The sequence below is a fragment of the Cinclus cinclus genome, chromosome 6 (assembly GCF_963662255.1).
Source record: "Cinclus cinclus chromosome 6, bCinCin1.1, whole genome shotgun sequence".
Classification (NCBI taxonomy): domain Eukaryota; kingdom Metazoa; phylum Chordata; class Aves; order Passeriformes; family Cinclidae; genus Cinclus; species Cinclus cinclus.
The window spans coordinates 31,959,456-32,031,544 of NC_085051.1; the positions used below are offsets into that span (position 1 = coordinate 31,959,456).

Genomic DNA, 72,089 nt, shown 5'->3' on the forward strand with positions numbered 1-72,089 from the left:
AGTAAGGGAGGAAAAGCACAACAGGGTTTCGCCATGCAACTTACAAAAACATTATCAATGTGGTTCATTCATTGAGCAGTAACAAACTCAGAGGCCTGTTACCAGCTGGAATAGATGTTCTGGACCAAACAAAGAGAGAAAGTGGAACTGGGACAACCAGTCTGAAAGTGAGCTGAAAACAGAGCACAACAACGTCATTGGAATCCAGTGCACAGGAGGGTCGCACATTCCAGGGCTGTTCTCCAAGTTGTAATCCAACTTCTAAATATTAACTTCTAAAGATTATGTGTTTGGGATGTTTGGTGGCATAGGAAGCAGGTAAGGGGTTTCCACCTGGCCTGTCAGGATGTGTAAGGGTAGTGGTAGAAATCTAGATTAGCCTTGCATCATTTGAAGCTATGCAGGTGGTGTTGTTAATGTAATTAAATGTAATTAATGTTATTAAATAATGAAAATGCTAAATGATGAGTGGGGTCACAATGGAAGCTCTGACAAAAGGAGAAAAGGTGGTGTAAAAAGAAGAATATAAGATCAGGAAGCCCAAGTAATCACATTTCAGCATTTCAAAAGGAATAGACTGATTTCCTCTGCTGAGACCTCAAGCTGAAGGTACATTGCCCTCCAACCTGACAACTAAAGATATTATGTGTGATATTATTGATGGAAACCTTGTTATATGCTTTTTCTTTCCTGAAACATTGTTTAGGAGTAGCATTTTTTGTCACTTTTTTTCTCCTATTTATTCCTAGAGGATGGCTGGAAGAAAACTGTCATGGTTTGTACATCGTAGCACAAGATTTGCAATTTCATCATTGAGGTGAAAGGTGATGAGATGAGGTGTAACTCTGTCACTGCCAGATTAACGAAGAGCATCAGGAGGCTTCAAGTCACAGCACAGGAACCTGTAAAACTACAAAGGATACTGATCATGTTCTTGCCTGATAGATTCAGACTTATAACAGATCTCCTAAAAGAACTGTCCATGACACTGTCAAAAGAACACTAGAGCAGCGTGCATACAGATTAGGCACTTCTACTAATGTTCCCAAAGTTGATGCTCTTCTAATGGCAAGTATCATAAAAGCCTAAACTTGCTGCTCAGGGAACAATGTATGTAAGCAAACAAGTGACTGAGAACAAGAGCAAAAAAACCACAGAACAACCCAAAACACTTTTCTAGGATGTACTTGGTGGTGGGAGAGAAGCAGAATCTCTTGGCTGTTGAGATTTTTCTTAAGACACCACAATTTGTTTACCTGGCTATGGAGATTTTGCTTAAGATACCACAATTTGCTTCAACATTGGGCTGGGTGTACTTGCCATTCCTCAGGACGTGCTGTGGTTCACTGAGCTCTTCTCAGCTGAAAGGAAGCTTTTCATGACATGCCTCTGCTGAATGCTGCATGCAATATTTATGTTGGTAGAAGAGCTGAAATGACTGTGTTTGAGTTAAACAGATGAGCTGAACTAATGCAGGGGTAGAGCAAGGCTGAATACCAAGCCGCTAAGGTAAATCCCAGCTCAGCTTTCTTATTCTGGTCAGTTAATGGCTTGGAAACATTTAAATGAACTTGTACAGATTATGTGTAGCATCAGCTCTTAATAACTCATCTGGAGCTATTTCACCTGAAGAAGACTGTCAATAAAACACTAAGACACAGTTTACATGTTATCTAGCTGACTAATTAGCTGCTGCTTTCTCACTGACATACATACTGGACATAAAAGTCTTCAGCAAGCATAAGTTGGATGAAACTAAGACTGTGCACTCAGCAATCCTTGGCATTCACCACACTGTATATGAGCCCAGTTAAGATTTTAAGCAATTTTACATTCTGAATGCCTGAGATCTATGATCACTCCAAATTCCTATATTCAAATATATAATTGACTTGGAGGATACTATGAAAGAAACCTGCTTGGGAAAGATCTTTGCTTCAGTCCTGATTTGACATCACAAATTACTGTTAGCTGGGATTTAACAGTCAGTACCAAAAGAAGTCAGACATTAGGTTTTCAGGCATTGTGCTGATCTACATGATAACATGGCAGGCTTTTGAATAACTCTGCATAACACAGCTATACCTATCTATATCCATATATAGATATATGAATAACATAGCTAGACTATGCCTACCGACACTAAGCAGCACCTGTTGATACCCACCTCTTTCTTTACTAGCCTTCTCCACTTTTGTAAGAAATCAAGGTAAGGGTGAATTGAGAATCTTTCAAGATCTTCTTTAAAACTGTTGCTGTAGATGTGTTATTGACAAGTTACTTACTGTCCAATAAAGGAAGAACTCACTGAAAATTCTATTAGTGTTTTCCTACCAGCCACATTTCAGAAGCTGTTTAAAGTCTCCTAAGTGAGTATCCAAGCATGCCAGCAGCTGGTGAGATTGCAGCAAGTAGAGCTGATCTTCAAAGCCAGAGATATAGTTAAGTATTAACTGCACCACGTAGTGGAAATAGGGAAGAAAAGATCATTGCAAGACAACTGCAGCTGATGAGGTGCCATCCAATCATCCATGTAAATATGCAATCTGAAATTTGTCTTGGGCTGCATCACAGATGTCAAAGTTCCACCAAGTCCTGACGCTGTGTTCACCAAATGCTCTGACAGCCAAGAATTTAATCTCCAGTGATGTTGATAGTGTGTCAGTTGCTGTGTTTTTGCAGACATGAATCATTAATGATGTCAGCCTTTCCTAAATGACCTTTGCAACATGTGAGAGCAGCTCCATTTAAATGTTCTTACATCCAGTAACCACACATGCAGCCTTAAACTGGGCATGCTTGAAGATCTTTTCTACAGTACAACCATTGATTACACAAGGTGAAATTTTTCACATACACAAAATTTTTAGAAGACAAACAACCCCAGAAGAGGTCCACACACATAAGCAGGACCTAGTTTGTCCTTTTAAAAATCTGTATTACTTTGATGTCTAGCGAAGGACATTCCTTTAGGCATCAACCTGATAAGGAAGCCTATATATTTTAAAGGTCATTTGTGGATAAATGATGCTAACACAACCCATCGCTGATTTAGTACATGCTACTTATGAATCAAAGAGCAAGCCCAGGTGGTGTTCTATCCAGGTCTACAAAAAGACTCCACTATATACAAGACTCCGTGTATAAGCTTGTGATTGCCTGCTTCATGGAGGGGAAGTCTTCTATATCTTCCTCAGAAGATTAAAAGTAGACGCTCAAATGCAAGCCCTTAGGAAAAGAGTGAAAAGCTGTACAACTCAACGGAGAAAGGACTTGAAATAATCTGTTTCCCAGTGCAGGCAGCTTGGCACTCAAGATGTAACTGAAGCCTATCCCCAGGGGTATGGTTGCAGGTAACTTCTATCCCATTGTTCAGCATATATGTAGCCAATTGGAAATACCTGCAATGAGCAATGCACATTGCAAAGATTAGTTTGGAAGAAACTATTCTATATCCTCTAGAAATACAAAAGTCAACTGGTTGAGCATTTTCTAAATTATTGCAAGCAATAGCAACTGTCCTAACAAACTTAAAATACAGATCTGCTAATGTTCTCACCCTAATTTTCCCTTTAAATGTAAATGTTTATGTTAGAGAAATTCAGAGGGAATGGAGATAACTGCTGCAGTGAAGGAGTTTCAATAGATACATCTGGGCCACACATTCAGGGTGTAAAGTCAAAGTGAGTCTTACAGCTCCAGTGCCTTACAACTTACAATCCTAACACTGGTGCCAAAGGTATATTACTGCAACACTGAGGAGTGATAGCATGGAAAAGTACAACCAACATAACCACTTCCACCCTCCCTTAGCTTACTTCCCACCTTGTGGGAGGGGTAGGGCTTTATCTGGTTGATCTTGAGGCAAAATTCTTTTACTTTCCTTACACTACTGTAAAGCCTCACAGCACCATTTACCAAGAAATTATATTTACTATTAATAAACATTGGAAGAAAATTATATCAGTAGAGATAACTGCCACCACACATGAATGTGAGCCAGTTCAGAGGTATCAGGCTGAACCAACAAGGACTGAGAGGAAAGCAAAGATGTAACAGTCCTAAAGTGAAGAGAAACTTTAAGCAATAATTCAGTATTTTTTGGAGACACTGGTGGATTAATGGAGAGAAAGGCTAGAGAGAGTATGAAGTCACCAAGGGTAGTGCAGGAAGGACTTGAGTCACAATCAGCATTTTATTGAGTAAACTGATGAGCCAGACTTACCACCTCACTGCTGGCTGGAGGTAAACTAGCAGGAATCCACTGGCACCAAGATACCCAACAAACAAATGATGCAGTTCAGGTACTTTTGAATTTTCCAGAAATACAAAAAGGGACACAATTTTTAGCATATTTCATTTTTCTAAACTTCATGAGAGAGAAACAGGACTAAGAAATGTGAACTGGCAGTTACATAGTTAAAAATCTATTCTAGTATCCACTTGAAAAGAATGTCTGTCTAAAAATGGGATGAATATTTATGTGCAGTAACATTACTTTGATTTTTTAGTAGTGGCATGAAGGGGAATGACTCAGTCTTCTCAAGTCCCCGCCCAGCCTCTGGCTCTGGTTACTAAGAACAATTTCAATTTTGTAGTAGGTACAGGGTCCCAGATTCACTGACTAGCTGCCAGCTCTGCCTGTACTCACCCACATCCAGTCTGACCCTGCTGCTGATGCCTCAGCCTGAGCAGATGTGTGTGCCTTCCAAATATACTGGGCACAGGCATTTTTACCTTGCTTGGCTCAGGCCCCAGATTCCAGCTGGGTTTTAGAGGTGCTTTCAAGATAGATTGGTAATCTGGAAAAGGTTTGGAGGTCCTGATTTTTTTTTTTTAACGAAACTATCTTGAAGTTAGCAACTCTGTGAAAACATTTTTGTGCCAGAAGAGCATGTGAAGCAGCTGTTCAGTACTTATGCAAACACCTGTGAATATTTTTAAACTTACTAACACTTAGCTTTCCTCCTCACCTCAATACCATGTTAATACCTATTACTTCAAAAGTTTCTGTTCATGAAATATATTCATATTTTAATAATTATGACAGTGAAAAACATTGAGTTATAATGATGACACGACTAATATGACAATCCTTCGTTCATAACTTGAAATATTCAAGCGTTAACAGTAGGATTTGCCTCAAAATTAGAGATCAGATTTAGCAGGCACAAAATCATATCACTTAATCTGACACTATCTTGCTTCTTCAAAATTAATAATTTTCTTGAAAAAAACACAGAATTACTGCTGCAGTAAGTGAATTCTGGAGATTACCTAGTCCTACGTCAAATGCCCAAAGTGGGGTCAGCTTGAGCAGATTTCTCAGAGACCTGCCTCAGTGAGCTCTGAATGTCTCCAAGGATGGAGACGCATCACTTCTCTGGTCAACAGGCTCCAAATGCACTAAAGCCTTCAGAACTCTGACTTTAGAGATGTAAGTTTACTAATGTAGCTAACACAAAAAATCTGTGCAAGTCTGCCACAAAATAGAATTAATCAGAAGTCTTGGATAGCACCACTATTTTAGAACAGCATTGTTAATTAAAATGTCTGGACAGCAGTTAACCTTCAATACCAATCAATTAATCTGGGCAAATCCCAGACATGCACCATGTACAAGGAGGAGTGTTCTGTACTATGACTTGGCAGATTTCTGAGACACTAACTGTTATGGAAGTGCCAGGACCTTGACTGTATCAGGCTTTACTTATTAATTCAGATACACCAAAAGGCACTGGGGAAATCAGACACTGCATAGCTGTATTCAGAATGTTTGAAATTTCTTGTTAATGCTGCATCACTTGTCAACACATCCTGAAGAGATGAATTTTGTGAGCAGGGTACAGATGATGCTCCTCTTCTTTCCCTCTCTATTCCCATGACTCCACAGAGGTAATTTAACCTCTGTCTGGCAGTGTACCTCTTCACCTTGCAGGGATCACCATTCTCACTTCTCACATCTCCACCAATTTCTAGGCTTCCAAGAATTAACAGAAGACCACTAAACCCAAGGAAGCAGGAAGAACCATTCAACATTCTCATGAGAGAAGTAGCCCTCAAAGAAAAAGTCCTCTCCTTCACAAGCAGCATTTTAAACACTTAGCTGTAGAGTTACGGAAAACAAGAACAGTGGATCCTGCACAGCTGGTGACTCAAGTGTCTCTAGTACTGTTGAAGGCCAACATTTATAATGGGCATTTAGTAAGCAGCAGCTATCATCATCAGATGCACACAGACTGTAAAAACTCTATGCTGGCAGAGAAAGCTGAAGACGACTTCAGTGCACACAGAAAAAGGGAACAAGTTATGGAGAAAAGACAGGAAAGATCACAGCAACACCTCCCTCACAGGGAATATAAGCAACAGAAAAGCACCTAAGCACATTGTCAGGCACAAAGAGACAGGCAGCTCCAGCGAAGGGCTGTGCTAACTGCTGACAGCAGCAATATGTTTGCACAACCCCCTTCAACTTCAGAAACAATATTCTCCTATTTTCAGTTTGAAAGAAGCAGTTCACTACACCACTTGTTTACATGGATACAAAACGGCAAGTGACTTCCACAGAGGGCTACCACGTGTCAGGTGTAAATAGATTTGTATCCTACAAACCTAGTACTGGAAGGAGAGAGCTCATACAGGAGTGGTTGGGCAGGTTGCAATATTGGAGTGGGGAAGATTAGCCCATAACTCAAAGCCAGTTTTACACACAACAGTAAGTTTAATCATCTTAAGTCTTTCTTATAGCTACTTTTGTCACTGACCACAGAAACAGATTTGATTGATCAGTACTGGGTCTACATTTAGAAGGGTGTCTCCTCTTCTTTGAAACAGTTATTATTTGGTTAGCTTATTTACCTTGATTTGTATTACTCAAAATCAGAATACAGAAGAGGTTTTTGTTGGTGGTTTAAAAAATAAAAAAGCAGCAAATGCCAAACATGAAATAATTGTTCCTGTGCATTACCTTGAACTGACATAGATAATTGCATATTACTAAAAACATCGGATATAATTTGGTGGGTACTGAGATGTTCCTGGAGTCTGCCAAACCACCACTTAGCTGAAATCACAATTAATCTGAGAAACTTATTCTGTCAAAGACATGATTTTCTCAAATACTCCTAAACCCCTCAAGTCAGGACATGGATATCTAGAGATACAAGTTTCTTGAAGAACTGGCTTATCTCTTTTTTTTTTTTTCCTTTTCCTTCTAGGTGAACCCAAGTATTATTAGTGATTCACAGTATGCATTATTCAAAGCACAATTAAGATCACATTGTGTGTGTACACACACTGTCCAATCTCAAATTAAAGGTATAAAATGTGGATTATCTTTTATTGCCATTAATTTACTTGTTATGTCTGTTTCCAAACTGTTTAATTACAGCTTGTGTTTTCCAGTTGTGGAAGTGACTATACAGTCCTACAAATTGAAGTCTTTCTGTTCCAGCACAGGATCCTATAGTGATCCATGACAGTAAACCAGAAGGTTCAGGAAACAGTGATACAACGAGGTGAGTATTAATTGCTCAATGACTTGGATATTTTTGTGAATTCTCTTTAGAAACTGGTCACCAGCGCTGTGAACTCCAGCAACTGAGTTTGACTCAGCTGCAAAGAAAAAAGAACAAGAAAAAAAAGAGAAGAAACAGAAAACCCTCACAAAACCCACCACCACCAGAAAACCCACAAAATAAAAAAACACAAACCAAAAAGAAGAATGAGAAAAAAAGAACAAGAAATCAAAAAGAACAAGGACCCACTACCTCTCATTTTTTCTTGTTCAAACCCAGAAGATTGTGCATTAACCATGACATTAAGGTAGATTTGTCTGAGATATGACTAGGTTTCTAAATTGTATGAAATCATGTTTAATGCTGAACTACTTTCCTCATATGCATTTTTCACATAGTTCTATAATTTTGTCTACTAACTCCTCACCTTATTCGCATTCAATTAATTTATCTGTTTCATTTCTCTGGTGGAGCTGCATTTTCACATCATCAATTAAAAGCTCAAGTATCTGCACTTTATAGTCCATGTAGCATTTATACTTGGCAATAAAAATTCTTCAAGTTAGCAACTGATCAAATGAACAGGAAGAATTACTTTATTGGCTGTAACCAATAAGAAAGCATTTGTGAAACCTAGAGGCAAATACAATTCAATTTAAAATAATCCATTCTAAACCCTGACCACTGAACTTCCAAATTACAGTCTCACAGACTTCTACTTGTTCATTTTTCTTCAAGGACTGATTAGTTTCCCTTCCTTTTCTGGTGTATAACTTATTCTGTAACTTACACAAAGCTTCGAATTATATTCAGCGATACGCATTTTTGTGGCGGGGTCAAGTGGGAACTCAGATATATATGTTTTATGTAAAGTAATCTTGACCTCCCCAGCATGATGTCAACAACAAGTACTGCTGTGCATACAAAGCAAACTGGTATAAGCCCACTTTTCTTTAAAACATTACAGCAGCTCTTAAAAATGGTTCCTACAATAAATAATGCTTGTATTTACTTCTTTTTATTCTGTTCTTGAGCTGCAACATTTAATTTCATTTGCACTGTTCTGAGCAATCCCAACACAGAATGGAAAACATGTCTTTTTTTTTTTTCATTTCAAGATAGTTTTAATCAGGTAATTACAGGAAAAACATTGAAACAGTTTTTATGGTGTTATCTACTATGTTAACTTACAAGGATATGATGTAACAAACCAGTTATAAACTTAAAGACATATTTACATTATATACTCAAAATAACAAGCTGTATTCATATTCTTTAAGCAAACACCTATGGGATGAATTAATTAAATTATACATCATTTAGCAGACACAAATAGCCATTAAGGTTTAATGGAAACAATATACACATGAGGCACTTTGAGGTCATTAGGGTGAAAAAGCAAATGGCACCAAGCAAAAGAAGGAAAACATGTACAGCTTACACTGCAGCTTTAAATATGAAGGCTGCTTTTTCACCATATGCTTTGATTTCTTTAACGAACCACAACTTTTACAATTAAGGGAAACTTTCAGAGGAAAAAAAACCAAGCCCAAAATGAAAACCCAACAGCCCCCTCAACCTGTCTTTATATTTGCAAATACACCAAAGTAAACAAGCTTTATCCACCCAGCTGGACTAATAGTACCATAAGGCATCTTTTTAAAGTTCTTGTTTTTGTTGCCAGCCAGTGATCCTGATCTTCATTTTACTAATATGAATGTATAGCTGTACTGGCTGCACATTGTGCCATAAGCTTGGAAAAGATTTAAAGTCTAATTTAAGCCTGGGCATTATTTACACAAGTGTTCAACATTATCCTCCAGGTACACACAAACATCATTCTGAAGAGAACTCATCCAAAATGGGAATGTTATATTCCAACATGCACAATTAAGGCATTCTTCAAAATACCTTTGCTTCTCTAGAGGAAACTGCATTGATTAAGACTGTTTGAAAAATTGCTTCTATAAGCTCTTGAAGAGTTTTATAACATCATGCTGTTTACTAAACAGTTACCATAATAATTGTACATTATTATTAGATATTGCTTTAACCATGCACACAGTTGTAGGTATATCCTTCACAGCTACTGAACTTCATGTGCGAGAGCACACACCCACCTGTGCATACTCACAACTTGCTTTGTATCACAAACCAAAAGGCCAAATTCCCTCTGCATGAGCATCAAAACTTCATCACTTTGCTGTTCTTTGATAGGGGAAATTAATAAAATATTATTAATAATAATAATAATAATAAAAATAAACCTCCTTTCTTATAAGCCCCATGACACAATCAAAAGAAATCTCATTCCTGGTTCTTATGCTCCTGTAACAGGCCATCACAACAATTTTAAACCTAACAAAAGATATGGTTAAAGGATTTTTCCTTCTGTATTAATAATGAAAATTAAGAGGCATGATGAGCTAAAGCATCCCAGTCAGACTGCAAGTGACTCTTCCGTAAATTCCTAGCTAAAGCACAACCTGTGGTGTACCTTAAGCCGTGCACGGATAGCCCTTTAACTGCGGTGTCACCGGGAGCTGTAGCAGCTGAAGGCCGCCCAGCTTTCCCCCAGTAGATGGTGCCCGAGCGCCGCTCTCCCTTAACTTCCCCCACTTTCCAGGGGAAGAAACAATTTTCACGGTAACCGAGGCTTTCAAGAGCGAGGGACTTAATATTCAGTGGCGGTTTCCAAAGGCCCGGAAACAAGCAACAAAAACTCTGTTACTACATGCCTCACAAACTACAGCTCCGATGTTAAGGGCAAGGATTACGGATCGGGGAAGAAAACTCTCTATTTCCAAACGCTCAAGAAAGTATTTCAGAAGAGATAGAATGAATGTTACGTGCCACCAAAGCCAGAAGACGTATGAATGCAACAAGCTGTTCTGGAATGGGTTTGCTGCATGTCTGCCTTCCACTGCTCATCTCCTAAATGTAACAGTGGGTAAGATCCCTAGCACCAGAGAAAAAGTACACGTGCATGCAACTAAAACCAATCCTTATGCAACCTGGGATCTTTGCATTCCTTTGGTCTCTCAAACCAGGCAAGCTGGCTGCCACTTGCAGCACAACAGGAACAAGCAAGCGTGGGCCCATTCAGTAACTGCTTTTAGATGACACAAGTCTTCAAAGAGAAAAGCAAACGGTGAAAACATTTTAGCAGCTAAGTAGTTAAAATGCAAGGTGAAATACACACATTTAATAAAAATATTGAAGTATATGTGTCATATAAAATACAGTACAGGACCAGGAGTTTCACTAGGTTGTATAGTGCTCAGAGGAAATTGCTGAAATTAATTTCTTTCTGAAGTATCTATACGATATGATTATATAGTATTTTCTTATACAGCCAGCAAGCTCTTTTCTTAGGTTGTTCATACCCCTTTACCTTGAATTAGGAACCTAGCACTTAGAGATATTAAATTCCTCTCATTCACTAGAAAAACATCACCATTTTTTAATGAAAGTTGTTTTTAAAGTTAACAGTCTATTTATTCTAGGCAACCAAGTTTAGCTGAAAATGTGTGAAGCATGAAAACCAACCAGAGTAGCAGCTTTCAAATACGTAAACAGTAAAACCCAAGACTGCTGCTGCCATGTCATATTCTTGGATTTCAGCCATCCAATCAACTCTTAATACAAAACTAGAAGCTCTTCCATAACTTCCATAGTTACCAAGATACTTGTCTTTTTCAATGTGAAATAATACTTTGAGATGATCTATGTACACAAGGCGGTCAATTCAAGCCATAATATAAATATAAATGTTTTCTTTTAAAAAAGTATTTCACAGACAGATATTTACATACAATTGCTCATTTCACTTCTGGGCTACAAAGGAAAATTAAGGGGCTTGATACATGCAGAAAAAAAATTACACAAAAGATACTGAAGAAAGGCATGTAAGTGATAAAAATAAGTAATGCATTTTTAAAATAATTATTTGAATCTGTGTTTAATAACAAGGGTATACTAAAGGCAATGTGTCCCACTCCAGCCAACATGTCAAACAGGCCCCATTTGCTAATGAATTATGACATTTTTTAGTATTTTGCACGTTTTCAACAGGAAGTAAATGATTCTTATTTCATAACATAGCACAACATGTAATGTTTTTAAGAATTCTCTGTGCGTTAATTGATTCTTACCTGAAAGTTAGGCTTACTAAGTACAAAACCGTAAGAAATACCATACACAACACACCAGCACTCATACAAATACATACACACACTCTGTCACTCTCCAGCCTCCCTCCCCAGCTCCACCCTCAAATTTCCCCAATTAAGAAGGTCACTCAGTTTTGCCTGGGCTGTAATTTATTTCTCAAGCTAAGTCTTTTGTCGTTCTCTTTGAACAAAACACACAGTACTTTTGTTCATGCCCGTTCAAATTAGAAAAAGTTGTGGTTCAAAATAATGAAAACAATTTCACTTTTGTTATTAATCTTTTGTTTTAATCATAGTACTTGATAAAGAGCTGAACAGGATCCTAGTTTAACAGAAGGATAAACAAGAACACTGATGACAATTTGTTACAACTGCCTTAATGTACCTTTCGCTTAATGAACATTTGAATATGCAATAAAGTATTTCTGGAGGATACCCCAAAAGAAAACAACTTGCTGGTTGAACAACAGAAACAACATCCTTTTTGCTATTATGCTGAAATCAAAGTCATTTATATATAAAAATAAATGTTATGTTCTAACAAGAACATTTTAGACAATTACATCTGTGCTTAACAAAAAAATATTGGTCACTCAAGACTAGAATAATTAATATTTTAAAGGTTTTTAGATTATCAGAATGCATGGATACAACTCAACACAAACTGTAGCTGAAGGGAACCAGGACTGAAAATATCAATTTATCCATCCGGAATGAAAATGCAACTAAATTAACTCTTTAAAATACTACCATGGAATGTGACAGTAGATATGGTCCATACCTACTATATCAGAGGGAAGGGAAGTTTAACATGTAATAATTCGTACCTTACACATTTAGTTAAATATAAACATTTGTTATTTATACATAAAGTTGCTTCCAAAAAACTATTAATAAGTGATTTAGTTGCACTTAAAATCAGTTTCATTTCTCATTTGCTGAGTATTAACTTTTCTTAATCTTAAATCAACTGTCACTAGTGCACTTTTAGTTAAAATTTTCCCTCAGGTAAGTTTTAATCCTTTTAAAAGAGCCCCCTCACCTAAACCATGAATGTACAAAGTGGCAAAAGTTAATCCCTTTTAGTATAATCATAGTTTATATACTCATTTTATAGCCAATAATAAGAACAGGCTTTCCTTTGCAAAATCTCCTTCACAACTTGCAACAAATGCCACGCACTCAAAGGAAATAGTTAGGCGTGGCTAGCACTTGTAAAATGCCAAGGTCTGACAAGTCTTGTTGCTTCCTCCACATCAAGCATCTCTTACATGAAAGAAGATTCCCTTCAGCTTGCCAAAAAGCTTCCACAAATCCAAGTTAGATGCTTCCTGGAAACAAAGATTTTTCAGCTCTGTTTGGCACAAGACTGATTCATCCTGCAGCTTTATGCTTTCCTCCACAGCACCCACACACCTCACCACAGTGATGGCATGCTCTCAAGGGGAGGTAGCAGCACATACATGGAGCAATGAACGAAAGTGCCACCAGTGCTAACCAGCGTAAGCAGAACTTGTCATCACTAGTGTCACACGAGCAAGGATCAGAGAAATCTCCTTCAGAGTCTGACATGCAGTGATACAGCATGCTCTCTGCACAAAGCATGCAACTAACTTGGTAGATACATCTTTTAATAGGATCTGGTGCATCTTGACATTTTCCTCTGCCATTATCTTCATGATTAAACCTTTCCTGGCAGTATATACAGCGGGAACGCTCACCATCCTCTTTTCTTCTTTTCGAGTTTTTAAATTTTGATGAGGAAGGCTGAGTTTTAAATACCACAGAACTCTTTGAGTCTTTTAGGGAATTCAACTTAGTTCCATCCCCACATGGGTATAAATAGTCAGATTTTTTACTGTCTGATTTAGATAACGGTATATTTGAGTCTGCGTCATCCCTCTCCAGGTCATTCTTCCACATGTCAGGATGCCTGTAGTCTGCATAACGACGTATCAAAATGTCACGAGGGTTTATTCTGACAATTTCATCTTCATCCTGAAAACTAACATGCCTGATTGACTTCAGTGGGACCTGAAACGGCAAAGTAAGAGAAGTTTACTTTGGTGAAGTCCCAAGTTTATGTCCACCTACAATATAAAACTTAGATTGGAAAATTAAAAAAACAATTTTTTTTCTCTTGCTGCCTGAGGATAAAAAAAATTCCATTTTTTTCCTCACTATTATAATTTACAAACATCCCCACAATAATGAGTCATCTGCAGGGTATTAGGTCTATGAGCTTTAGTATTCTTTCCTGACTTTTTAGTGTCTCATAAGACCTTTGGGTATTCTGGTATCTGCATAAAACTTGATGCTGCTCTGCAAATTATGCTCAAGAGTGTTAACATCTTAAAGTGGAAAATAATTCCACAGATTAATTATGCCTTATGTGCTGATTTGATGTGATGATCTGCTGCTTTAGGACTAACTCCCCGATATATTCACTACTGTTATCCAGAAGAAGCTTTCCTTAATTCCTAGTGTAAGTTTTCAAACTCTCTCCAATTTATAACAAAAGTATTGAATACTGGTAGAATATTATCAAAGCTGTGTTCTACATAAGGGTTTTGGAGTATGAAGAATAACATTCAGTACGACGATCAATCAATAGCAGCATCTTCTGAATGCATCTCCCCTTAGCCAATATACAGTACTTAAATTGATTAGTTTAGGACACTGGCAGGCAGAGAACTAAAGTACTTCTTAAATTCCCAGTTTGTAATGAACTGACCATAATTTAAGACATTTTACTTCAAAAGGCAAGTAATAAGGAATGTGCTAAACACATACAAAAACAGCAGAGAAATAGGATAGAGTTATTGTTTTTTTTCCTGCCTTACAATGAAAGGGCATGAGGGCATAAAAAAGTCGTCAAAGATGACAAAATTCAGAGAACCATCCAAACTGAAATACCGCAGGCCCTAGATATCTAAGTTTAAGATAGTGGATTATCACTAAATGTTGCTGAAATCACATTACAGGTGACTCGCAAGAAAAGGTGCAAACAATGACAGGAAAAAAATTCAGCACATGTGTATAAAAGTAGCTCCTGAAAATAGCAGACAGTATAGCAAAAAAGCAAGGGTCTCAGTATGCCCCAGTATTTCTACCTACAGGAGGCTATTATTTTCCTACACTGTAGGGCTATTATAATCAGAGCCAGCTTATGAGTGGGCTTCAAGTCAAATTCTGCCTTTTTATCTGTCAAGTAAGTGCACAGCCTGTAAACCATCTCTCGGAAAAGGCAAAAAACTCTTCCACTCCCTAACCTGTTAGTCCTACAAATTCTTCCATCATCATGAATTACTTGGGAATAATCTTTGGCATCAGTATTGTTGCTTTGAGAGGGTTTACCTTATTAGTAGCCAAATTACTGAGAATTAATGTGTCACCATTCCATAGTCAAGTACAACAATTGAACAGCATGTTCCTAATCTGTTGCAGGGTGTGAAACTACTGAAGATGAGGTTTTAAGTTAAAAAGCTTCTACGTCACTTTGCATCTGTCTGTGCTCCTACTGCGCTGAAGTCTGCATGTCCTGGTTTTGGGGTAGGAGACAGAGAAGGGAAAAGGGAAGGCAGCTGGAAAAAGAGGAAGGAAGAGCTTCTTAAAATAAGCTATCTTCTGATTATGTAAGAATATCTGTAGCCTGCTCTAACCATCACTTCCCTGCTCAACAATCCTTGTGTGATGAGTACAGAACTGTAATTAGAGATGCTTTGCCCTGGGACTTTCGACTGGAGTATACTAACAAGAACAATTTTTTTTTTTCTTGGCTCCAAGCCACATAGTTGAACTTCCACAAGGTTTCAAGGATACAGGGAGAAGAAAGGTTATATCTTATTCAGCTAACATTGCTCCCGTTCCATACTTCCCTGGGCTCCTATGCAAGCAGTTAGGCTTCCCCTTTGCTTATAAAAACAGACTGCTTCTCAGCCCTATTCTGTTTTCAAACAAGAATAAAAATCTATTGTTTAGCAAAAATAACTAACTATGGCTAATTGGCTTATTTGAACATTTTACAGCATAAATTTATTTAAGAAAAAAAGCCACAGAAGTAATTAGAATTCCATATGTTACAGGCATAAAGGATCCTTACCCCACTGTCCACATAGAATATTATGCATCCACTTAAGACAGTAAATAAAACTCATTGTTTAAAAGAAAAAAACCCTAAAACCTCAATACAAAAAAACTGACCCTCAACATCCCATTGCCCAGACAGCTAATAGCCATTAAAGATCACTACAAATACTAACAACTGTAGAATCTGACCTCTCCTTAGCCTTTGAAGGCTTTTTATTTGTTTGAGCAGAACACATCACATACACAGAACACATTTATTTTTTTCACATTTTGAGCCCAACACCTAAATCTGCGTAACTGGCATGTTACAAATAAGGCACCACTACATTCTTTATGGCACTGATATTAAGAAATATTTTTTGAGCAGAACATGCTGAAAAATAAGCAAACTGGAGAAATGCTGGAAAGAGCTTAGTCATTGGGTATTAAAGGGGACTCATGTGAATGCATGAAGCACATGAAAACTTAGGAACAATTCACAACCCTAATTCAGATGGGTACAAATAGCAGCAAAATTTAATGAGAATAATGCAATCAGTCCTCTAAATAATGAAAATTAAAACTCAGTACAAATGTCATCTATGTGAAGGTGAAGCAGGAAGGGAGGAAGAATGTTACAGCAAATTGAAATTCCACTGAGAATCCAATTCTGAACATGATTAGCCAACTGGAAATTAGGCCAAAAATTTTTTGTTGACACAACTGATCCCACAAGTATGGTACCTTACTTGAAGGGGCACACCTTTAAACAAGGCACGGTCACTTCCTTGGTACTGCAGTCTTTGCTGCTTCTCCTCAAAGAGATACACCTGATTCTGGTCACCTTGCAGCTTCTCAAAATGAAGACACCATTTTGTGATGCCTGCATCATCGCAAAGTTCTAAATTTAACACACATCTGTGTATCAGAAGCTGGAAAGCTGAAGGACTTGAGTATTTTTTTACTAGCAGTCAAAATATTACAGGTAAAATCTGAATTGTCATTAACGACTTCTTTAATTGGAGCATGTACTTCTTGAGCTATTCAACATTGAGCACACTCTTAAATAAGAGTTTTCAAACTTATTTACACAAAATTGAAACAAACCCAATAATTAGCTCAAGATCTGCTGTCACCTGGTCGTGTGCATTGAGTTTAGCAGAGCCAGTGCAGTTTGTGCACATAAAGAATGTGAGGTTTTGGTGAATGGTCTATGTGTAAATGCATGCAAGACCATGCAAAAACCAGAGTTTGTCTGTTGCTTGCAGGTGGTGCTACAATATGAGAACAGTATATTAAAGAATAACTACTTAAATTTTCATGGAATCCCCCATAACTTCACTTTTCAAGAATTGAATTCTAACATTGTCATTTGAAAGAAACTTCTATTTAATTTCTATCAGACACTGACTAATCAGTTTAACACAACAACCTAAACTATCACTTTCTCAGTAGATGATTTTATACATGCTTTTGAAATGTACAGGTATTTTAAGCTACTGCACTTTTCTTTACAACGCAGGCAAGACTCACAGGACATACACCACTAGTTACTGTAGCTATTAAATATTAGTTGCAATAACCTAAGAACCCATCCATTCTATTTAAAAAATATTTACAATTCTCTTTGCAAGTAAATGGGAAGAATGAAAAATATCTACCTTAACAGAAACAAAAATAAGTAGTGACTGATAGAAAGAGATAATTGGAGTAGATCAATGATTAAAGATGAAAAATTAATCATTTCAAGCCTCTTAGTTCTCCAGATGATACTGCCTGCTTCTTTTGCCCAATAAAGCATCTTAAGAGTAGCTGATATAAAACTTACGTACAATCCTATTTTTCTCTGCAAAAATAACTGAGGGTACTAAAAAGCTTTACTTCAAGCAGCAGAGATATTTTTGGTTAAGTCTTCAGAACTACTTGAACTTTCATTCTACTTTGACTTCTGCTATTCAGCATATTCTAAAAGCTTCCCATGTAGCTGGTTCTAGACATAAGACCACCAAATTAATTATAATCCAACTTACTAAGACTACTTCTCCAGTCTACAAAAAGTGTCAATTCTTTCAGCTTTAGAAAAAAAGAAAAATGTATAGTGCCAAAGGAAAAGCTGTACCAATGGCTGAACACTTTTCATACATAACTGATACATATTTTTTCCTTTCTGCACCAAAAGTTTACTTTAGTTTAAATAGGCATTTAGAAACCACAAGCAATGTTTCAATAAAAATATTTACCAGAAGTGCCCTACTGTATAGTGTATCCAAGACATCAATTTTAAAGATACTTTTCAATATTTCTAAGCAAGAGAGTATTAGTATACATGCAACCAAGACTAAGCTAATAACTAATTAACATCTTCTGAAAAAAACTGAACAGCTTTTTAAGACTGCAGATATTGAAATCTGCAATACAGAAACAGACTTCAAAGAAATTACAGATTTATTCATGTAGTCTGGTGCACTACAAAGATGGGTAAATACCTTCACAAAGCTTTACCTCCACCATAATAATGCTATAATATTTCAGCTGCAAAGTTTATACTGAACATTTCAAGAAGTTGGAAGTATGTGGACTTCGAAAGCAGTGACTTCTTGTCAGAAACTACATACTGTGCCATTAATACAACAATCACAGTTAGGACTGCTTCTTTTATTGGTATTCTTACCTGGTTAGGTTGGCTTGGTAAACAAGCTCTCCTGGTGTTGAAATCCTCAAATGTTGAAGGCCTTAAATTTGCACTGTTGTAAGTTTCACTGGTTACTACAGTTTCATGTTGAAAAAGGTGATCTTTCATTAGTGAACTTGATGTATTTTCTTGAGCAGTCTAGAACACATAAGAACTCCCTTGAAATGATTTTTGCATTTATATAAAAACAACACCAAACCAAACAAGTTCATACATAAATGCATTAATATTCTATATAACGTGTTAGAGGTATCTCTAAACGCAAGTATTCTTAAATGCACATTTTTGAAAGCATTTATAAGTAGGCAAGTATTTTCTTTCCTTTCAGTCAGCCTTGGTAAATACAGAATTTCTTTGCAGACACTACAACTTGGCACTAGAGATACATGCCTTTAAACACAGTTGCCAAATCAGACCTCTTTAAGGAAGCAGAGATCAACCTGTCTCTGAGATGATGTTTTCTCTAACCCACGAGGCTGCCAGTATTTACAAAAACACAACTGGAGAAAAAAAACTTCTGAGACCAATAAGCCAAAAGCTAATCAGATATTTTAATAAATTAAAAGCAAAATCAGCTGGAAAGGAGGAGAAAATAAATTTTAGCCTATACTGGCCCAATTAAAATATCTGATTGCAGCAAGTGTGCATTAAAAATGTAATGACTGTCTTTTTGCAATTACAGTTGTATCAGGCAATTTGATACAAAAATGAGGCCATGAAGCAATATATGATGAGATAGCAGCAGGACCTGTGCCATTCAGAAGAAGGAAGAGGAAGCATGTTTGGGTGAAATACTGGCTTGTAAGATGATTCAATTTCTGAAATGAATGGAAAAAAAAGCAGTTCTCATTCTTTAAGCTTGACTGACTGGGACATACTTAAGATACAGCAGAGCATTTTGATACAAATTCCACAGGGCCACCAAAAATGTACTCTGTGTTTTGTTTGCTGTAAAGTTAACTGGCTGTCATCATGGATAACACAGAAAATTCTGGCATCATCCAGCTTCCGGCAATGAGAATGCTTCAGCTTTATTATAAGGATTGGTATGTATCAAGAAAACATTTAGAGGAAAAGAATGAAAATACTACAGAAAAACACGGAGGCAAAGGCATACCTAAAGCTTTGCCAGGCTAACTATTAACTCAAAACCATTAGTTTTCACTTATCAAAACACTTGAGGAACTTATTTCAGGATTACATTAGTACCTCACATACATAAAAGCCTAATGTATCAAGTTCTAAAACATCTAGAATTAGCTGGTCTGTAGCTGACTTTTTAGGAGAAAGAAAATCATCACATCACTAAGTATTTAAATATTGTTCCAGAAGCACCTTGTGGAAAACATTAAATTCAGTAATTAATTCATGATCAGCATAATTAATACTAAAGAGCATACACCCCAAGAAAGACAAAAGCTCACTCCATCAGGTTAAAGCTCTCCTGAAAATTTTGAAGACGGCCAAAAAGCAGTACTGTTTTCAGATTCTTGAGCATGACAACACCACAAAGTAATTGACCCTGTTATCGTCAAAATTAAATTTTCTGGTCAAACATTGTTGGGAAAGAAGTATAAAAGAAATACCGGAATGACTGACAACAATTAAGACTTTATATATGTATACTTAAGAGAGAAAAAGCATAACATATTAGTGCAATATGCACACATCTTCATAGCAGGAGGTACTCCTGCAGATACACTGCTCAATGACATAAAAAGCTTGAAAACAGTGGCTCAAATCACAGAAGAGATGTATTCAAAATGAGGAAGAAATGCCTACAAACATTTTTGGTCTGAGCAACGCTGAAAATAACTACAAGCATTTAAGCTAACAGCTAGAAGCCATTTCACAGAAACCACAGGGATAAGCATCCCCTTTCCCCCTTTGCCCTTCTCCTGGCTATTATAAATTTGAGTGAGTGGTCTAGGGAGAAGGGAGCAAGGTAAAAAGCTTCTACTCCTTCCTTCCCAGGGAAAAACACATACTACCCACAAGCCAGTCTTTATCCCTGGGTGAGATCTGCAGCAGCCTGCATTATTTTCTGTCCCTGCAGGCGATTCACACCTTTCTTCTTTAAAAATGAACTATCTACACTATAGAGCAAAAAGGACACATGCACATGCTCACACAGGCAGACACAAGTACTCCCCTTGGCAGTCAAGGAGGGCTCCATCCAACGAAGGACACAGATATCTCTTACTGCGCTAACTAGCAGTGCCAGATGATGTATGAAACCCAAACCTTAAACTTAAAGCAAATCTTTGTGCCCTATACACAGCAATTATCAAAGAAAGCTTTCAGAAAATTCCAACACAGATACCACAATTCAAACTAAATGACTTCAAGGACAAATTTCAGGGTGGCAGCAGAGAGAGAAAAGCATGGGACCTTTTGTAAGGCAAGAACTCGCTGGACAGCATTTCTGAAAGCACAATGCTCAGTTTACCAACCTATACACTACTAATAAGTGGACGCAAACTAACTTAACTTGGTATTAAAATGGAAAGCAATCATGTTAGTTCTTTAGCCAATAAATATTCACTATGCTGAATTACAGAAATGACAGATGAACATGCCACACTCTGCTTTTAATGAAACTGTAGTTTTGATACAGTCAAACCCCATTTATTAGTATCCCAAAACCTTTTCCTTAGACAACACTTCCTGCTCCAATGTGATTTTTTATTACAAGGTCATAAACACCTGAAAATTCACATGTGTAATGGAAACACTGACAATCTGAAGTAGGAAGACCTAGAAACAAAAATGGTATTGTGTTGAAAACACATTTAAGTAAGAAGCAAATACATAAAGTTTTCCACAAGAACATATACAGAGTATCACACACTAACACAGATGCACACATTCTTTTCTACTGTCCAAAGCAATTACACCGCCCACATTCAATATTCTTTAACCACAGCCTGCAAAGTACAGTTCTGGCATAGGTTATTCAGTATCATCTGTAAAATAACCTACGCCAGTTTTTAATGCACAACGGAAATCTGGTTTGCTCCCAGCTGCTGGTATAATAATTACTGTCCTATGGTTGCTAAGAGATACTCTGAATTTTTTTTTCCAAGACTACTAAAACATTTCTGTGCGCACAAGCAAAAGGATGCTGGGTAAAGCAATAAAATGACTCCAGCTGTAGCTCTCCAGCAGAATTCAAAGCCAGATGACAGCTGTAGAGAAAATGAAAACCAGACTGAGCTTCTCTTGTTCTTCAAATTTTCTCTCCTTACTTCTCCCAGTTTGCCAGAGTTAAGTCTGGGAGAGAATTCAACATTGTTCTGCAAACATTGTTAAAAATGCTCTCCTCTAAGTAAGTTTAATGATTACACAGAAGGATGGATGAGAGACCACATTTCCGCTGCATCCCAGTTCTTGCATTTACTTCCCATGAGGCCCGAAAATTTGCTGTTTGATGCTAACAACACAAGAAATGTTTAAATGCTTTTGCCTTAATTTTTCAATTCTGAATAAATGATACAGGTTTAAAAAACATCTGAATTACTTCCTTCTGCTTTGGCTATTTCTGAGATTGATGGAGCAATATATTTGGCAAAGAAACTATTATTTCCAGATAAGTGTTTCTGACATAGGCTGAAATATTACCTAGATTACTCTGAATATTTTGTACAGTTTAAACTAAAAAAGAAGACGTTTGATATGCCTCTTTCTGCAAAGGCTTTTCCACCTGAATATATAGAAACACTACATGTAAGGAGGCTGCTAGGAATACTGGTGAAGAAAAAATATATAATTCCTTCTGTTTTTATATACAACTCCAACAAAAAAAAGCTTAATAAACCAAAATTATTTAGCACAATATATGTATTTATTTGAAACTGATAATATGAATCAGTATTACTTTTAGTTGTAAGAACTGGACCTAAGCAATTTATGAACTGCACAAAATATTTCTAATATTTAGTGTTTTACCATGTAGTATTGTCTTATCCATAAAAAATTAGAGTGTGTCAAGGGTAAATTATTTCACATTTCCTTACAAGTCATAATGTTATTTTTGTAAAATAAGATTTCTGCAAACATTTTGTTAAAGACAAAATAAACTGAGTGGTCATTGAAGGCCCTTATGATGAGGTCACTAAATAGTGTATTTGCAGAGCAGCACATGAACAATTAATGTCCTTCCTGCCTGCACCAAAACCACTTAAGATGCATGTAAGTTACAGGCCTTTCCACCTTCCTATTAACAAAAAAGTCCAATGTACTTATTTCTGAAAGAACAAGCCAAACTTTTTATTTTCTGCTTACAATTTATTAGTCTACAATTTTCTTCTGCCAGTAGTAAGAAACTCAAAAGCATAAGTGATCCAATCCTTATTACTTCAAAACTGTTAAAATGTGTTGGTAGCCCATAAATAACACCAATAAGGCTGACTCAACAAAAACGGAAAGAAATTAAAGCTCAGCTACTCTATTTTCCAGTTTACAAAAGCAAGACTTAAAGCATTACAGGATCCAAAACCTCCACAAAAACAATTTTAATTGTATAAGCTATAGATTTAATTTAGATTTACTTCTAAAAATACTTTTTTGCTTTTATTTTTTTTTTTCTGTTAAGCTAGGTGAGTTTTAGAGCAGGAAGTTTATATTTGATAGAGGAAAATAACCTGAGCCTGTCCTTTAACAAGCAAGCAAACTGACTTACTCAGGCTGATAATTTACATTTATTTACATTCAAGATGCAAGGTTTTATACCAGTAACATCTAAACTTCCTAACAAAAAAAAATAAAATTCCCAACTCATATTTCCATGTAAGTACATAAACTTTTCCAGGTTCCATTTACCAACATTATAGGAAGTCAGATAGCTCTGCCTTAACTCAGTGCATTTCTGTTTGAAATGAATCCGGTAAGACTAGGGCTTATTTGCTGATATGAACAATTTGCATCTAGTAAGTTAAACAATTAAAAATAATTGCAATAATTTAAGCAACCATGAAAACCCCTGAGTGATCATATTATTTAAATACTAGGATTTTAACATTATTTGTAAACAACAGAGAGGCTAAAGAAATTGTAATGAAACTATGTCTTCTTAAAATTATAAATTTAATCTCCAGCAAAAATGCTTTCTCTGGGAGATTTTATTTACAAAATACAAATTAAAAATCAAAAATTTAGTGAACCAAGGTATAACATAGCAAGCCAATTCCTAGCCTAGAAGGCACAAGACAAGATTTCAGTTTTTGGATTTACATTTAAGATATGCACATACAACTTTTGGACAATCAATATTTCTGCTAACTACTTCTATAAAATGTGATAATACTTATTACAAGGAAGTACTGAGATTTCACACCAAGATGATAATTTTTGATCTCCTTTGGATCACTTTATTTGCTCTTTGTAGCACCAAATATAGGCAACTAGTAAAATGACTTATGAAGCATGTTTAGCTTTCTTCATCATCTAGTCATCTTCTTTAAAAAAACAAACAACAAAACCAAGCCATATTTAATGAAATTTATGTATAAACTAAATACTATATTTAAACTTCAAATATAGGATTCTAGTACTAAATATAGGGCTTCTGCTATGTAAGACGACTACAACAGTATAGAAAAAACCTACTCTTCAATATTCTATCCACACTCCAAAGTGCCCTTGCATAGATATACTCCTAAACACGCTCAAAAACACTAATAGAGACTTTGGAAAACAGCTCATAAAATAAACAGCAAAACAAAAAATTAATTAAACTATGCAGAGGTGGCAAGAAGTCAGGGACAAGTCAACATGATTTTTCAAATACTCAATATGTTATCTTTAAAGAATGATGGTCTTATGCATCAAGTAAAAACGACCCTGGTATATCCAGTACCACTTATCAGAGTATCAGTCTTGGAAGGGAGGGAATTAATACTTTGAAAGAGAATGTGGACTATTTGGTATTTCAAAGGTATTCTTGGAGACCAGACCTGATGCCTGTAACTAAAATGGTGTAAAGCTTTTCTACACTCATGCTCATAACCCTGCAATTACAGCTTCATTATTGATACATAAACCTGATTTAGATGGAGCATAGCTAAACCAGGGTGGATTCAGTTTTCTCTGCATTTCTTTATTATTTTCTCCCTTCTGGTGTTGCTATTGATTGGCAATGCTGGTATCACTTACTTCACTTTGCTGTGCAGATAAGGTAAGAGATATTGGCTAACTTTTTTGTTTCTAGAAAACAGGACATCTATCCACAGCACAAACACACAGTTAAGCAATGTCTATTATGATGAAGTCATTAAGTATGTTTTTCTGTATAGAATGTAAAAGATAGTTCTGCCAGCAGTTTCTACCACACAAGATTGCTTGTACCTGTAATATACATATTATGCATGAGTATTTATAGATACATAATATCCGGTTTACAGACATTTGAAAACATATACATTATGTTTTAAAAATATAATATAAAGTAAACCTATATTTATATATGTAAAGAGGTGGTGTATTGATAGTCACATATATATATAGAAGTTGTAAATACACTTCTCTCCACTTTGCCAATAACAAATTGCTAACTGTAATGAATCTCAGATATTTTCCTCAATTTTGGCATTCTCATATAGAAAAGTAAATACAAGTCAGCAAAATCAAGGCTTGTTCTAATCTCACTAGGCCTGTAGAAACTGTTCAGTTATTAATCCTTGCAATAAAGCATGTTTAAGCAAGTCTTTTAAGATCTGATTAAGGACTGCATTAACTTTGGCACGTATTTCCTTCATCCTGTCAAAATCTCCTTTCTTTTTAAAATCTGAAATATCTAATATTTTTTAGCAATTTTACTTTCAAGTGCCTTAAAAAAGCACTGCAAAAAAAGAACAACAAGTGGTTACACAGCCAACACTTACACAAAGAAATACATTTCTTCTACCACTAAATGAAAAGGTATCAGGAGACTTCTGTATTGCCACTGCATTGCAGTATCCTCTCTAAATATTTGACTCTCAGTCTTCTGTCACCATATCTTCAAAGTCAGCTGCTAATTTTCTTGATTTTGTGTTCTAGAAGTTCTATGCTGGATCTATTTACACTGACACAGGATTTATTATTGCATAAGTGACAAGACTGTTTCCCAGAAGAAATCACTTAGCAACACTATCAGTTTTCTGAATAGCCACTAAGACTCCGGAGTCAGTTTGTTTCTTTACCATCTTCATATTAATTTAAATTTCTGCACTCTGAAAACTGAATATATGTGTGAATGAAAATATGGCTTTTCCTAAAACCATAAATAAGAAGGAAAAAATAACAAGCATACATAGACACAAGTAGGATTTACTCAGCTACAGTTAGTCTGTGTGTGTGTGTATACACCTCCATAATGTTTTTATACTGGCTTTTTAATTACATAGACTCTTGGATATTACCAGACAGTGCTATGCATCACTATTACAGTATTTATGGTATATGATATGATTATGACCTACAGAAATTGAATAGTGTAAAAAAGGATCAATGAAAACTTGAATCTCAACAAGCAACTACTTTATCTTCAGTGTGTTTTTAAGAATTGTCTAAACTTCTTTGTTTGGACTAGATTCTTTCAACCACTGTCACAGCATCTTTTCAACTCTAACCAATTGATGTTAGAAGTGTTTTATCACTTCTAAAGTGACAAATCTAAGTGAAATCTAAGAAAGCAAACAAGATGTACAAACAAGTAAAAATATTCTTTATCCCTCTATTTTCTGTTTCCCAGAAGAGTATTTCATGCTTCAATAAGATCAAAGAGGACATCATCTGAATAGACATTTTGAACTTAAAAATTAAACTCAGGATGCTTAATGATCCTATGGATTAAATAATAACTACTTCATTTAAGACAGACAATATTATAAGTCTTTGAGATAATTCTTCTGGAACTTATTTCAGTAAGCTGAATCTTGCTATTGCTCTTATTTTGCTTATTCTCACTAATGAGAGCAAAATCTGTTGAGTACATTTGTAAAAGAAAAAATGTACAATTAATTAAAAAATTTACTCACTTGAAAGCAGTCTTCTGCCACTTCAACATCATTTTGGGAGGGTGGATAACCTTCATATAAAGAAAAAAATGTGGACAAGGTTATTTTCTTCACATTTACCACTTACTGCTTCCAGTAATCCACACCATTTCTCAATATCCAGTGATGATGACATAAATATTCTTGTTTACTTTTTTGACGTATAGATCACTGCATTTCAAGTGTATTTAGTAGGCATCATTCATTTCTACACTGCATTTTCTATACTAAGTGTTCCTAGCCACACTCCTCTCTGTTGTTCCCACCTTCCCTATAAAAGCATTTTCAAAGTGAGAAGCATCAGCAGCAGTGAGAAGCAAGGGAGTATATTCCTTCTAATGTAGCATTTTGAAAATTAAAGACAGACATTTGGTTGGCATGAATGCACACTGGGTTGTATTTTGCTACAAATCAGCAGAAATTGAAACTGTGAGACCTAAGAGAAAAAAATGACTTCTCTAATTATTTCTCTTGAAGGGATATGGATCATACCAACTCAATTCCAAAGCAGTCATTACAGCATGTCAAGAAATATTTCCCGTCAGAAACATGGTCTCACTTCATTAGTAGGATAGAACACATAAAATCCCTAGTTACTTTTTACAAGCCTGAAAGAGATGTCCTTTCAATTCATAGAATAGACACCTGTTCTCTTCCCTCCCTGTCTCAATCCAGCAATGCATTTATTTTATTTCCAGCTCAGTATCTAGGCTTGATGATATTCTTCAGTTTGCTCACTGGTCACCATTAATTCAGTGAAGCTCTGTAACCAGCTGGTCATATTGCTGTCTGAGTAAATTCTTCTGTTCCTAAAAAAAATTGTCCTCAGAACTACACTGAATGCAGAACTACTACTAACTCAGCTGTTAGTATAAAATAAAACTATAGTGCATGCAGATAAAGAGAGAACTCAACAGGTCACAAATCATTCAACTTCCCAGCTTATCCTACAAGAACACAGGATTTGCAAAAAGCTTCTAAGATCCAAGTGAGAGAATATAACACTCCAACTTCCTCCATTTCTTCATGTCTAAAGAAAGAGGCAATGCTTTATTACATAGGGATGTTTTAGAAAACTACCATGTTAGTTTTTGTGAAACAATTTAAGACACTTGAATGAATGGCACTTTAGAAATGCCAGAAGTACTATTTCAAAAACTAATCAAGTCCCAGTATACTATAGTTTAATTCACATCCTTGAATACTGTCAATGTAAATGTTACACAACGTGCTTTGAATCTTTTTAGTAAGTGCTCAATATTCCTCAATCCCACCAAGTCTTTCACCTGAAATATGTACCTTGAGAAATATCCTCTACTGCTCTCCGAATACCTCTATCAAATGCTCTTGCATCAGCAGGACTCTGAAATGTGAGGCCAAACTTTTTGTCATCAATCTTCCAGTGGTAAAAAGTAGGAGTAACTTTGTTGTAAACAAGGTCTTTCTTTAATGTGCATTCCAAGACCACCTTTCAGAAAGAAAGCAGAAGGAAAAGATATCAGTGACTAATATAACAAATTTGAGAACAAAAGGTAGTCTTTATGAACTACCTAAAAACATACTTCATAGAGGTCTCTTTTCAAATTTCTTCCTGCTACAAAGACATAGTTTTAACTTCCTTTCCATTACAGTCAAATTATTCACTATCAGTTGCTGATAAGTGGTATGGGTTGAAGACACTATTTGTTTACTGAGGCAATCCTCCTATTCAAAAATCTCATGGCCACAAAAGTATCTCATACCTGCAACAATCAGTACAGACTTGGTAGATGTTCAGCAAATGAAATAGGTCACATGCCCCCAAAAAGCATTGTGTGCTGATATAAAGTTTTACTGTATCACTGGGATCTACAAAATCTTTTAGGACTAGACTAACTTCATGCTGCTTTCAGGCAGATTTTCAGATTTCTCCCAGAAAGGCTACTAGACAAGTGAAAGTAATACAAGAGAATTGTTTAAAACAATGAAATTAATAAAACCAAAAATCTTTATGAATGTACTACTGCCTGCACCTAGACAAAAAAATCATTTGTGGCTCATGTTCAACTATAAAAAAACAGTAACTGAATAATTAACATAATTATTTGGCTACAAAATCATTACAGGTCTACATGAACATTCAGTTATAAAGCAAAGTCACAGTCTTCACAGAGAATCATAAAATGGTTTGGATTGAAAGAAACCCCAAAGGCCATCTAGTTCCAACCCCCCTGTCATTAGCAGGGAGACCTTCCACTAGGCCAGGTTGCTCACAGCTCCATCCAGAGTGGTCTTGAACACTTCCAGGAATGGAGCATTCACCACTTTTCTGGGCCATCTGTTCCAGTGCCTTACCACCCTCACAATAAAGAATTCTTTCCCAGTATCTAATATAAATCCACCCTCTTTCAAGTTGAAGCCATTCTGCCTCTTCCTGTCACTATATGTTCTGTCAAATAATACCTCTCCAGCTTTTTTTGCAGGCTCCCTTCAGGTACTGGAAAGCCCTATCATCACTCTTTCAAAAAGTCTGGCTTTAAAACTATATTTGCACATTTACTTTACTGGAAAAAAATACTTTAAGCAACATTGTTACACTGAGTGTTTATTGATTAAAAAAATCCAGTGTGAACAAGAAAGTATGGAGGGAGATGCATTGATCTGCTCCCATATTAGTATAATAAAGCCCCCAGCAAGACAACATGTCTCTCTGTATTTGATGATGAAGGCCTACACAGACAGAGATGAATTAAGAAATTCAATATTTTATCATTTCAATAATATTCTATCATTTCATGGATGCACTTTTAGAATTTTAATTTATTGTTTTGTTACATATATGGCTTTTTAAAGAAACAAATAAAAAATTCCTCATAGGATATGGTAAAATTTAGTTTAAGTATAAACAATTATATTGAGAAAACCCCTCAAACTTCAAAAAAAAAAAAAAAAAAGATATATACATACCGGTACTTGGATTACTCTTACATATTCTTTGTGTTCCTTTTCTCCTTTCATTGTCTAATTATTACATAGGCAAATAGGTTTTTATCTCTTGCCTCATTATTTATTCTCCCCTACAACCCACCAGTAATCATCTCCTCTCAACTGTTATTGCCTTTTACCTCTGCTTCTAGAAGGAAAATATTCTTTCTGCACATATTAACTCCTTCAGCATTAAGTAATTTTTTGTTTCTCTCCTTGGATCTCCCTAAATGGTAAACAATGTGTAGGTAAAACTGCCTACAAGAAAACATAAAAAGGAATCAGTTTGCTGTAGGTCCACAGGAAAAGTTGTTTCAGGAATTAAAAAAGGATTATTCTACAGTTCTAAGGTGCATCAAATTGTTCTTTGTTCCTCCAAATGATTTTAAACTTGCTTCTTCTTTGAAAGAACAGTTAAAAATGAAGGCTTCTCACAGCACTGCCTTTTCTAGGTGTGAGAGCTCTTTAGGGGGATCTCTAATACATTAAGACCAACTATTTTAACAGTCTATTTTGTGTGCAGTGTCATCCAAAACATCAACAAAAAGTACTGCAAGCCTGATGTTATAGCATCACAATGAATTTCAGGTCCCAAAGGGATTAATCCACATTATTTCATACTGAAAGTCCATACCCAGTAACAATTTTACCACTAGAGATAAAAACTGGATTAAAACTTCACTGAGGAGAAGCTACAGTTTTCAAACACACCAAACCCAACTACAAATCCCCAAACCAACTCCCTCCAGCCCAAAAAGCAACACCCACTTGCCACTTCGAACCCTCACATTTTATATAACAAGCCATGATTAACAAAAGCAGTAAACATCCCATCTAATACTGTTTTCAACTTCATTCAAGGAAAACAACACATTTGAGGGGGTGACACTGATTTTTCCCATCTAAACTGGCGTGAAAACAGACCTCTTAAGTGAAAGGGCATTTAAAAGAGAAAAATATGTTGCATCAAAATTGTATGTGTTATCAGATATAAGGATCTATACAAGCAAGACTTGACGCTGCCCTACCTGAGAGAAAAAGCCATAGGTTTCAATTAGCAGTGGGACACAAATTTATAAACATCCAGGCCTTCAATAGTATTTGTTACATCCACAAATACAAAAAAACCGAATCAAATAAAAAACATACCAATCATCCCCAGGAAGCATTTTTCTCTCCCTGAAACACTGCTGTGCTTTGCAGGAATAGTGAATTTTTAAACTGTAAAACTTAATTTTGCCAAGGGCTTCCTGATGCTCAAGCATGTGAACTATCATAGGGGCTGGGGAGGAAGTATCATCATACATGTATTCTCCAAGGCCTGGAAATGGAAACCAAGCTTTTCCAATATATCCATATCATATGTGAAGATCATTTACTGCCCCACAAGTATCCAGAATATGCACTCCCAAAGGTTTTTAGGTAGACCTTCCCCAAAATCTCCAGGGATAAGCACAGCAAAGACCTGAAAAATTGTAAATAAAGTGCCTACAGCTTGAGTAAGTTGCATTTCAAAAAACACCCCATGGGTTACTGTTCTTAAGTATTTCTTCATTTGGAGACTTAATATAAGACTTCCATGCCAATATGAAACATCTACTTCAGGACATAATGGAAAATGTTGCAGAATCATCACACTCCAGACAAAAAATCAGATCCACATGACCAAAATTTAAATTCTCAGAGCATGAACAGAGCTGTATGTCTCCTGTTTAATGAAAAAATCTTTCTAATATCTAGATGCCATTAAGTCTAACATTAATGAATTCACTGCCACTCAAAAATACTTGTTTGCTTAATGTTTCTTTTCTCACCTCTAAAAACTAAATTCTTTAAAGCCAATAAAATCTATTTGGTTTATGTAGACCAGATCCATCTCCAAGTCAGAAATTTTCTACTTCAGCACTTAAAACCCAAATATCCTTAAGCAGAAATAAAACTAGTATTTAAGGTATGACATTATTTAAAGCATAGTTCAGGAAAAAAAAAAACTTTCACATTTGATGCACATTTCTATCTTGGTAACAGAACAAATAATTGAACATTTTGAGATACTGGATACTATTTTACTGGTTTCTAGCTGTACTTTCAAAGCATGCAAAAGCACATGTAAGACAGCTCTGTTTCTCATTTCCAACTCAAATCCACAAATGTAAGCACATTGTTTTTAAATGCCTTTTCTGCTTTTCTCTTGGGAACAGGCAGCACAACCCAAGTATGTTCATGCTACAGAGTATATGCACCTAGTGCCACAGGAACCATATGACATAATTATTCTCCCCACACTTCTTTTGATTCATTTCAAAAAGAAGATGATGTAAGGGCTGTACTACAGCCCATCAGAATCAACCTTCCCTCAAATTTTAAAGACAAGTTAAAAAGTAAATATTTACATTTGTGAACAGCAGGTTTTTAGAAGAGAATGGTATTTATATTCAGTTTCAGCTTTGTGTCTCTCCCTTTGCATAATTTGTTTTTATTCAAAGGAAGATTTTAAACTTTGTCACTCCTGATCCATGATCTAAAAGATAGTATTTTTTTTTATCCTTTGATAAAAACTTGCATGGCGAAAGTCTGGAGAAAAAAATAAACTAGAGAAATCTATTAGATTTTTCACTCGAGAGATAAAACTCACAAAAGCCCAAAAACCAGTAAGTTTGAGCCTAATATGTTTTAGCACAAGTGCTATTAAGATAGAAGAGAGCTGCTGTAAACACAGAAAGACAGAACAGCAGACCTGACCAGGTTACGAGGCAATGCAATTGTTCCAAGCAGACTGGCTGGAGCCTGGTCTAGGAAGGTGATTATAATAAAGGGGGAAATGTGCAATTATGTGAAAAGCCTTAATGAAATACCCTTCCATTCCAACACAAATCTAAACAACCTGAGCAAACTAGCGGGGAGCATTCTCTCTCAAATTAATTCAATGGTGCCACCACTTTGATTTTCTTCTCAGGTAACTAGGATACTTTTTGTGAATGCCACAAGATGTTTTAAATAGCTCTGTACTGCACAAAAATTTTGGAAGTTCTACATGTAGTTTGAGGCTGGTTCATAGAAAGGCTGACAGCAACCTGCATCTCAGGTCTAAAAAGAAACAACACAAGCCCTCTCCAACAAGGATCTTCAATATATTGATGCTAATTCTGGAGTATTTAATTTATACAGCTGATGTACAAACTGAGACCTATAGTTGATATTAAAGGTCTGCATAGCCTATAGAAGACATGGAAAGATCTGGCACGCTGGAATGGAACTGCAGCGTAGTGTCAGAAGCAGCAACTAAAGTTAATTAATTCTTCCTCAGTATAATCATTTAAGAGGTATCTGGAAGACACCTCCATCAAATATCTCACCTATGGATTTCAAGCTGCTTTGGGAGAGAATTCCACCTTTCTACTGACACACTGGTTAAATGGGAGAGAATTCCACCTTTCTACTGACACACTGGTTAAATGGGAGAGAATTCCACCTTTCTACTGACACACTGGTTAAACAGTGATACTGGCATCATGATTCCCATTTATCTTAGGTAAAAGCCATAGATCTGAACTCCATTTAACTTTCTAACCTATTTCAAAACCTAAGTTTTCCCATGTCACAGAAAAGTGTTCCAAGTTCCATACTCCAGGTTTCCAGGATAAGGGAATTTCTGTACACTTTCTGGAAGCTAGGGCAGTTCACAAAAGAAGAGACTTATTAGCCAGAGAAAATCAAGATATAATCTCGATTAGAAAGGTATTTTAGCAATGTATAATGTGACTTTAGAGAATCTGGGGACGTTTATAAAGATAACTTTCTCTTTTAATCCATAGAAGTATTTTCAGAAACAGCTGTGTGTACCTTGCAAAAAAAGTTAGTGAATTGGAAACTATGGTCCAAGTGACTTGTAGATATTACAGTAGATTATTAATTAAACATTCCTGAAGAGACACATACTCAAAGTCTGAATAACTGGAATGTTAGAAACTGTTTAGGAAGTTTAAAAAAAAAATTGTTACACTCTCTTTTCAAATCCAATGGCAGAGCAACGGACTAAACAGCATACTACTAACTTCAAAGATTATTCAGTCGTTGAGATTTACTAAAGGCATTCTAAAATGAGACTAGAGGGAAGTTGGTGCCCAGAAACAGTAGATTCAGCATAACACTTCCGCAAAATCTGAAGATGATCAAAATATTGGGCTCTACTCCAAAGCAAATACAGCAGCTTCCACTTTTGCTTTACTTTTAAATAAAAAAATAAAATACATAATTATTATAAAATATAATACTCACATGTCACTTCTGTTTGGACTAAAACCCCAAGTGTTTGGCTTCATTAAAGAAAAGGTTAAAATTTATGCTTGAACAGTGAATTCACAGGAATATTCTAAGAACGAACATAAAACCATGAACCATATTGAAAGCATAATGATCAGAATAGTTTTAGAATCAGTGACGTGTCTGTTTCAGTACCTGCTATCTTCTGCCCTTCTAAATAAGTGTCATGATCTAATTTTGTCATCGCATATCTTGGTGCAGTATCTTGGTTCTTCTGTGCCAAGTGGGGTCTTGTTGCATACCATACCACTCAGTTGTTAATTCATTACACATTAGCTTATAATTGCATTATCTTAAGTCTGTAGAAATACATGAATACACAGTGACCTTTCATTCAGTTATCAAAGAATTACTGGCTCTCCAGTGTTCTTCTCCACAACCCAAATCTATATTTGTTAATTCCTTGAGCTTTATCCAATATACATGGGAGAGATGTTCGTCCTAGCTGCACTTCCACCTTTTGTGCTGTGTTTTTGAGGGGTTGGCTTCCAACAGAAACTTCCCAGAACTACAGCAAGATTACAATCTGCCCTGACAGACTAGTTAGGTCACATTTGGGGGACAAGTACAAGGAAGACAGATGGACACAGGATGGGACACACACCAAAACCTGAAAACAAAACAAACTGTTCAAGACAAGAAAGGTTTGGAAAACATATTCATGCTAACATGATCTTGATTTTAGACAGGAAGAGGGGGAGAAACATTTAAAACCTTCTACCAGAAGTGGTAACAACACAAGTCTTGCCTAGGGGAAACAGGAGAAAGGCCACTGCAAACAGATCAGGGCACTGATGGCTGGACATATAAATATGCATGCAGACACACATTAGGCCGGTCTCTAGTTTGGAGGATTTTGTTATTCTTAAGGCAAGCTGTGAATATTCCAAGTATTAAGAATTAAGAAAAAATTATCAAGTATCTCTAAACGCAATTAAGCTTCTCAGAAAGAACCTCAACAAGGCTAAAAAAAGTTCTAAAGGGAACTACTGCAAAGTGAGGAAGGAACTGCAGGTGCACGTAGCTATGCGGGAACACAGGGTACTCTGCTAATAGCGCTACGCCCCACTGAAACAACTGAGTCAGCAGAATTTCTATTTATATGCTCTCTTCCTACAATAGCCACTGTCAAGGCAGAAAACTCAGCAGTCCTGCCTCAGGGGAGAAACTGGTGAGCTTGAGGAAGGGTCAGCAGTACAGTATAAGAAGTAATTTTACCTTTTAAGCTTACAGAGCAATCAAAGTTCGTTTGCAGAGAAGAATAAATTCTTGATAAAAGTCATGAAGACAGCTTTTGTGCCTTCCCACTTCTCTTTGTCCCCACAGTAAGACACAGCCCCACTGAGAAATTTGTTTGCCACACAAGTAACCAAACAATCCTTGGTAAACCCATTTTGTCTCCCTTAAGTCTGCATGTTCGAAACGGCTGAGATCCTGCACCAGTTTTCTTTTGGTGAGGCTGATTTTCATGAAGCTTCTTCAGAGATGTTTATGACTGGTATTTTATCTAAGGTAGCTGATGAATGAATACTGTCTATGTGTTCATCAAATCAGATAAATTCTTGGACCTGTCAGCTTCCTGCTGCCTTTGAATACAAAGTTTTTCTCACATAAAATGGCTTCTTTTTGTCATAGCCATATTCCACAGCTAACCAAATCACTACTAAGGAATTCCACCTTATTTCATGTTCTTAATAAAATTCATTTCCAACACTCCTCCTAAATGCAGTGTAACTGGTATAGAAACAAGATTTCACTCTAATCTTTCATCGGAAGAAAAATTAATAGCAAAATTTTCCCCAAAACAGATAGAGGGTTTCTAAAATTCAATGTGCTTGATTCTGAAAAAGCAGGGTATTACATTTAAAAAAAGTAACTGGCTCTTTTGGTACACAATCACTGATATAGAAAAGTTCTGCAACAGCATTAGACAGACTGTAAATTTACTTTGCAGTCTATAGGTAATAATAAGCAAGCATCTATACTTATGCCCCATAGAGTTTTAACATAATAATTAAATAGATGCAAATTGTTACCGTTTTATCCCTGAGTCGTTCTCCATGGATAAGAAAATCAGCACAGCTATTCTCTTCCTGGGGAATGACTTTGAAGACTGTGACACAGCTTAGTCCACCCCCTCCAAGCGGTAACCATCCACCACTTGAGTCATCCCGGGTCATCACCACAGCTCGCACTCGTGCATAACTATTACTGAAAGAGAAGCAAAAGAAGAAATTAGATTTCCATAAACATAAACAACCTCAGTCTAGTAAAAAACAAAACAAAACCAAGACCACTGGCTTTCCACAATCACCTAGAAAAAAAAATAATTTAAGACCACTCTCTAAAAAAATGTTCCTCTGTATTTTTTATGCCTTCATTAGGACTTCTCAGAGTTCGTGATCTTTTGTAAAAAGGCTTAACCAGAGAATATAGTTGCCAAATTAAAACTAGTTCTTCTAAAAACTTTACACTCAATGATCTAGCTAGAGGGCCGGAAAGAGAATAAGCATCAACTCCTGATTTATTTTAGACTAATCATGAAGCCAGTCAGCCACCATGAAATTGCACAGAAAAGAGAACAAGAAAACAGAAAGAGGTCAGGCCTTCTGTCACTGAAATCTAAACAAGAACAGGCTTCTAGCCAGAAACCCTGCTTCCCTTCATCTATCCCTCTTCCCCATGCACATAACCCGTCCTTTGCAAGGGTAGGTCAGGACACACACTGTAGGGGTTGAGCACAGGACCAGTTTCAACTACTTAAAACCCGTATTTACAGTGTTTACTTGCCACTTCTCTCCTGTATTTGTATCGTGTGTAAAATTAATTGCATTTTACCAAACATATTTTTCCATAATTTAGTATTTTTATAAAATAAACAAATCATTATCATGCCATTACTTAAAAAGCCAAATTTCAGAGTACTGGAAAAAGAGATTTTGGTCATCTCCCCCTCTCTGCTCTCAGTTTTTTCTTTTAAATTAAATGAAAACATTTAGTTTTGGTTATGAATTTGCCACTACATCACTTGGAAAACCCCATGGCTTGCCAAGTATGTTATTAGATGTTACATTTGAAGTACAGTTTACTGGATCAATGTCACCGTTGATGATTGAACATTTAAACACCTTATAAAATAAGGTATTATCTTTTTGCAACATATTCCTGATCAAAGGTTTAAGTACTTATGCCACTTAGCACCAGTGATGTCAAATTTAAGGGCTGAAGAGGAAATATTAGAAGAGATCAAACTTGTTCCTTCTGTATTTGAGATAAAACTAGTCACCAAGCTGTTGCACTTTTAAAAGATCACTGCTTTATTTCCAACACCCCTCCCCCCCCCACCAAATCCCCAAAATAACAAAGGTAGGCTTTTTGGCGTAATTAATATATTACATTCTCACACACATGTATGGTTCACAAATGATTCACTTGTGTGTGTATATATGTGTGTGTGTATATATATATATAAATATATATATATAAAAAAGAGCAAGTATCTAAAACTTAAATAAATAATGGTTTTCAGAACAGAAAATTATATAAGACTATACATTTTGAGCTTACAGCCAGCTGAATTTTGTTTACTGCTTCTGAGCAAAGCCCCCTCCTCTCTCTGAATCTCATTGTTAAAATGACAGTTCAGTCAATGTCGGTCACCATTTCTTTACCATCATCTTTTAGTTAAGTACTCAAACACAGCAGACAAATATACAGAAAAATCCAATCCTTCACTGTACACATCTATCACAATTCTAATACCTGCAAATAAAACCAGCTACATCTCTATGCTTAATAACATTACTGAAAGTTAAATCATTCTTTCACTGGTCTCTATCACTGTGTTTCACTCAGAGCTAAGGTCAGACTGTAGTTGTACAATTCTACACAGGTAGTCCTTCAACTCATTTTTCTCAGAAGAGCCTCTTCTGACAAACTCATGACACCAGGACTCTCCTCTAAACCAATAAGAAACAAGATGCAACGATTGGTTAAGCCTAAAACTGTCTTTACTATTCTCAAGTTAACCAGAAATTTAGCTTTTAAGTTATTCACTCTATAAATTTGGTCATTAATCTGAATATTAGAGATTTTATTTGCATATCAATCAACTGGAGCCAGAGTTCAGTTAAAGAGAACTTCCCTTAGGCTACATGATAAAACCTACTACAACGTTAATTTTTTCTTAAAATAGAAGTTCATATTCCACATCAATTTTCTTTCCAAGACCTGCCAAGGAGAAGCAAAGACAGAGGCTTAACACCCGTTCAATAGAGTTCTCTGTCAGTGTTGGAGTGTTTTCCCCTACCCTACACTAAGATGCCTGGTCTGGTCTAGGTAACAACCTTATGATTTTCCTTCCATATATTCCAAATGTTTTAAACACTTATCCTTTCAAATATTTTAGAAAGTACTATCAAATCCACTGCACTAGTGCAAAATAAAATTCCCCAAAAGATAATATTTAATGAACAATCTCTTAAATTGAAACAAGCCAGTTTTTCCATATCACCACCCTGTAGATTAACTAGACAAATTCTATAATTGTAACAATGCCTGAGTCTACAAATAGATTTTTAGTTTTATGTTTTTGTTGGTGGCTGTTGTTTAGTATATTTTTTATATTTGAATGGAACTCACAACTGGTAAGTAACAACAGCTATTTTTAGCAACAACACAAGCTGGTTTGCAATTAACCAGAATGCAGTGGTAGAACCTATAAATGATTCCCATTTCCAAAATCCTCTGCAAACAAAACAGGATCAGCCTGTCACACTAGTGGTGCTATGAAAGCGCTGGGAAGTCTTGTATCTGTAAGCATTACAGCCCCATCTACTCTTTGGAACTTCAGAACAAATAACTGCTGGTGTACCTTAGCAGTGGGGAAAAGGGTAAACAAGGCTCAAGTGTTTTCCTAACACAGCCTGAGATTTTTACATGCTCTTGCATGTTTAGCAGCTCTATCAGGAATACCTGAACAAAAGAAAAATCAAAGAAAGAGGGCAATAAGTTGAGCATTGCTCTTACAAAGCCTTTTACAGAGCTACCACAAGCACGTGAAATGTAGCACAAAGAGCAGCATTGCAACAACAGGTCCAAAGCCACTGTACCGAAGCCAACCTTTCCTGAGACTCCCTGGTTTTGGTTGTGGCCACTGGAAATCCTTGAGGCAGAGCAAGGTTTAAAGGAAATGGTATTTTGGCCAAAGGAGCATGCTGCGTTCTTAAAGTCAGTACCGAGGATGAGTAAGACTGAGGACAACACCACTGGAATATCCAAGATCAGTTTTTAACAGCTAAGGAAACAGATCTCTCTAACATCTGAGTGCCTCAGGTAGGAGATAAGAGTATGGTATTCTTATGTGATTAAAGGGAATTATAAATCGGAATAAAGGAAAAAGAATAAAAAAAAAAGGGTTATCTACACTTTTTTCCCTCTAGCGGTGAAGACTTACTGAGGAGTACAGCATGTGTGTGAGTGCTATACCTAGCAAACCTGAAACAAAGCTATTTTAAGACACATAATAAATACGTCGTGTGAGGTTTCATTCTAAAAATGTAATCCAATGAAGATTATTCTTATACCAAAATCAAAATCTGAAGAAAGGTGAATTAAGCAGCCTTAAGAAAACATTGGGGCAAAATCAAAGGGTTACAAAACGTCAGTGGACAGGAAAGATATGACCTACAGTCCTTGCCTGCCAGCAGCAGGCATTTTAAGAGCCCCAAGCATTAAAATCTGACAAGACGTTTTACAGACTCTCTCCTCCCCCCAAAAGCTCTGTTTATATCACTGCAATGCTCTTGGGCTCAAACTGACTTATGGGCTGGATGATCAAACTCTTTTGCAAGCTCAGAAAGTACGTCACTGGCCAAGACAGGCTGGGAAATTCAGCTCAACAACTAAGGAACAAGCCTGCTTTTGGTGGCTGGGGAAGGAACACATTTGCAATTTCATCACCATTTTTGTTTTGTTTGTAGGTTTGGGGTTTTTTTGTGAAAAATAAATTATTTTGATCATTTGGGGTATTTCTTACATTTAATATCAAGGCAATAAAGATAACAAATGTTATTACATTTGTCATTTATTCCATTAGCCAAGCAAAAGACAGTGAATATTTAGATTTTTCTGCCAAAATAATTTTCCCAGAGAAAAAGGGGAAGAGATGCTGAGGAAAAGTGGGGGAGCAGCCACCTTGCTGCTTTACATATATTTTAAGCTATTCTCAAGAGAACGTAAATGTTCCCTCTCCTAATTCATATTAAACATTGCCATTCTTTTACTTGTACTGCATTTTGCACATTTCTATTTTAATATAGGACTGAAAAAACCAAAAGTTATTTTAGAAATGTTGCTTAAAGCAATTGTACTGTAACTGCAAATTGGTTTTAGTACTATGCAGCTACTACCATTACCATCAAGAAACCTGAATCTGCAAGTGGAATTATAAACTGAACTGTAAGAGAAACTGACATTTTCAGCTTTGGTAAAAATATTTAGAACTATAATATTCTTCAAAGCTGGAAAGCAGATTTGAAGAAAAGGACCTGGAATTTCATATGGACCAAGCTGAACAGAAGCCAAAACCATGCCCTTGCAACAAAGGAGGTCAACAATGTCGCCAGCAGGTCACAGAAGCTCATCCTCTGTCTCTACTCAGCCCTACTGAGGCCACATCTGGAGAATTTTGTCCAGTGTTGGGCTTTCCAGTACACAAGACACGAAGCTCCTGGAGTGGGTCCAGCAGAGCGCAACAAAAATGATTAAAAGACGGAAGCATCCATCATACGAGGGAAGGCTGAGAGAGCTGGGACTGCTTAACCAGAAGAAGAAAAGACTCGTGGGTATTTTCTTAGTGCATACAAATAGCTCAAGGGAGGGTGCAAAGAGGATAGACAGAGGCTCTTTTCAGTGGTGCCCAGTGCAAGCACTAGAGACAATGGACACAAACTGAAACACAGGAAGTTCCATTTGAACATCAGCAACCACGTTTTCACTGTGAGGGTACCTGAGTATACTGACACAGGTTATCCAGAGAAGCTGTGGAGTCTCCATCCTTGGAGAGTTTCAAAAGCCATCCAGATACAGTCCTGGGTAAGCTGATTTAGGTGACCCTTCCCTGAGCAGCAGGGAAGATGACATCCAGAGATGCCTTCCAATCTCAATAATTTTCTCTTTATTTTAATATTTCAAACTACAGCAATTTCAGTAAAATACTTCAAAAATATAACCCATAAATATATGGGTTAATTTATAAGAATTCATGATACTTTGAAGCAAGAGTTGTCACTGTGCAAACTGCTATTTAAATACTTCTGACAAGGCTAAGGGGAAAAAGAAAAAGCATTCTGAAAAATCGTGATACACTCTGCTATGAAACTACATTATCTTTGCTGGCACCCAAGTAACATTTCCAGGCTGGTCTCCAAATGTGAAATGGTCATGAAACAAAGCTCTTTACCTTCAACTGGAACTTTATACATGTATTTTAGTTCCTCCAGCTTCTGGTGCAATATACTTTTGTGTTTGTAGCCTTACCAGAAGAGCATACATGAACCACACTTGGCTTTTTATGGTTCTTATTATCCAAACAGCTAGCAGAAGACTCCATGATTCCCAGCTTGAGAAGTGATCATGAGTACAAACATGCTCATAACTACATACCAAAAGGTACTGTCAGACCACTAACCCTAAAGTCTGTTTTACTTGCAGATAGCAATTTTTTAGTGTTGACTCAATACAGACAGAAAAATAATGTCACCAATACCACATTTCCTTCTCGGTACACTGCTGATGTTATAAACCTTTGTTACTAAAGGTTTAGAGAATGAGTGCCACTGGCACAAAATATTAATGACTTGCCTAAAACAGAAGCAGATGCAAATGTAGCGCAAGCGCTAAAGAAGACACAATTTACAACAAGTAAATGTATGACAGCATATCATATTATCTTTTAATGAAGAGGATATTGCCATAATAACAGTTACTAAATGAGGCTCTGCTTAACATCACTGTTACCCTTCTCTCAAAATGGCATCAATGAATCAGAATATACACCAAGCTCTTATGCTGGCAGAATGCAACACTTGTCAAATTTTCTCACTTAAAAAGAGGCAAGAGGTATTCCTCACAATAAACAGCAAATGTGCATGGCTACTATGGCTAGGAAGTTTATTTCTGTGAGGAGTTGTGGAAGGAAAGACATGGATTTCCAGGAGGAACTACATACAAATGCTATGGATACAGGCAACCACACTGGTTTACTGAAGAGCTTTGGATTTTGTCAAAAAACCTGAATGGAACATTTCTGCTCAAATTACAAACCCCCCAAAAAACAACACGAAACAAGAAGAAAATCTATTTACAGAAACCTGAGCTACTAAGCAAAATGGCTTGAACCCAAAATGGCGAAAGGAAAAAGCTATAAGGTAAACAGTATTATGTAAATAGGAACAGATAACTGGTATCCTGAAAGAGACAAAAATGCATTATTACAAGTATTATTTAGTAGAAGAGGCTCATAAAAGAAGTTGTTTAACAGTGCACCTACAATTCAAAAGGGAAAATGAGACAAATGAACAAGTGTCCAAATACTGTATTGGTCTCAAGAGGTGTTCTCTTGGACACAGCATAAGAATAATTAAAAAAAAACTTAAAAGTAGGAATGGGGTTCTAGTGATCCTATTTGAATACAGACAATTTAAGATTTATGTTCATATAAAGTAATCAATGCTGCAAGAAGAATGGCTGCTGCTCTAAACTCTTTGCAAAGCACAAAAACATACAAAGAATGGAGAAGCTGTTAAGATTGAAACCCATCAAAATTATATATAAAGTATGTATTTGACAATTGTATGAAAAACATTTTAGCCCTGTTTCCCAGCATCTTCTCTTGTTTGATAATTGTAGCTAGTTTCTATTACTTCTGTATGCCATCCATGATGGCTGGTTAAATAAAGTAATATTTTGTCACACTAAAGATCACAACACATACTTGAATTCTACTCCTTTTAAAGAAACTGCCTTCAGAAGGCCTAAGTTTTCATAATATAAATAGTTCTGCAACACCATCTGGTCAAGGCGTATTAATCAGAAAATGGCATCAAATATAAAATACATAATCAAATCAAAAACCCAAACAAACTTATTTTCCTTCTACCTTTTCCCACAAAAATTAAAAAGAATCAAAGTAACATTCAAAGATGGCTCTACAGGCTTTGGACACATGTAGGAGAACTAAATAAATAGCATATAGCATGTAATTCCCCTTTGTAGTAGTTTATGAGATAAGCTGGACACAGAAGATGCTTTTTTACCACTTCCACAGCCGCCTGTTCCCAACACAGGACTGCTGGTACCAAGGACTTCTGGATTAAATTTCATCCAGTTTTAGAAGATGGGTAATATCAACATCAAGTGGTCAGATCCTGGTACTCACATACCCCCCAAATTTAATGGGCTTCTTTCAGAAAACTCTAAATTTGTCTCATTTTTAAAAGCTGACAGCCTTAACTCCAGAAATATCCACTCTCTATTCTAGCCTGTCTTTCCTTCCCTGCATATGTTCTCATAGTTTTTTGCTTCTTCCTTATCTCAGAATTTCTGAAGATTCACAGGAATCTCTTCATTCCATTTATAGCACAGAACTGTCTGCACCTTCTTTTAATTCTGTGAAATCATTACTTGTTTCTTACCAAGCTATTGGGTACTGATGCCATGTATTAATTCTGATTTGTTTACAATGGAAATGTGTAGAGAAAGATGGAAGAGTCCACAAATGAAACAAGATAAAGAGGTTTAGTTTGGGGATTTTTAAGTGAGAAAAGTTGCCATTTCTTTCCAACCTTGCAAAAACAAGGAAACATCTAAAGAAACGATGGAACACAAGCTTTTAATTTTCTTGAGCTCTTCAGCAAACTTAGGACAAGCACAAGTCTGCAGCCTAAGGCAGATTCCATTGAAACAAAGACAACTTGGAACTTCCAGTAAATTTTGTCAGACAACACCATCCAGTCTAGATTTTCTTTTTTTTTTTTTTTTTTTAATGAAGCTTACAGATTCAATTGTGCATTTCATTTTCCTGGGAAGAACAATGATTACTACAGTTTAGGACAACAATTTATGGAAATATTTTAGGTAATATTTTTATCTGAACAGGTGAGAATTCTCTTTTCGCTCATAGCTATTTCCCTCCAGTCTTACATGCTCACAAAGTCCAACTATGATGTATGCAAGTGCAATTAAATCACTCTCATTGTCAAAGCTGGTCACCTAGCCACTGAGGTTATGGATGGCAGGACTGGAAATCCTGTTAAGAGGTGTGAATTCATTAATCAACAAGCATTTTGTAATAAAGTTCTTGACCACTAAAATAAGATGAAGGTAATTAACACATTCCTTATAAACAATTTTAGCCACCCTAAGGAACAACAGACTGTACTAAATACATTATTTTCAAACAAGCACCTATGTACTTTTTATTCCACTGCTTGTTGCATTTAGGAATAGTACTCCACAAATGCTCAGACAGGTATTATTTTCTTCCACCTAAGAACTTTTATAGCAAAAATACAGTACAAAGGTGTTATATTTTCTCAAACAGGTCAGAAAACATAATCACAGATTTTTTTGTATTTACTCTGTCAGGTTGCCCTGGACCACAGATGCTTAGGGCCAGGGAGCATCTGTAATGAGCATAATTCAATGAAGCTCAGAGTTGCTTGTTGGTGTACAGAGCTTAGGGGTGAGCTGCTACATACTCTTGAACTTTTGGCAATGCATTATGGAAGAAAAAAGCATCAGACCCACTGAGCTTAAAATAAACCTAAAATAATATTAAGTAGGCAAGCACAAAATCTGAACTTTAGTCTTACCACATTAAAATACATTTCTAAAAGGTACAGGTAATTTCTGACATGCATTTCCCACTCAGCCTGCACAGAATGGGAACAGAACCTGGAACCAAATAAAACATATGCACATTTATAAAAATACTCTGACAGCCTTACTGAGCTGTGAGATTGCTAATGAATGTTGTATACAAATAACACGCATGTGTTTAAACCCACGTGAACTGAAATTGTAGCATCATTCATTGATATTGTTAAATCTAAAGCTTGTCTCAATATTTACATTGATATGGCTTTTCAAGGACTTTAACCACACAAGATGAAAGTGATCTTGCAAAGTAATTATATTCTAAGAAAATCCCTAATGCTAAATTCTCCTTTTAACATAAGAAAACAATAAACATCCAAAAGGATGTTTCAAACACACACAAATGGACAAATATAAATGTCTGCACTAATAAACAGAAAGACTACGAACCAAACTGCAAAATGCTTCTCACCACCAAAGTCAAAGTAAAAAAGAAAGTCTAAATGAGCCTTGTGAACTTATAGAACTTTTTTAAAGGTGTATGTTCACTGACAAAAAAAAAAAAAAAAAAAGTTACTATTCCCTTGCTACACAACACCACATTTCATGGTTTGGACCAGCCTTTTCTGTCATTTTAACAAACCATGACTATTTCAGAGAGAGGAAATAAAGGGAAATAAACAGATGGAATATAAATGCAAATACTTCTATTACAATAATCCATCAAATCTGGAAAAACAAAATATTAATAAGATTATACAAAATGTTTCAGTGGTATGCCCCTTACATCTACCATTCATCAGCCTGAATAATGTAACTTATACAGCCATTATATAATTGTATGATTGTGTTTTATGAGCTCAGTAATAATCAGCAGCCTAAACAGCAGTCTAAGCAGAGAAACAGGTGACCCAGGAGCCCTAAGGTCAGAGCAGAGCAATTCTATCAGCATCACACCTAAAAAAGTGTGACTAAGACTTGGTTTACTATACTCCCCATTCCAACTACTGTTAAAGGATTATTCTTCAAAAGTTTCTACAAAAAGCTGCATGTAATCAATACACAGGTCCTGCATGATCATAACACAGAGACAAGAAATAATAAGGAAGGGCAAGGCCTCTTAGTTAAAACTGAAGATTATTTAAGTTCCATTGTTTGCTGCTTTTCCAGAAGAAAAGTTTAGAAACTTGTAAGCAACTGCACAGAAAAAGAAAAAAGAGTACACATGCATTACACCCCCCTCACCAAATATGCAATAAATCAAAATAAGAAAAAATTTACACTTTATATAGTCATGAGAACTCCTACAATAATCACTGAATCTCTGTCTATTCAGCAGCTTAAAAAGGATAATGCATAACTGAAGAAATACAACCAGAAAATTAGATATCTCTGCTTAGAGAGACCAAAGACATTATATAGTCAATAAACATAAGGAGAAATTAAATTGGTAGAACTGACAAATAGGTGTAGATGGAGAAGATCAAACTCAAGGATTTCAATTTGGCTCTTTCAATAGTACACGTGTTTTGTTACAGACCTTTGCTCTTACTGTAGCAACAGAAGGACCTTCTGTATTTACACTCCATGGACAGGGTCTACTATCAAAACAGTGATGATTATAAATAATTTTCCCTTATTACAAATAACAATGATTCTGAATACTTTTATCTGCAAGAATACTGTCCAAGTAATTCAAATAAGCCACAAGAAGACATTGTTTTATTAGCTGAAGAAAAGCAATCAGCATTATGCATGCTGAAAAGCAAAGTCAAAAGACCAACTGCATATTACAAGTAACTGCTTTAGTGGTGTTAACAATCTCTAGATTTTGAACTAAAATGTTCACTGTTTAGGAATTTAAGCCTCAAGTATTGGCTGCATCACATGGTTCATCCGACAGAGTTCTGTACATTTTGCTCAAAACCCAACAGTGGGAATGCACTTATCACATAGGAGCTTTACACACAGAATATAAAATAGTGTTTTTGAGGGCACTGCTTCTTACATTTGGTTGCTCAAATATCAAGAAATTGAAAAGACTTGAAAGAGAGGAAACAATCTTCTCTAGTCATGCAGCAATTCCTGGGCAAATTCATTTGCCTGTAAGTTCAATAATACTGGGAGGAATGGATGAAAGACATTTTTATTCAGTAACTTCTTAATAATAATACTGAGAGAGAGAAGAAATTATTTGAGCAAAAGAATTTTAGAACTGCCGCTGCAATTTTAGATACCATTAGGTAGCTAAATCCTTTGTAGCTCATCCTTGTTTTCTTCACCCCTGTGTTGACTGGGAAGTGCTGTGTGCCCAGTACTCGATACAACCATCTGTATGAAGTATTTTCACAGAAGACTGAGTAAAAACCTCATATTGCCTACTCTACATAAAAAGATGATAAAAAATACTAAACAAAAGCCAGCTGACACAGTTGTTTCTTTAGGAAGCACCAAAAAAAAAAAAGAAAAAAAAGAAAAAAGAATGCCCAAGTGTTATTTAAGGGGAAGAAGAGGGAGCTAAAAATGCCAGAACTCAAGTAATCAAAGTAATAGATGTTTCAAAAGTCGGTGACATGAAAAGTTTGAAGGGGAAAAAAAGGTTTGTATAAATTGTCTGCTACCAAGTAAAGAGCAGTAGTGGGGAAAAAAAAAAGGAGGGGAAAAAAAAAAGGAGGGGAAAAAAAAAAGGAGGGGAAAAAAAAAAGGAGGGGAAAAAAAAAAGGAGGGGAAAAAAAAAAGGAGGGGAAAAAAAAAAGGAGGGGAAAAAAAAAAGGAGGGGAAAAAAAAAAGGAGGGGAAAAAAAAAGGAGGGGAAAAAAAAAAGGAGGGGAAAAAAAAAAGGAGGGGGAAAAAAAAAAGGAGGGGAAAAAAAAAAAAAAGAAGTATGTAGAAGAAGCAGGAAAAGAAAGGAAACAGTATCGCCTTTTCCCAAACAAGAAGAAGACACACGAGGAAAACCTAGGTGCCTTTCATCAATGACAAGCATAATCACAGTGCACATCACTGTTTGACATGCTATGCTATGGCTTTCTATAATACACTGATATTTTTTTCTGGATTAAAAGGGCAGTAGTCAAATGTAAGTTAGGAAAAAAATTGTTAGATTGCTTCAAATTAAATAAAAAACACAGAGTAAGATAGACATTTTTAATTTTTAACTGTATATTGATTAAGTAATTTCCAACTAATATAAGTTATTGTATCAAAATCTATACCATATTAACAGTTTTAACAGGTGGAAAAGCAATCAGATTTGTTTTAATCTTTCCTGAAACTCCTCTCTGCAGGATAATCTCAGGAGGTCCTTAAACAGAGACTTGAGAGAGAATACAAAACTACTGACAGTTCTACACTATCTCCTGCTAATAAATCCAAGGCAACTTTCATAGCTACACTACAGTTATTGTTATAAGCACTTTAAAGTAAAATGATCTGGCACTGTTGCCAGAAGCACTCTCCATCCTTCTTGTGCCCCGATCATTTATTTCTACCATGCACTTTCTCCATTGCTTCTGCAGCTTTGCAGTTACCAACACTGGGAAAACTGATGTAAATCAAGACTAACCCAGAATAAAGAGCAACTTCCACTACAATCCAGTACAATTATCCAACCCTGATCAGTAAATTACAGCTCAGCTGTAGCTTGCCTGCTTATCGACATTACACATGTATTTTGAGATTAGGACACAGCTAACAATTTGAACACCTAGCATTTGAGTCAAAATTTGGCACATTTGACCTATTTCTGCAATATAAACATAAAGAGAAAATCTAATGATCAAGTTTTTTGGCTTCATATGTGAGGAATTATGAGGACCAAACATATAAAAAAAGTAATGGAAAAAAGTTTTTCCTCATAGGAAACATATATTTACTTTCTCTGAATTCTTACTGTGAGAGGTTTCTGCCCTCCTTGTATTAGTTAAGCCCAGTTTACATGCTAACAAAACAAACACATTGCTTTATGTAATGACTGAATACATAAAAAGAAAGCACTCTTGATTCCAGAAAGTGCAAAGGGTTTAACTCTGGTGCCACAGACAATAGGAATTCCGAACACTAAAAAGTACATCCCTTAATGTAGTGAGAGTAAACACAATTTTCAAGAAATACAACTGAAAATACATCACAAGAAGAGAATCGATTTCAAGTACACATAACCTTTATGTGGCTTTAAATCTGTGTATCATTAATCCTTGCAAAACCTAATATTTTTAGTATTTGCAGATATCAAAGAAACTACTGTTTCATGGATACTACTGTTCTACACATTAAAACATTGATACTGCATATATGGCCCAACTTTTATAATAATAAACCAATACTTTTATAATAAATTAGCGCTAAATATAGTGCTAATAAATATAGTAGTCCTGCTGTATGAATTTAGAAGTCTGAATGCAAACTTCCATAGGTCTCAGGAATAGTTAGCAGTATTCCATTTGGATCTTTTCATTGGAAAGGAATTATAGCAGCCTCTGGAAGTTTAATATATACCAAACAAATGTGATTTGCCTGAAGTGATTCATCTCCTCATCTTCACTGATGCACAGTCACCAATACTCAAGTAAATATCACCCAAAAAAGGCTCTAAAATAGAAAACAACCTTTAAAAACAACCTAGAAAAACTCACTTGGCAACTGAACGTCTTCTGCTACAAAACATTTATTCACAATAAAGAAATACAAAAACCAGTGAAGTGACTGTACTTTTAACTAACTACTTGTAAAATAGTTTAAATTGAGAGCTTTAAATTGAGATCAGTCAATTTATTGGTAAAATACATTTTCCAAACTACAATACTAACGGCATCATGAGCCACTGTTGCTTGTAACCACTTCCCCCCCACCCCGTTTGTGTTCCTGCATTATTATGCCAAGCACGTAAGAGAGAGGAAATACAAATCTCCTCTCTACAAAAGAGGAAGAAGGAAAAAAAGAAAAGGCTCAAACATGAAAACCCTACAAGTTATTCAGCATTTGTTGAGAATGCAAGGAAATAATACAAATACAAAATCCATGGATTCCAAACTTTAAACACAAGGGTTCCACTAAACTGGCACTCAAAAGAAAGAAGACTGCACTCATGTAAGCATTTTGACACAGACAGACAACACATCTCTAGGAGACAAATTAAAGGGTGATGCTCCATTGAACAGTTACATGATAGGAGTACACTGTACTATGCATAGCACATAAATGCTACGTAGATCGCTCATTTTTTGAATTCCTTATTAATTGCAAGATGCTATTCATAGGAGATGCCTGAGCAGCCATAAATGTAGAGCTCTAGCACTGATTTGGTATCTATAGGTCTGCAGCAAAAATTATTTGCTTTTATGGGATAATGGGAAAGCAGCTAAAACTCTGCACCTAAATCCAGCCTGAACTCCTCCCCCTTTCTTCTCCAGTCTTGGCATATAATTCTCCTGCCTCCTTTGTGTTAACTTAAATCGGAAGACAACTGTAAAGAGAACTGGTTGTGGAACCAAAACAGAAAACCCATCCTTCCAAAAACATTGTTCTAATAGATCAATGCCCCAACTTACCTTCAGTCATGTGCCACTTTTGTCTAGGGCCAAGGCTGTGTAGATGAATGCAAACTATGCCTTTCACTGGCAGCTCAAAACTATATTTCATCATTAGCAATGCAGATCTGCACAGATTTTTAAACAATTGTCTAAAATACTCACTTTGGGGGACACGTGTATACATAAGAGAATTTTTTATCCAGAGGAAAGCCATAGAAGTTGCTCTATAGTTTATACAATTTTTAAAATTCTAAATAGATTGCCCTTTTGTTGTTTACAACTTTAACTCAGTAAAGCAATAAAGATTTAAATCAGACTGAAACTGATAACCAATATCCTAGCCATTTGTCTAACAAAAATCCATTTGTTCCTCTCGTACACTCCAAGAACAAATAACATTACCCCTTTGCTTTAAGGGACCCAGAAACCAAGAAAAAATTTTCTGTTGCATTTGGCATATTTCAATCCCTGTAGATCTATTTATACACATACTTCCTAGGTGTGAACCCTAAGAAAGTCTCATTCAGTCAGGATACTGCTACAGCAGTATTTTCCAGATAAAGCCAGTAATGCATACATTCAGCCAAATGTAGAGCTTGAAAAAAAATGGGAGTTAAAAACAAAACAAAACAAACAAATGAAAAAAAAAAAAAAATCAAGCCATGATAAACGTCACAAAGCTAGAGGCTGAGAGCATCACAGCCCTGTTTCAGATATGAAATAAACACTTTTATAATTTTAAACTGAAATTATCCCTTTAAGTCTATTTATGCATTTACTCTTCATACTTATATTCCAGCTTCCTCAGCAGCATGCACACAGTTAAAATCCAATGCTTATTAGAATAGACTTCTGGTGGGAAGTGCTAAGAATTCACCCTACTGCCTACCAATCTATCCAGAAATCTGTTCTCACTCCTACTTCCTCCTGTCTGTTCCTTTCTGAAACAGCAGTAGGGGGGTTGGGAGTTTGCCTTTCCTCTACTGGATCACAGTTGTGTACATGAACTATACCAGACCATATGGCAATCTCTCTCAATCCATAAGAGAGAAAACAAGCTTCCTACCAAGCCAATCTGAAGAGAAGCAGGTAAGAGCAAGAGCCTACAGATACCAGTGTCCACATGCCTATACGTGAGACCAGTTATGACATCTATGCCTAACAGAACAAGTAACAAGTAGGAAGTACAGAAAATGTTACTTCAAGGAAAAGAGCAGCCCTGTCCATACCCACAGAAACATGCTCCAGCTTCTTCTACACACGACTTCAAATGTTCTGGAGAAAAACCAAAGACTTGGATGTATTGTTTACCCTGCAGGAAGGCTTTGCCATAATGAAAATTACTGAAGAAAAGCAGTACCTGTTTGATGAGCAATGCATGCAGAGGAAAAGCCCACTGCTGGAGAGTGAGACTAAAGAGAAAGGTTAGAATCTGAAAAGAAACCTCCATGACTGCCTGGAAGCTGCCAGACAAAACCAGGCCAATCAGAAACATAGTGAAGATGGATTTTCCTTTCATGAAGGAAAAGCATTAACATTTTATTGAACACCAAATTGCAAAAATCCAGTAGGAAAAATCACTCTAAGACAGCACCTGAGGAGATATTCCACTACTCAGTGAGGAACTGATAGGATTCCCAAAAAGGCACAGCTGTTAGATCCATGAAACCTGTGTTTAACTCTGATAAAACCAGAATTGTCTCACCAAATATACTGAAATAGGATCTTGCTCATGTTCTTTTCTGGGAAGGTTTTACAGAGATTTCATTTTCAATCTTATAAATTAATAATTGCAATTTACAACAGCTTTTAGTCCAGCAACCAAGCTCTTGTGTAAAACAGTACAAAATTTTGTCAGCATTTTTATACTAGGTTTTAGGGTATACAACATACATGAACATGCAAGGAGTGACTTGACAGAAAATAGTTCCCTTAGCTAGGTAATTTTTACATTTTTAGTTTAATTCTCCTAGTAGAGTCATTATATCTGCATAACAACACGGTCATCTAACTTTCCTATTTAAGTTTTCTGCTCACTGCTATGCCCTTAAATTCTTTACTACCACAGTCTACCTACTGAGAGCAACAATTGGCTTTACTAGAGGGACTAGGGAGCAAAACTGAAGTGCTGAAGGTGTTGCCTATTACCTGCCCAAAAGAAACATGAAAACTACCAGAGACTAAGAACTGTCAAGTAGCTGGAGATATATCCAGGATCTGCCTATATTGAAACATTACTGCAGTAAGGACCAAAACCAAGCCACCGTTTTCCATTGCATCATTTCTTCAATATCCTACACAACGTGGAAATAGACACGGGTCACTCAGCATAAGAACTGCATAATAGTCTGCCTTCAATTTATAGGTGTTAATGCACCTGCAACCTGCAAACAATGATCTATGATGTTTGATACACTAATATCAGAAGTATTATTGTAAAGAACCATTCAATCTTCATGTTAAGGTTAAATATCCCTCTCAATTTAAGAGACTGTACATTTCACTCTGTCCATATCACACTAAAAAAAGTACATAAATAATTAAAGAAATAAGGGATTTTAACAAAATCCCTAAGCATTAAACTAAGAAGAAGCCTGACCACATACATCATTCCCTTAGAGAGAAATAGTCATCCTCTACTGAAACACTGCTCTAGATATGATGGAAGAGTCACACTTCCAAAATAACAAAATTTCTTCTCATTGCTAAGCAGCTAGGAAAAGAGGGCACCTTTTTATCTTCTTGGTTCTGCTTTAGGTCATAACTTCATGTAATGAACATTAAACACCCAAAAACCTTAAGGGTTCAAATGTTAGTGTAAGAAAGTTGAAGGGTTATAACTATCCCTCACTTAAACTTTGAGTTAAGTATTCACTTAAACAGTGAATACTGGCTGGCAAGACAATGTCAAAGGTACCACTAGCCTATCGCATTTTCAACCTTCAGAAGACAGCTGCAAAAATAAAAACCCAAATAACCCAAACAAAAAAATCACAACCCCCTCCTCCCCCCAATGCCACCTTTGATAGAAACTTAAAAATCTGTGTTTAACAGCAAACAGTTTAAATACTAAATCTTAGAATCTATAGGGCAATATAGATTTGAGAAATCTCATGGAATCTCTTTCGGAATGAGGTTCTCTAATTCACACAACAATAATTTGAGCAATTTGAGGTTCAGCTAGCATCAAACATCATTATTTCTTAAGGGTTTTTCCCAGACAGATTATATGTCAAATAAAATTAACCCCAGAGATGTAACATGATCTTATAATAGTTCGACTAAATTACAAGTTTTAAAGTAGACAGCCATCGAAGTAAGGAGAACAGGCAATGATGAATTCAGGAAATGTACATTGCCCCACAGTCAGCTAATGGCAACTTTAATAGGATGTGATGGATTTTTTTCTCCACCAGGAGAAAATACTGCCTGCATTTTTGCTTCAACAACCCACGCCAGCTGACTAATGGAGTTATATTTTTGTCTCGTATGAGGATGGTTACTTGCCCATCCTTTAGCAGTTGCAGAATGAAACATTAACAACAGCTGTGGGGTGAACAGAAAAGCTGCTCTATTTGGTAGCCAAGATTCAAAGTACAGGCCTTTCCTCTCAAACAGTGGAGCTCATTTTCTGTCACAGGGTGACAAAAAGACACAGCATAGAACAAAACCACTTTTAGGGCCTGAAGTAGCTAACTGAAGGTACTTTTAAGGAGTAATACATCTTAATGGGGAAAAAAGTAAAGGATTCACAGAAATTAAAAGTAGGGCACTTGGATGGTAAGAGCCCTTGGGAGCTTAGAAGCTGCTGCTGAAAAGAAATACTGGTGTATCCAGGCAGGTTTCTTTAAACAACTCTTATTAAATACTATTAAATATAAAACTTTAGTTCAGCATACTGACAATCCTAATCGTAACAGAACAATCATAAAGAAACACTCCTGCCACGCTACTGAATAATCAGCATATGCCTGCAACTAGAAACATCTTTTCATGCAAACACTTGGGCTTCAGTCCTGCAAAAATTTAAATATATCACTCTGAGTAGACCTACAGATCTCTGTGGAAGTCTGTAGAGTTTATCACACACATAAAAGCTAACACATATTTACAAGTCTTGCAGGATAATTGCTTTTGGCAGAATATAAATAACATTGCTCTAATGTGTTTCAGCATCATGGTCTCCTGCTTTAAGAACCAGACATTCTGGTGAAGCCTGTCATTCTTCATATAAAGAGTGGCAGCTGTATAGCCCACAGAGACATTTAAACTTCTCTTTGCATTTTCTTTAAAGTTTCAGAATTGTGTTTGGGCATTCTTTTAAAGTAGCAAGAAAGCTAACAAGTGAAGCTGATAAAAATTGCCTAAAAATGCTTTCTTAGTAGTGCCATGGATACCACTGGTAGGACTGGAAGCAATTCTAAGACCAACTATCTATAGCTTCTAACACTTCCAAACAGAACATCAATTAGGCTGTGGAGTTACTAGGTATTTTTCCAGAACTCAATGCACTGGGCAACAGGGCAATAATTCAATATGAGAAGCAGTCTTAATAAAGAACTCTGATGTTCACTGTACTATATGCTTCAATGAAAAACCTTAAAAATCTGCTACAAGAAGAGCTTTCCAATCGCAAGACAAGCATCTGAAATAATTTTAGAAATTTAATGCCAGCAGTTTGCCTAATTGATTTTTAAATGCATACCCAAAACTAGGCCCCAGATTTATCTCCTTGTCAGTCTTTTTTTTTTTTCTTTCAGCATTGTCTTACTGTCTCTATTGCCTTTCATTTCAACTTCTAACAAGGATAGACAGGAGCAAAGAAAAGTAGCTTCAGGTTCCATCAAAGCCATTGAGATTTAAAAAGAATGGTATATATCACCTACTGCAAGCCACAGCCAGAACAGCAGACCTGTCTTGGCAGAAAGTCCAACTCTATTTAGGGGAAAGGAATCACTGTATTTTGTAGACATAGGTAGCCCTTTGAGCAGCTTTACTTTTTCCCTTCCATGCTCCTGCCCTTATTTTCATTTGATACCTTCATCTCTCTAATACCACCTTGAAAAAAGATTTTACAGCTGAAGAAGTGCTGAATGCATGCAAAAAGAAAAATTTAAAAAAAAAAATTTCAACCGTAGTCCAACAATGCAAAAAATGTAATTTAAAACACTCACCAGCTCTCTCAAACCCATATGAATTCAAATTTGCAGTTAGTACTGCCTTGGCCTAAACAAACAGTTAGAATTTCCTTGAATTCAATTGATTCCCATTAAACATATTTTGTTTTGTGTACAAAAATGACAGACCTACATTTAAGTGGAACACACAGGTAAATTTTGAAGCACTTAACTTTTAATCAATAAATCCTTAGTTTGTTCCTCATTTGTAGCTAGTGTAATGCAGCATCCTAAAAAAAAAAAAAAAAAAAAAAAAAAAAGCCAAACCACAGAAACAAAAATGACCAACAGAACCAAAACAAAGCAAACAAGAAACCTACCCAGTTTCCAAGTACTAATGAATGAGCTTTGACTAAATGGAGACTGGAGGGAAGTGACACAGGCAATCTCCCCTCTACTTCATAAGGTCCTTGTTCAAGGCCAAAACCCAAGAGCACCAGCACCTCCCAATCCCTTTCTCTGCTCAAACACCACCTTCACATCAGGAAGAAAGCAGTTGATGCTCACATGACCATAAATTCATGACTATAAATTCCTAACAAAACTGAATTGCTAAGTTCTTCCCTAGAACATCATGCTTACCACTTTCCCTCACCTTATTCACATGGCTGTGAGACAAATAGTTTCAAGAAAAGAAATACCCATGCAGTACACAGATACTGAAATACTTCATTTAGATAAACCTCATTTCAAGTTCTACCATCAAGCACGAACAGCAAGTTACATCAAACTATTAAAACTCCGTAAGCTGGCGTAGTAAACTCAGTTCGCTCGAACTTCTAAATGCCTGAAAATACAACACTTCAATTAAGAACAGATAAACCACCCAAACCTAACTTTCTGCTGAGGTCAAATGAAACCCTACGAAACAACCCCATGGTAAAGTTCCCCACCAAAGAAAGAAATAATGTATTTCAGCTCAACCTCCTGATGAAGAAACAGATGCATATGGAACCAAGTTCCATAGCAAATGGAAATGTTAGAAAAAGGATGTCAACAAAAATTTTTGCCAGATCGTTTATGGCAACTCTTATGTTTCTATGTAAATCATTATAATCTTTACGTAGCAGCAGCATTAAGAAGCTAAAATAAAATACAGTACCAAATCATTATTCATTTGTGATGCTCTTGGAACACTGTCCAGGTATTAATGGCATCTCTGAACACCTTCAATGTCTATTGAGTTTCTCAGACATTTTCAAAGGGACATTCCAAATCTCTCAGAAAGGACAAACTGCAGCTGACCCCTCTGTAGTCTTTTAACAGTTCTGAATCATCATCTGCCTTGTCACAACTTCCCAAACCATTTCAAACCACAGATCTGTTTCACCATTAAAAAGCAAACAACTGAGCATTTAAGTTCAGTAGATTTTAAATAAATCTACTCCCACTCTCTCTCATTAACTGATTTCAACTGTAAATTTGCTTTAGTTGCTTTAAGAGGGAACTATTAACTACATAGAGACAAAGTTATTTTGTGTGTCAAAATGACAGCACCAGTACTCTTGTATTTAGTGAAACTGAATTTGTCAGTGTTGATTAAACACAGTGCATTAATGAAACTCTCTTTTATTTCTATTTTAAATAGCTTGTGTACTTATATAACTGTAGTTTATTCTGAAATACTTCACAGGTTAATAAAAAGGGTCTGAAAAAAGCCCAAACCAAACCCTCAAACCTATCCTGAATAGGTAAGTATTTCAAATTATGTAGGCTATCAGAAACCTTTACAACAAACCCACTGATAGCACATATCAGGTATATCATTACAAATCTTCATACTGCTTGGAGGAGGGGGCATTTACTTACATCTCTTAAAAACATCCATAGAATTATGAAGATCTGCTTGTGAGTACCTTTTTCTCTGTACTTTTACAAAGGAGCAACAACTTCGAGTCCTTTCAGAGTCACAGATAAATAATTTTGGGCAATCTCAAGGAATATGATTAATACTGTATTCAAATTAATTCCTGTAGATCTTGGAACATAACTTGGTAGCAACCAAGACTGAGCAACTGCAGTGCAAGGCTAGTATTGGAATGAATAAAGCACATACACACCATTTTCTTTTGTGAAGAAAATGGTACATAATGGAGCCAAGATACTGAAGATTAATGAACCAAAGTTTATCACTGAGAAAAAAATCAAACCTTAAAAAATAGATAGTCAGAAGGAATACATAAACCTCCCTACTTGCACTGCCAGATGCTAGAGCAATTTCTGATCATACTGTCAAGGAAGTTAAAGGCATACAAATAGTAGCTGGCTATTAAACTGCGGGAACTATTGATCTGAGCTGCTTGTGAACTATTGGAATATTGCATGAAGAAAGGGTTAGACCAAAAGGTTTTCCTACTTTTTGTCCAGCATTGTTATTGACAAAGGACAAATCCCAAAGACAAACAGGAATACAACCTGACAAAATTATTTGCTGAGTTACAGTAAGAACTCATTGCAGGGGAAAGCAAGATCACTTCTTTGGAGAACACCATTTCCCAGTGTAAATAAAGCTAACCGAAGTTATAACCTATTGAAAACATGATACAATCTTTTTTATTTTTTAGTTTAATGATATAAGCTTGAACAGCATCTTTCATTTCAACTATTAAAACTGAATTCCACAGGAATAAAATATACTGTTTTATTCTTTAGACAAAACAAGGGAAGCCAAGTAGTAACAACACTGAAAAAAATCACCTCTCACCAAATACACCCTAGATCATGGACATTAATATTGTAACTGGGAAATGACAGTTATGTTTTCTCCACTGTAAAATACATAAGTATAAGTGAAGAAACAAAAAAATGCAGAAAGCAAGTAATTTCTGCTGTAGGATACAACAATTTCTGCACCACCTAATTGTAATTGCCTTTAAAACAAACTGTGAAGCAATCTCAGATAAGCTGACCAAAATCACTCTTGCCCTTGAGAAGTGTCACTTGATCATTCCTCCTTTGCCATGTGAAATACAATTAGGATCTCTCTTGCAATTTATCTGCTGAAATGATCTTTTACTGAAGTACATAGCAGAGACTTGGATCATCATGCCTTACTTGGGATGCTAAGTTGATCCAAGATCATACTGAAAGGAGCATAAGGATCTTAAAACGAACTAAAAGCTCTTCATCCATTGAGCTTCACTTGTGGGGCTAAAGCTCTAACAGCATAGATTTGCCAAATGGTAGAAAAGCCAATCCTGTATCTGCTAAAAGCCACCCAGGCCTAAATAACAGCTAAAATAACAGACTTGGTAAACTTATTCCCAGTTATTCCTCAAGTCTAATCTTTGGTTTTGTTCCACAAAGGAGCTATACATGTAACTGTAGTTCTACTTCAGAAAGATTTGTTTGCAAATAGCAGAAAAGTTGAATATTCTGCAGCAAAGAAGTGACTCAACACTGATTTTCAACATTTCTGTAATGTCTTCTTTCACTGATGAAAAGAGGATGAACTTCTAGTCTATGGGAAGCATTCTCTCCTTCTACAGTAAAGGAAACACATGTTTTTATTTAGGTTATGTTTTTATATTGTTCCAGAGTGGCACAAGACAAGCTTCTCGCTAGCATTGCTCAAGGGTAAAACCCTGGTATTAAGACCTGTAAAGATGCTCAATGGGCCAGTGAAACATATCCAAAAGACACTAACCAGTGGCTTACTTTTCAGAATAACCTGTATGAGAACACTGAGAGAAAAATACTCAGAAAAGGTGCTTCCTAAAAATACTAAAACCAAACCAAAACCTCTGTATGAGAATGGCTAGAAACCCACACACTTCAAAACCAACACATTCAAAACATGGAAAATAAATGTCACTTTCAGCAGTAACAAAACAATCAAATGACAAACAAACAAAAAAGCACAAAGAAAAAAAATCAAAATAACTAATGCATAACCCTACAGTTTTTAAAAAGTAAAGCAGAGAAGGAAAGAAGGGAGAACCTGAAAAAGCTCCTCTAATTAGCCAACTAAGATTATCGGTTTTCTCCTAGTTGACCCTAACTTACTCCACAACAGGGAAAATAAAAGACCTCCACAGGAAATTACACTGTACTGAAGTACAGCATTCTAAATTCATGTGTTGTTCTGGAATAGCTTCCTTAAACAGACCTGTTCTTCATCCAGAACTCAACTAATAGATGAAGAAGAGCTCATGTTTTCTACCTTGCTTCAGGGGAATGAATGTGGATGTGTTTTCCTTGTGCAAGATTTGCAGGCAGCCAATACTGAGAAATGAAAGCTTGTGAATTCATGCATCATCAGCCCAGGTAGTTTGAAGAAAAGCAAAATGAAGTTTGTATCAGTGACAAACACATGTTTGCCCAAGCATCTCCTTTACACTATGAAGAACACCCTAAGTATATGATGGAAGATAATAAGAAGTATATAAGGCAAGACTACTTCACCTTCTGAAACCATTACCAAAAAGTCATCTTCTTCCCTCAGACGATCTGAAAACAGGGAGGCATGTAATCCCATAAGAAGATTCCCTCAGCCTGCCTGCAGCCAAGAAGCTGGGGTGCAGGTATGGTCACAGACTCAGTTTTCTTGCCCCAGGCAGATGCTTAACTGATTTCTGCAAATCCTCCATTACCTAACACGGGTTGTTAACATGCACAATTCTTCTGCATCACCATAGTAACAAAGCAGTACATTTTAAGGTGCATATGGGGGCTCTTCTAGAGGATGTGTCAAGTAGAATACACCTAAGACAATATAAGATATTTTAAGCCAGCCCTGTTCAGTAGAAATACAGAAAGCATGAAAGTACTGGGCTAGAGATCATCACAAGACTGCTCAAGCAATGGTTACACATCCATTAAAAAGTTTTCTGGAGGCTGAAAGAAGAAGGTGAAGCAAGATTCTGTCAAGACACTTATGGGTCTTAATGCATAAAAACAACTGTGTAATTAATAACGGCCTGATTTGCACACCCTAACTTCTTTGGGAACCACAGAGCACCATACAGTATAAGATTTTACAAACACAGTTTACTTACAAGTGTCCTCACCCACCCTACTGCCCCAGAAAAAGGAAAAAAAGATCCAGATAGAAAACATATTTACTCATTAAGAAATGACAAGCAACTGGTATTTTCACACTGATGAGAGCAGCAAGTACCTTGTACTTACAGGCCTGAACTATGACACCATTCCTATGGGATACATGAGGAACACCACAGAGAAGCCAGTCTTAATGGCAAACCTTACGTTAGGTGTCTCCACAGCAAATAAGCCCATACATTGTTAACAGTCTCACTGGCACTCTGTGACTTGCCACACTGTGATGCATGCACCTAGCACTCATGACTTCTCATAAGAGATGCCATTACTGCCTTAAAAGAACCTAAAACAAATAAAGTTCAATAGAGCAAACATATTATTCCCTCAAACTGCTCAAAAAACTAGAGAGGTTAAAAACCAGTGGGCAAAAAAAACCATCACCAAAATCCCAACTTTCAGATAATGATTAAGAAAATGACATTAGCAGAAAGAATATAAGAAACAGCATGCTACAAATCTGGATGCAATTACAGCAGTATTACCAACATTTGAAGTATTCCCATAGCTGAAATCTGAAGATAAAAGACTAAAATCAGACTAAACTCAAGAAACAAATAAAACAAAAATCCTCTAACAAATCTGTCAGAATATTGCTTTACTTTCCAATATTAGTATTTATAGAATTTTAGCACTTACTAAGATGCAGTCTTCAATTACACTGAACAACCTGTGCATGACCGGAAGACACAATCCTCCTCTCTGGCACAGGAGAAGTAAATGAGGCAAGGAGTTTAAAAAAAGAGAAAATTAGTCATCTCTTAATATTGAAGGTTTGAGAGCAGAACCCAGGCAATCTGATTACAACCCTCTATCTGTCTTACCACCAAAACCATCAAAATCCATAGACTCTGGCCACATGGATTGTATTTGCACAAAAAAAAAAATCTCAGTTCTCAAACCCAAAAATTGTCAAGCATTTAGTTTTACAACTTCGCATTCTCTTGGCATGCTCATTATGTATGATTGGCATCAGCAATCAATTTATTATTAAAAATCTTCCAAAATTAGAGGCAGCAATGCTGAAAGTTTTTTGCATCATCATGCAGTAACACAGTCATACATCAGTAGCAGAAATCAGTATCATAAATCAATCACAAGTGGAACTTGTAATGAGATAGTTAACTACCCCCTGAAGAGGGCACAAACATACCTATCCAAAGTCTATCCTACTATTAAACCTTCAAATTACTGTTGGTCCTAAAGCAAGCAAAGACCAGTGACTATCAAAAATAACTGGTGCTTACAAACATATAGCTTTGTTACATAAGGTCAGCTCCACAAAGAGATTTAAAAAATCCTCAACATTTCCCATTTTACATGTAATCTCAGCTATAAATCCTGAATTAGCTTCTTTACACCTTTAAAAAAATGTATTCCTGTTCAAGGTTCAACATGTATCAGCCTCAATCACAGGCCTCAAATTAAGACATGCTGTACTGGGATCAAGAATAAGCACACCATGCACAGAAAGGAATACCCAGGACTCAGAATATTTTATCACATCTGAGAGGCTAAAAAGTTTCTAAGCCATATAAAAATTCCTAAATCAGAGCAGGCACTGTACTCCCACCTTTCACTACCCTTACTTAATCCTTTCAAAAGGCTAAGGAGAGAGGAATCGCTTCTGTTCTCAAGGTTTATACCACTTCACCAAAACAGTTCTGCATAATATCTGAAGTAATAAAAACTCCTGTCATGAATCCTCACTGACAGCTACATCTTCCCAGCTCTGGGATTATTTAGGGAAGACAGGCAGACTCAGTAACAGTTTTTATTAAACTTGGCACTAGATTACAGTAATTACTTGTTTCATTAATGAAATTCTTGATGCTTCTTGTTGGTACATTTGCTTGTTGACAGCATTTGACTTTACTTAAAACTGAAATAAATCAGTTACATTTTTGCTTTGACAAACTACAGTTTAGTGCCTCAACTAACCAGCAGGAGTCAAAGAAAAAGGGTGATTGCCAACAGTTGTCAGATCATCTTGGGAAAGGCCTATTCGTTTATTACTGTTTTTCTGGAATTTTTTTTAAAAAAGCTCAAAAAACCCCAACTCTTCCATAGACTTTAATGACACCTGGTGTCACATGTTGCAAACCACTCCAGTCAACAACTGGCTCACAAAACCATTCAAGCCAAGCATCCAGGCCACAGAATTCCTTCTGGCATTCTGAATAGGTGAGCAGTAAACTTGCTATAACAGAATTAGACTTCCTTACCTAATTAAAACATCATGGACAGGAATGAATACATATTGGGGGGGGGGGGGGGGGGGGGCAGGAAAGAAGAAACTGATGCCATTCTTAATAATTAATTCTTAAGACAATTTAGATGTTTCAATGATACTCATTTGGTGAATTCTTGCATAGTGTACACATGAAAAGTATAATGGAAGCTTGGTATCAGACAGCAGCACAGAATGGAATACACTAACTGCTGACGTTTCTATGGCCTGTTTTCCCTGTTTCAATTATTTACTGCCACATGACACTGAGTTCTTACAGAGAAAAATGCTTGTGCACGATTTCTTTTCACAGACAGATCAATTTATTACCATTATACTGGGACAAAATTAATAATAGTAATAGTAATAACAATAGTAATAATGATAATAGTATCATCATCATCATCTGTTTTCCCCACCTTAACTGGAGCATTGGGAGTTAGGGCCTGTGTGCAGCAAGTGAATTGTTATTTGATAAGAACCACACTTACAAACAAATTCTATCACTCAGAGCACTTAAATGCAAATTTTTTGTCCCTTAGCATATCTAAAGACTTGTAGGTTGCTTGGGTTTTCTTCTTTTTCTTGTTCATATGTAGGAGAAAATTAAAATAAAGCAATGAATATAGACAAATTAATATCAATTTTTAAACAAATTGATATCACAGATATCAGCACGAGCACTACTATAAAGATAAGCTTGAAAAGATTAGAAAACACATGTACTTAAAATGTCTGCTTGCTTTATACAAGTGCAAGTGCTGTTCAATTCCACCGCACCCTTTTAGATTGATTCCTATTACAACTTTCAGGTAGAGCATATGATAGTATGACATACCATAAAATATTTTACCATATACAAAATGTTATCACTTTATGAGAAAAACAATAGACAATAGTGACAGGCACTAGATTTTATTAGAGCACAGTCTAAGCATTAACCAAAAAAAAAAAAAAAAATCCTCACAGAGTACAAAAAACCAAGCACACAGAAGTATGTTTTGCTATTGTCTTAAGTCTAGAAATACATGGCAATACACAAGAGCATTCTGTCCTCTTCCTTCCACCAAAAAATAAGCATTGCTGAAGACAGGAGACACACCCAACAAAGTATTAGAAAGTATAAAAAAATGCTGCAAATGTTTTTACATATTATTGAATGTTAATTTAGAAACTTTGTAGCACATTAGTTGGCCATGATTAAACAGATACCTAACAACAGAAAGTGCTTTCTGAAGAGGTATGAATATTTTCAAGGGAGAAGGGAGGAAGAAATTTTACATTTTTAGGGAACATGAAATTTTTGTTTGCAGTCAATTCCAGCCATTCAATAACTGTGAAAACTCTGCTAGTTAAAATTTACTTGCTGAAATGGTGTTGCACACTAGAACAGAAAGGAAAAAGAGAGATTTCCTTCTTAAAGCAGCCATCAAGAAACTAGGATCCCAAACAATATGGCAACTTCCAGACATCTTTTAAATTCCTTTAAATAACCTGTGACACGTTCTAGCTCAGGAAGAAGAGTAGAAGAGAGAAAGCAAACATTTAAACATATGAACAACAGCATTTAAGAAAACATACCCCCTATGTCATATCATAGCCACTGTTTTTGAATCAGCAGAGTAAAAACCAAAACAGACAAAATTATTTCTTTTGTCTCATTTTTTAACTTGTGTTAATACTCTGAAAAGCATATTTTATTTCTGGTGTTTGTCATAATCCCATTAAGTCATCACCTATACACACAATTTCTCCAGATACACACGAGAATGAGTAAATAGCAAACAAAACTGCCAGAGTTTACCCCCAGATATACAAGGACTGCCCTCAGCTTTAGTCCTGTGACTTCTGATCTTGCCAGGATATATTCTTTTCAAGAAACATCTTCACTTTTAATAGTCACGCTGATGTACTCACAGTCACTTTAACACATCAAGAGCATTACATTTTAAATGAACAAACAAGAGAAACACTCGGCATTCATGAATTCAAACAGTATTGATGGCTCCAATTATGCTGAAACATCCAAAAACATTTTTCTACAATATCACAGTAATCAAGGACTGTTGCTAGGGTGAACCTCTTTTTAAAAGAAAAAAGTAAAAATAACCACTCCCCCCCACCAACTGACTCTCAGATTATGTAACATGCAAATTCAGTTTCACCTTCAAAATAGTGTCATACAACATAAAGCCAAACAGACAGCAAGAAGCAGTTCATAACACTGGAAAAGCCTCCCAAGGACTCTATAAGCAACCTTCCCTCAAATGAAAATATATCAGAATTGCAATGATTTAATATTATCAACTGGGTTAGAAGATCCTTCCCTTAAAAAAAAAAAGAAAAACTAGTTCTATTTACAAATTCCTTTCATTAAGGGATGAAGAATTTCAGAGTCTATATATGCCCTAAACATCAGAAAGAAAATTAGCCTGCTAAAAAGTGTTAAAATCCTCCCAGAACTAATAGGCATTACTTTCTGTGATACAATTTCACATTCATCTTTCAGTATCTGGGCTTGTAAGACAAATTCAATGCAATTCTGAAGCACAAATACTATTTTCATATATACTGAAGGAAGACACGAATAAATACCTTATTTAAAAATTTACTTCACCTTTACTTTTTCAAATCAACATTTGGGTATGTTTATAGCATCATAACCTGAGGCTGTTAAGCACAGAGCATTAGAATATACCATGTTTAATTTACGATCTCTTTAATTAAAATATCTAGGAAAATGAGTATATTTATGTGGTAAAACAATCAGCAAGTGACAGTCTGAATCTGTAAAAATTCAAAATGTAAAAGCAACTCTGAATATGATTCAAGAACAGTAGCATTCCCTGAAATAAAAAGCAGCCACCTGCAATACAGAGGAAAGTATAGAAGCCAGTAAAGCAGTGCTCCTACTTTTCAATTGCAGCAACTATGACTCCATCTTAAACCTGTCATCATTCATCCCTACTGAATGAGGGCTACCCAGCACAACAACCATTCTGTTTTCCTTTACACTGAAATTCAGTCACATTTCTAGACAGCAATTAATACCTGCCAGGAAAACAGGAATTTGGTACAGTGCTCACTGACATGCCTCCTTAACATTATCATGTTAAGTTGCATGAGTAGCAAATTGACTGGCGGGTCCAAAAATTCTACTAATTCCTTCATTTAAAAACTGGTACTTTCTGGGAATATATCATGTTGATGCTGACCACCCTCACTGCAAAACATTACTGGGGAAAAAAAGAATAAAATTATCTGGAGGTATGGAAATTCTTTCATTTAACTAATACCTAACTGACAAAATACAATAACATCATTACAAGAACAATGTAAAAATCACCAATGAAGACTCATCTGTAGTAATGAGAATTTCAGAATTCTATAAGGCTGCCTTCCATATGTTCATGATAAAGAAGAAACCTAGTAGTCCTTAATGTAGCTCCTTAATTAATCTTTCCCACCACCACTGAGAATTTATTATTAACTGAGGTCAAACTCTAGACACCACAAATATTTATATCTGACTCTGTAAAATGAAGTTTTATAAACAAAGAATAATGCTCAATTATTACCAGAATATTCCTGGTAGCTACAAGGACACACAATGCATTGCAAAGTACCCGTATTTACTCCTAGATGCCTAAAGGTCTGTAAACAAGCTCAAGGCCATGGATGTCATCAATTCTACTGACACTGAGAACTTTTAATATACATTGAATTTCAATTTGTAGATCTGTCCTATTTTCACAAACTGTTTATCTGACATTTCAATCATATTTCCCAGCCATTTGAAGTGACACGCTTGCGCTATGTGCAAAAGCAACCAGAGAGAAATGATGACTGTGGCCACGCCAAAAATGCTGTAAAAGAAAGCAAAGCAACGCAGAAACATTTTTCTTATTTTTCTTCCCATATTTTATTTTATTTAATAAGTGAAATTAAAAAAAACAAATTCCCAATCTATTCTTTAGGAAAAAGCATCGTTTATAGTGCTTTGTAAGGGTATTTATATAAGAACATATTTAGTTCTATAGCACCACCGAATAAACTCAAAGCACATACTGTATATGAGCTTTCCTTTCCTGTATTAAGTAAAGATTAGTAATATTTCAGATATTCTCTTAGGCTGTACTAGCAACAAGCCTCCTCCACTCCATAAATGTATAATTAAGGATCACCTCAGTGTAATTTGTTAAGATAATGAAAAAGTGTACTCATGAGCAATGAACATCATTTTAATACTGGCAACCACAAAACTGTTACATCAAAAAAATACACTGTCTGCTCTGGGGATCCTTCATCAGTAAATATCACCGTTGATTTTTAAATTTTCAGTAAATTTAAAATCAAAGATAATACATTTCCCTCTAAACAATTTATGCCATATTAAAAACATTTCTGGTGTTGTGATATTTCAGAGGTCTCTTTAGCCACGGCAGAGGTTAAGGAGAAACTACAATTGCTGATCTGCTGTAAAATTCTCAAAGTAAACAGAAAAAAAATGAATCGCAATGCTGATTTCTATCAATTCAGTTGTCTTCACTGTCACCTGCATTTTATTACAGGCAACATTTTCAGATGCCTCATTAGGTATGACTGACTTCCTTCTGCACCATGTTGATTTCTTGCAGATGTAAGGCTGTATTGTTCAATAAAATGCAAATTACTCCAAATGGATTAATACAATGTCTTGAAAATACGTTCATAATAATGAATTTGATTTTCAGTATTCTATTTTTGACTCAGTATTCCTGAATGGGAAAATATTTCAACACTTTCTGAATAAAACTCTTCCTAGTTTAAATATAAAACGGTACTGCAAGAAGATACTAATGAATTAATGCTCCTTTATAGGTAAAGGATAAACAAAAACCATAAAGATGCGGCTTTCCCATCCTGCCACATCTCCCTTTACAGTAACTTCCCATGGTCGCAGCCATAAGCCCTCTTTCTGCTGCCCTCTGCGATAAACCTGCCGGCCTGGCTGCCTCTCCCTTCCCATGCAGGTCTGATCTGCGAGGCTGCTGAATGCAGACACTGTACTGCACTGTGAATGGACAGCCAGGTATTTTATGAATGGAGCGGATCACGTGCTCCCAGCACCTCCCCGAGCTGATATTTCCCACATAACTGTGTCAACAAGCAGCGAACAGCACATATTAATACAGCAGGTCCTGGAGACCTTCCGCCGCCGGCCGCGGGCAGCAGGCCGGCCCTCGGCCCGGGAGCAGCCGCTTCGGGCGCTTCGCAGGGCAGGTTCCGCCGCAGGTCAGCGGTGGCGACAGCAATTCTCTTTCCTAATTTTTTTTTTTTTTATGAATGGAGATTGTGGTATGCAAATGAGAGCGATTCACAAAAAAAGGAAACATGGCGGCGGCGGCCCCGGCTCCCGGCCCCGCGGGCGCAGCGGCGGCTCCCCCCGGCCCGGCTCCCCCGGCCCGCTCAGCGCCGCGGGCGGCACCGCCCGAGCCCCGCGTCCCGCAGGGCTCCGCTCCCCGCGGGGCCCGGCCCGCGCCGCTCCCCGGGGACCCGAACGCCGCGTCTGGGGAGCGCACGCGAAGGTGCGCAAGCTTTGCTCGGGAAGAAGGCAATGAAACGGGAAATCCATCTTTCCTGCCGGAGGAGCCCCGTCCGCACCCTGCCTGTCAGCTCGGCTGCTGCCCGGCCGCCCACCGCTACCTACAGATACAATGGGCGCAGCGCTCCCTCCCCACCGCCATGGCCGCGGCCGTCACCGCATCATTCATAAAATCAGTCCGAGCAAACACCGACATCGCAAATCGTAACGCTACGGCTCGGAGACCGCAGCAATCAACTTTAAACTTCCCGATCACAAGAAAAGTTTCAAAATACTTTATATTCCCGTTTCAACGCCATAAAGAACTCGGATGTTTTCTTACAAACATTTATCGCCTCCGACCCAATGAATTCCAAAGACTGATTGCATGCAGGGGAATACAGTCGCATACACACACAATCTCCTCTGGATTTCCTCCAAACCAGTCGAAGTAAAAATATTAAGAGATCCTTGAACTATCCCCTTCCTCTCTGGGGAGAGGGGAGGGGGAAGGGAAGGGGGAAAAAGGTCCCAAGTGCTTATTAAAAGGAAAAAAAAAAAGAAAGGAAAAAAAGGGCTTTAGGGTAGGTTTAAGCTGTATTTACACTGACTGACTCATCCAATTAAAATTCAGGAGCAGTTTCCTGCAGGATGAAGCTCCCACACACTAGTTTCCATGTGTAATATCTCCGAGTAATAGGATATTATCAGAGGTAGTACGTGCCAACACCTCTCTGGCCATTTCAGACCCATTCCTCCCCCTCCAAGGCACCATCGTTACCTGCACCGTTTTCTACCAGGCTTTAACTAAACCAAGCTTTCCGGCCGGAGGCTCGTACTCCTTCCAAGTCGAGCTCCTCCACAAAGAGGGAGCTTCTGGGCTCCCATGAACGCGAGCAGAAATGCGCAGTCCGCGCAGGGGGAGGACAGCACACGTACGTGCGCGGGTAAAGGCCCCGCGGGGCGCGGAGCCGAAGGGACGCGTCGAACCCCATCCCCATTCCGACCCCGGGGCGGAGGGGACAGGGAGCACCGCCACTTACTCGTTAGAAGTCGCCGTCTCTTCGCTCATTTTCTCCTCACCACGATCCGACAGGCACACGGAGCAGCACCGACGCAGCCAGGGCGCAGCCAGAACTCACCAGAAACTTCACCATTGTTACCCCCCCGCCGGTCTGCCGCCCCCGGCCAGGGCACGGGCCGTGCGGTGAGTAAGGGAGGGGGGGGAAGGAGTAGGAGAGCAGTCTTGATCCTGGAAACCCAAAATCCTGCTGTCCGGCGGTGCAGCGTATTTCCCCTGTCTTTGGAGACGATGATGATGGTGGTGATGGTGAAGGCAGTGGTACAAACAGAAGCAAAAACCACGGATCTTCTGCTATTGAGCTGCTCCCAGTCAGAGGGGGACAGAGTTGTGGAGACAAGGGAGGGCTCCCCGCCGCAAAAAGCTGCACCGCACCGTCCTCCCGCTGCAGCTCATCGCCCGCTGCAGCCGCCTTCGGTGCTGCTGCCCTCCTCCTCCTCCTCCTCCTCCTCCTGCCGCTGCTGCTCGGCCGCCTCCCTCCCCGTCCGCCCGCCTCCCGCGCACAGCCGGGGCAGGCGGCGGCAAAAATTCCTCCAGACACCGGAGCAGCCACAGGCCGGGGCAGGCGAGGAGGGAAGAGGAAAAGGGGAGCAGAGAGGCTCGGCAGGGATCTCCCACCCCCTCCAAAGCGGCGCCGAGCACTGCGGAGGGAGGACGCGCCGGCCCGAAGGAGAAGGCTGGCGACGGGGGGAGGGAGGCGTTTTAAACCAGCCTGGGGGTGGGAAGGGGGGGGGACGGCGGAGAGCGAGGATGCGTCACGGCTGTTTGTGTGAGGAGAGGCGCGGAGAGGGAGGGGGAGCAGAGCTGCCAGAGCGATAGAGAAGCCTTCGGCTACAGGATGAGGGGGAGAGGAGGGAGAAAGCCCGCGGGGAAGTTCAGCGGCGGCGCTTCCTCCCCGGCAACAACTCCATTAGCGGCCGCTGCCGCCGCCTCGGCTCCTCGCGGCCGCCCCCGCCTCCTCCTCACAGGAAAACTGGGCGGAAGCGTTGACTTGAGGCTTCTTCCGCCGCCGCAGCTTGATCCAAAATAACCACGGGGGAAAGGGAGGCGGGAGGGGAGGAAAGTAATCCCCTTGACCCGTGCCCGCCGCCGGACGGGCTCGCGCCGCCGCCCTGCCCGCGGCGCCCGGCGCTGCCCGACGCTCGAGTTTCCTGAAAGTAGTTCCCTCCCCCTGGCGCTGCCTCACGCGCTTCCCGGGGAGCCGCCGCCGCACACGCACGCACGGCGCCGCGGAGGGATACGCGGGCTGCCCGCGGCCGCGCTCCTTCCTGCTCCGAGGGCGCGGGGCCGCAGCTCTCGGACCCCGCCGGCCCCGGCTCGCCGGGCTGTCCCTGCTCCGAGCGGGGCCGGGCAGACCCCCGGGACAGCCGCCGCGGGCCGGGAAAGGCGTCCCGGGAGTGATGGGGAGGAAGCGGGCCGTCGGTGGCGGAGAGCCCGGCTCGGGCGCCTGCAGCGGCTGGGGGCTCGGGACAGGCGCTGCTGAGCGCCGGAGTCTCCGCCTGCGGGCTGGGCTCCCACTCTTCCGCTACTTTTTTTAAGACGTAGTGAACGTAGCCGCTAAAGTGTGGCCGTCTCTGGGGAGCCCGGGGTCTTGGTGAAGCGGGAACCCCTGCCCGGTACCTGCTCTGGGCGGCTCGACCCGGAGCGCCCGCCCTCAGCCCCCCGGTCCCGCCGGGACGCGGCGCGGAGCGGCTGCTCCGGCGAGCCGAGGAGAGCGGTCACGGCAGCCCGGGCTGCGCTGCTCCGCTCCGAGCGGTGTCGGGTGAGCCGGGACCGCCCGTGTGCTCTCCGGAGACACTGTGGAAGAGCGGGGCCCTTTTTGTAATTATTTCCGTAACTGCGATTCTAAGGGAGCGACGGGACCGGGAGGGTTTGTGTAAGCTCGAGTTGCCACTTTTTCTAGATGCACGCTGAAATTGAATCATTTGTAGCTGATTTCGATAAAACAGTGACATCAAGAAGCAGCCGCCACCAAATCCCTTTTCAGGAACTTCTATGTTAAATGTGCTGCTTTATCTGATGGAAAAGTGGAGCAGAGCTGCAAACCCGGAGGACTCAAAAATCATGAGTCAGAGCATCAAGTAAATTAGGTTATAATAAAAGATTATACTGTGGTTTTGTGTGTCGGTTGGACTTTTATTTCTTCCTTCTTAGTCTTTGTATGCATGCTTGCCAACTGCTGTATTTCATTGTCCAAACTTCATGGAGAACCCAAAACATAGTGGTGCTTCTTCTGTAAGACATCTCTTTCCCAGTGCACATTCCATTATCCCAAGCTTCCTGTGTTCTTCCTCACTTTCACAGCTGCTGTCTAACAATCTTCTCTGTCAATTGTAATCCCATTTCGTTTTTTCTTGTAACTCCGTTTTTTTGGTGGCTTTCCCCCCCTCCCCAGCTCTGGTGGTACTATAGGAGTGACTATGACCTGTTCTCTCCTTCTATTTGAAAAAGATGGGGCAAGCTCCCCTGTGTCTCATGTGTCTGCTGTGTCTGTTACCTACACTACTGTTGATTGACTTTTCCCCAAGGAAGGTAGAGACAGAAACATGGGAAATCAGGAGAAGGAATTCTCACTATTTCAAGGGAATCTGGAGTGCCTCACATCACTGACTGTAAACTTGTATCATTTGAATGCCCAGAAGCAGGGCGGTATTGCATTTGTGAAACATCTTTGTTAAGGAAATTGTTCCTTTTCACTAAGCATATACAGTTTTAGTCAGACTTTTATTTTGTGGAGTGGTTATTTAGAGCATTTTATACAAAATATATTTTTATCTTACCTCGAAAGCAAGGAAAGGCA

General features: G+C 37.4%; 1 protein-coding gene across 1 annotated transcript; it reads right to left on the reverse strand.

Annotated features, from left to right (window-relative positions):
• Positions 1–13,063: 13,063 nt before the first annotated feature.
• SPRED1 (sprouty related EVH1 domain containing 1) lies at positions 13,064–41,384 on the reverse strand. Its single transcript, XM_062495380.1, has 6 exons — positions 41,312–41,384; positions 35,809–36,032; positions 27,785–27,953; positions 26,468–26,517; positions 18,429–18,587; positions 13,064–13,723 (listed from the first exon to the last, which is right to left on the reverse strand). Exons 1-6 carry the CDS (start codon positions 41,382–41,384, stop codon positions 13,064–13,066), a joined length of 1,335 nt encoding a protein of 444 aa, XP_062351364.1.
• Between the last annotated feature and the right edge of the window lie 30,705 nt (positions 41,385–72,089).

What these genes read in the sequence shown, in the direction of transcription:
- SPRED1 (XM_062495380.1), bottom strand. Translation starts at nt 41,384, where the DNA reads ATGGAGTCTTCTGCTAGCTGTTTGGATAATAAGAACCATAAAAAGCCA. An exon ending in AGTAGAGGATATTTCTCAAG is followed by an intron (nt 26,518 to 27,784) that starts GTACATATTTCA and finishes CTTTATATGAAG; the next exon opens with GTTATCCACCCTCCCAAAAT. An exon ending in TGGCAGAAGACTGCTTTCAA is followed by an intron (nt 18,588 to 26,467) that starts GTGAGTAAATTT and finishes TATGTGTTCTAG; the next exon opens with ACTGCTCAAGAAAATACATC.